At 48.2% G+C, this 60,377-nt stretch overlaps 2 protein-coding genes and 5 non-coding genes across 7 annotated transcripts; 1 reads left to right on the top strand and 6 right to left on the bottom strand.

Annotated features, from left to right (window-relative positions):
- Positions 1-7,241: 7,241 nt before the first annotated feature.
- Positions 7,242-8,186, bottom strand: LOC113248145 (olfactory receptor 2B11-like). The gene has a single exon (XM_026489527.2). It carries the CDS (start codon positions 8,184-8,186, stop codon positions 7,242-7,244), a length of 945 nt encoding a protein of 314 aa, XP_026345312.1.
- Positions 8,187-17,298: 9,112 nt separating this feature from the next.
- Positions 17,299-17,372, bottom strand: TRNAT-UGU (transfer RNA threonine (anticodon UGU)). The gene has a single exon. It is a non-coding gene; the product is annotated as a tRNA-Thr (tRNA).
- Positions 17,373-24,961: 7,589 nt separating this feature from the next.
- Positions 24,962-25,034, bottom strand: TRNAM-CAU (transfer RNA methionine (anticodon CAU)). Its single transcript has one exon. It is a non-coding gene; the product is annotated as a tRNA-Met (tRNA).
- Positions 25,035-27,418: 2,384 nt separating this feature from the next.
- On the bottom strand, positions 27,419-27,500 carry TRNAL-AAG (transfer RNA leucine (anticodon AAG)). The gene has a single exon. It is a non-coding gene; the product is annotated as a tRNA-Leu (tRNA).
- Positions 27,501-28,573: 1,073 nt separating this feature from the next.
- On the top strand, positions 28,574-28,646 carry TRNAM-CAU (transfer RNA methionine (anticodon CAU)). Its single transcript has one exon. It is a non-coding gene; the product is annotated as a tRNA-Met (tRNA).
- An 11,912-nt stretch (positions 28,647-40,558) lies between these two features.
- TRNAT-CGU (transfer RNA threonine (anticodon CGU)) lies at positions 40,559-40,632 on the bottom strand. Its single transcript has one exon. It is a non-coding gene; the product is annotated as a tRNA-Thr (tRNA).
- Positions 40,633-48,730: 8,098 nt separating this feature from the next.
- Positions 48,731-58,898, bottom strand: GPX6 (glutathione peroxidase 6). The gene is made up of 5 exons (XM_026489569.4): positions 58,723-58,898; positions 55,544-55,697; positions 51,403-51,520; positions 50,836-50,935; positions 48,731-49,638 (listed from the first exon to the last, which is right to left on the bottom strand). Exons 1-5 carry the CDS (start codon positions 58,798-58,800, stop codon positions 49,432-49,434), a joined length of 657 nt encoding a protein of 218 aa, XP_026345354.1. The 5' UTR covers positions 58,801-58,898; the 3' UTR covers positions 48,731-49,431.
- Positions 58,899-60,377: the final 1,479 nt, after the last annotated feature.

The raw sequence follows: 60,377 nt of genomic DNA, 5'->3' as shown, positions 1-60,377 counted from the left end.
AGAGTGTTACGCCGGTGACGAGAGTGGCAGAGATTTGCACCGAGAGCTGAGCGACACGCAGGACGTAGTTGGTTCACTCTCGGGGGTGGGGGTGGGGGCAGAGAGCTGGAGAAGAGTCAGGCTGGGCCTTGGACGGATGTGAGGGGCTTGCAGCTGCGCGGGGCGGGGGGGGCACATTAATCAGGGAAAATCAAATTTGATAGCATACAAGCGGGAAAGGCACACAAACGTGAAATTCCAAGACAGTCAAGCAAAATGAGGTATAAATGTCATCCTCGATTAAGGAGAACCTAGTAGGGGTCTTGGACTTCAAAGGGAAGGAATGCAATCCTCAGGACGATGGAAAAAAGTAAATGGTGAACAAATGTTTTCATGGCCACTCAAAGACATAGAGGACCTTGACCCAACAGGTCTTGCTGGGTTCCTCTCTGTCCACCACCCCTAGTTCCTACCATAATGTAGTTATCCATGGTGACAGCTCTCTTCCTGGAGCAGGACCTCTTATCTAAATTCTTTTGGGGTAGTCGTAGGGGAGGTAAAGAGCTTTTCAAGAATCTGCTGGGTTTCAGTTGCTTTTTAAAAAATTTTTTAATTTAAATTATATTAAATAGTTAACATATGCTGTATTATTAGTTCCAGGAGTAGAATTTAGTGATTCATCAGTTGCATATAACACCCTGTGCTCATTACATCCACTGCCCTCCTTAATGCCCATCACTCATTACCCCATCCCCCCCATGGCCACCTCCCCTCCAGCAACCTTAACTCAAAATAATCTTCATGCCTAGGAGGCCCATCTTGGGGCAGTGCCTACAGGATCCAGTTACTTAATATCTCTCTGCCTCATTTTCCTTTTCTGTAAAATAAGAATAATAGTACAAACATCAGACAGTTATCGTGACTATTGAATGGTTAACATGTGAAGAGCTCCTGCAGCCGGGTAGATCCTTCCAAGTCATGTGGAATAATTCTTAAGCATTATTTTTAATGGTCTTAAGGCACTTAATTTAATAGTTAATTTACTATCAGTAGGCATACTAAAATATATTTCTTTTTTTTTTTTTAATGATTTTTTATTATATTATGTTAGTCACCATACAGTACATCCCCGGTTTCCGATGTAAGGCTCGATGATTCATTAGTTGTGTATAACACCCAGTGCACCATGCAATACGTGCCCTCCTTACTACCCATCACCGGTCTATCCCATTCCCCCACCCCCCTCCCCTCTGAAGTCCTCAGTTTGTTTCTCATAGTCCATAGTCTCTCATGTTTCATTCCCCCTTCTGATTACCCCCCCTTTCTTTATCCCTTTCTTCCCCTACCGATCATCCTAGTTCTTATGTTCCATAGATGAGAGAAATCATATGATAGTTGTCTTTCTCTGCTTGACTTATTTCACTTAGCATTATCTCCTCCAGTGCTGTCCATGTTGTAGCAAATGTTGAGAACTCGTTCTTTCTGATAGCTGAGTAATATTCCATTGTATATATGGACCACAACTTCTTAATCCAGTCATCTGTTGCAGGGCATCTCGGCTCCTTCCACAATTTAGCTATTGTGGACATTGCTGCTATGAACATTGGGGTGCATATGGCCCTTCTCTTCACTACGTCTGTATCTTTGGGGTAAATACCCAGTAGTGCAATGGCTGGGTCATAGGGTAGCTCAATTTTTAACTTTTTAAGGGACCTCCACACTGTTTTCCAGAGTGGCTGTACCAACTTGCATTCCCACCAACAATGTAGGAGGGATCCCCTTTCTCCACATCCTCTCCAACAATTGTTGTTTCTTGCCTTGTCTATTTTTGCCATTCTAACTGGCGTAAGGTGGTATCTCAGTGTGGTTTTGATTTGAATTTCCTTGATGGCTAATGATTTTGAACATTTTTTCATGTGTCTGTTAGCCATTTGTATGTCTTCATTGGAAAAGTGTCTGTTCATATCTTCTGCCCATTTTTTGATTTGTTTATTTGTTTCTCGTGTATTGAGTTTGAGAAGTTCTTTGTAGATCTTGGATACCAGTCCTTTATCTGTAGTGTCATTTGCAAATATATTCTCCCATTCCGTGGGCTGCCTCTTAGTTTTTCTGACTGTTTCCTTGGCTGTGCAGAAACTTTTAATCTTGATGAAGTCCCATAAATTCATTTTATCTTTTGTTTCTCTTGCCTTTGGGGATGTGTCATGAAAAAGCTTGCTTTGGCCGATGTCGTAGAGGTTGTTGCCTATGTTCTCCTCTAGAATTTTGATGGATTCCTGTCTCACATCGAGGTCTTTCATCCATTTGGAGTTTATTTTTGTGTATGGTGTGAGATAGTGGTCAAGTTTCATTCTCTTGCATGTAGCTGTCCAATTTTCCCAGCACCATTTATTGAAGAGACTGTCTTTTTCCCACTGGATGTTTTTTCCTGCTTTATCAAATATTAGTTGCCCAAAGAGCCGAGGGTCCATTTCTGGGCTCTCTATTCTGTTCCATTGGTCTATGTGTCTGTTTTTGTGCCAGTACCATGCTGTCTTTGTGATCACAGCTTTGTAGTACAGCTCGAAATCCGGCATTGTGATGCCCCCAGCTTTGTTTTTCCTTTTCAACAGTTCCTTGGAGATTCGGGGCCTTTTCTGTTTCCATACAAATTTAAGGACTGTTTGTTCCAGTTCTTTGAAAAATGTCCTTGGTATTTTGATCGGGATAGCATTGAAAGTGTAGATTGCTCTGGGTAGCATGGACATTTTAACTATGTTAATTCTTCCGATCCATGAGCATGGAATATCTTTCCATCTTTTTATGTCTTCCTCAATGTCTTTTAAGAGTGATTTATAGTTTCTAGAATATAGGTCCTTTACGTCTCTGGTTAAGTTAATTCCAAGGTAACGTATGGTTTTTGGTGCTATTGTAAATGGGATGGATTCCCTAATTTCTCTTTCTTCGGTCTCGTTATTCGTGTATAGAAATGCAACTGATTTCTGAGCATTTATTTTGTATCCCGCCACGTTACTGAATTGCTCTATAACTTCTAATAGTTTGGGAGTGGCTTCTTTTGGGTTTTCCATATAGAGTATCATGTCATCTGCAAAGAGAGACATTTTGACTTCTTCTTTGCCAATTTGAATACCTTTGATCCCTTTTTGTCGTCTGATTGCTGTTGCAAGGACTTCTAGTACTATGTTGAATAATAGTGGCGAGAGTGGGCATCCTTGTCGAGTTCCTGATCTTAAGGGAAAGGCTTCCAGCTTTTCCCCATTGAGAATAATATTTGCAGTAGGCTTTTCATAGATGGCTTTTATGAGATTGAGAAATGTACCTTCTATTCCTACACTCTGAAGGGTTTTAATCAGGAAAGGATGCTGTATTTTGTCAAATGCTTTTTCGGCATCGATTGAGAGGATCATATGGTTCCTGAGTCTTTTCTTGTTGATATGATGTATCACGCTGATTGATTTGCGAATATTGAACCACGCTTGCATCCCAGGTATGAATCCCACTTGATCGTGATGGATAATCCTTTTAATGTACTGTTGGATTCTATTAGCAAGTATCTTGTTGAGGATTTTGGCGTCCATATTCATTAGGGAAATCGGTCTGTAATTCTCCTTTTTGATGGGGTCTTTGCCTGGTTTGGGGATCAAGGTAATATTGGCCTCATAGAATGAGTTTGGTAGCTTTCCTTCTGTTTCTATTTTTTGAAATAGCTTTAGGAGAATAGGTATTATTTCTTCTTTGAATGTTTGGTAGAATTCCCCAGGAAAACCGTCCGGGCCTGGAGTTTTGTTATTTGGAAGGTTGTTTATCACTGACTCAATTTCTTCATAATTAATTGGCCTGTTTAAGGAATCAATTTCTTCCTGTTTCAATCTTGGTAGTTTATAGGTTTCCAGGAAGGATTCCATCTCTTCCAGATTGCTTAGTTTATTGGCATATAGCTGTTGATAAAAATTTCTAATAATCCTTCCAATTTCAATGGTGCTCGTCGTGACCTCTCCTTTTTCATTCATAATTTTAATAATCTGGGTCCTTTCTCTTTTCTTTTGGATAAGTCTTGCCAGTGGTCTGTCAATTTTATTGATTCTCTCAAAGAACCAGCTTCTAGTCCTGTTGATCTGCTCTACTGTACTTCTGGTTTCTGCTTGATTGATTTCAGCTCTAATTTTGGTCAACTGCTTCCTCGTGCGTGGATTAGGCCTGTCCCTCTGTTGCTGTTCCAGCTTCTTGAGGTGAGAATATAAAAACTGCATTTTAGATTTTTCTATTCTTTTGAGTGAGGCTTGGATGGCTATGTATTTCCCCCTTAGGACTGCCTTTGCAGTATCCCATAGGTTTTGGACTGTTGTATTTTCATTCTCATTGGTCTCCATAAATTGTTTAATTTGATTTTTGATTTCCTGGTTTATCGAGTCATTCCTAAGCAGGATGGTTCTTAGTCTCCAAGTGTTTGAGTTTCTTCCAAATTTTTCCTTGTGGTTGAGTTCCAATTTCAGAGCGTTGTGGTCTGAGAATATGCAGGGGATAATTTCAATCTTTTGGTATCGGTTGAGACCTGTTTTGTGTCCCAGAACATGGTCTATTCTTGAGAATGTTCCATGGGCATTAGAATAGAATGAGTATTCTTTGGTTCTGGGGTGTAGTGTTCTATATATATCTATGAGGTCCAACTCGTCGAGTATGGCATTCAAAGCCTTTGATTCTTTGCTTAGTTTTTGCCAGGGTGTTCTGTCTATTTCTGATAGTGGAGTGTTGAGGTCCCCTACTATTAATGTATTTTTATTTATATGTCTCTTTATTCTGGTTAAGAGTTGGCTTGTGTATCTTGCTGCTCCCCTGTTGGGGGCATATATATTTATAATTGTCATATCCACTTGTTGAATACTTCCCTTAAGAATAATATAGTGCCCTTCTGCATCTCTAACTATAGTCTGTAGTTTAAAATCCAATTTATCTGATATGAGAATTGCTACCCCAGCTTTCTTTTGAGGTCCATTTGCATGAAAGATGGTACTCCATCCCCTTACTCTCAGTCTGAATGCATCTTTGGGTTTGAAATGAGTCTCTTGTAGACAGCAAATGGATGGGTCATTTCTTTTTATCCAATCTGCAACCCTGTGGTGTTTTATGGGATGGTTCAAACCATTTACATTAAGACTGATTACTGAGAGATATGATTTTAATGTTGCCATGTTGCCAGTAAAGTCTTTGTTTGTATTGGCTGTGACTTTCTGTTCTGTATCACTCTTGGGGCCTTTTTACTTTTATAGAACCCCCCGTAATATCTCCTGTAGGGCTGGTTTCGTGGTTACAAAATTGGTTAGTGACTGGCGATTCTGAAATGTCTTTATTTCTCCATCAATTCTGAATGACAGCCTTGCTGGGTAAAGGATACTTGGCTGCATGTTTTTCTCTGAAAGAGCTTTAAATATGCTCCCCCAACCCTTTCTCTCATTCCAGGTCTGTGTAGACAGGTCTGACGTAATTCTGATGCTTTTGCCTTGGTACGTGAGAAATTTCTTTGCCCTGGCCGCTTTCAATACTGTATCCTTGCATCTAATATTTGCGAATTGCACTATGACGTGACGTGGCGTAGGTTTGTCATGGTTGAGCTTGGGAGGGGTCCTCTCTGCCTCTTGGACACGAATGTTTGTTTCCCTTGCTAGATTAGGGAAGTTTTCAGCTACAATTTGTTCAAATATCTCTTCTAGACCTCTGTTTTTCTCCACCCCCTCGGGGATGCCAATGATTCTAACATTGGATCGTTTCATTGAGTCAGTAATCTCCCGTAACCTACATTCGTGGGCGTGGATTTTTTTAAGACCATCTTCTATTTTCATTTTTTCCTCTATTAACCCATCCTCCAATTCACTAACCCGTTCCTCTGCTTCTGCGACCCTGGCCGTCAGAGCCTCTAGTTTTGCCTGCATTTGGCTCATAGAATTTTTAATTTCTGTCAGATTCGCTCTCATTTCTGTTCTTAGGGATTCTATATTCTCAGTAACCTTTTCGTTAATAGTTTTTTCAATTCTACTCATCATTTTGACCATCGTTACTCTGAATTCCATTTCTGATAATTTGGTTACATCCATATCCATTATTTCTGTGGCAGAGGCCACAGAATCACTGTCTTTTCTTTGCTGGGGGGGGCTTCTCCTTCTTGTCATTCTGATGAAGAGAGGTTGCGGGGTTTCCAGAGCCCAAATTATTGACTGGGTCCCAGGCCGTGCCCCTTGTTTTATAGGGATCTTAGGGATGTGGGCTTCTTCTTTAAAGATTTTATTTATTTATTTATGTGGCAGCCAACCAGCGAGAGAGGGAACAGAAGCAGGGGAGTGGGAGAGGAAGAAGCAGGCTCCCAGCGGAGGAGCCCGATGAGGGACTCCTTTCCGGAACGCCGGGATCACGCCCTAAGCCGAAGGCAGGCGCTCAATGACTGCGCCACCCAGGCACCGGGTTGTGGGCTTCTTGATTTTTCAGCCTGCCTTCTGGGGGAGGGGCCTGCCGCGCCGATACTCAGGCAGCCCTGTTTGGGTAGAGTCTCCGCGTCCCCTGCGAGGGGGGATGGGGTTGGGCACTCCCTGAGCCGGTATTTCCAGGCTACTAAAATATATTTCTATTTTTTGTTATGAACAAGTCTGCAATATTCTTTTTTTTTTGCAACATTTATTCTTTTTTTTTAAAGATTTTATTTATTTATTTGACAGAGAGAGAGACAGCCAGCGAGAGAGGGAACACAAGCAGGGGGAGTGGGAGAGGAAGAAGCAGGCTCCCAGCAGAGGAGCCCGATGTGGGGCTCGATCCCAGGACTCCGGGATCACGCCCTAAGCCAAAGGCAGACGCTTAACGACTGAGCCACCCAGGCACCCCTGCAACATTTATTCTTATACACGATCTCTTCTGCACGCACAGATGATTTTATTTCTAGGGGACAGGTTCTCACAAGTAAGATTGCTGGATGGAAGAATATATGTATTTTTGTCCAGGGAGGCCATTTTTGTGGGACTGGGCCCTTAAATTGTGGAGTCTATGCTAATTCTGGGTAGTTAGTGTCAGAATTGAATTGAATTGAATTGCAGGCCACCCAGTTGAGGTCAGAGAATTGGCTGGCGTGGGGAAAACCCACGTTGGCATACTTGCCAGGTAAACACAGCACACGAAGGCTTTCTTGACTTTCGAGTATGATTTTGGTGAAACATATATTTAAGGGAGGATCTATTGCAGATTATTTGGGGCTTTTCCATTCAGAATAAAGCATCTTTTTCTCATATTCTTTTGGACAAAATGGCCCTCCTGAGAAGTCTCCTCAAAGCTCCTTTAACATCCTTGTTTCTCAGGGTGTAGATGAATGGGTTGGCCATCGGAGTAATAACACAGTAAAACAGCGTCAGAGCTTTGGTAAGGTCTTGAGGGCTATCCCCCGAGGGCTGCATATAGATGTAGATGCCAGGGCCATAAAATAAAGACACCACCAGTAAGTGTGAAGAGCAAGTGTTGAAGGCCTTAAGTCTCTTATCAGCGGAGGGGATTCGAAATACAGCTTGGGCAATACAACTGTAAGAGACAAGAATCATGGAGAGGGGACCCATTATCAGAAAGGTGGCCACCACAGCTAAAGTGACCTCGTTGACTGTGGTGTCCACGCAAGCCATCTTAATAACCCCGGGCAGCTCACAAAAGAAGTGGTCTAGCTCCTGGTTCCCACACAGAGGCAGTTGGACTGTGAGCGTGGACTGCAGCAGTGAATTCACCAGACCAACAAGCCACGCGGTGCCGGAGAGCCGCCGGCAGTGCTTAGGGTCCATGATGACGGAGTACCTCAGAGGCTCACACACAGCCACGTAGCGGTCTAAGGCCATGATGCCAAGCAGGACACATTCAGTACAGCCTAGCCAGTGGAATATATAGGCCTGGGCCATACAGCCTATGTAAGTGATGTTCTTGTTGGGGCCCCCCAAGTTGAATAGCATTTGGGGTACAGTGGTGGTGGTGAAACACAGATCCAAAAAGGAGAGGTTTGTGAGGAAGAAATACATAGGACTTTGGAGTTGGGAATCTAGTTGAGAAACCAGAATAATAGCAACATTTCCCAACAGTGTGAATGTGTAGGAGATCAGGAGGGCAAAGAAGAGAGGGAGATCCAACCAAGGGTATTTGGTAAAGCCCATAAGAATGAGATCCTCTGGGAAACTTTCATTCATGTGCTTCATTGAATTTTGATGGGAGACACTTGCTAAAATCAAGGAAGATATGAGTGATTTAAAAACCCCAAGTTAGCAGAATTTTGAAGACATGAGGAAAAATATATATACTTTTTTGGGAGAGAGATGAGTTACACCCTCAATAGAAATCATAAGATTAATGAATATAATAATTACAATTAACATGATAAAGTAACATTTGAAAAGTCCTTTCAGGGCACCTGGGTGGCTCAGTCGGTTAAGCACCTGCCTTCAGCTCAGGTCATGGTCCTGGAGTCCCGGAATCAAGCCCCACAGCGGGCTCCCTGCTCAGTGGGGAGTCTGCGTCTCCCTCTGCCTCTGCTGCTCCCCTTGTTTGTGCTCTCTCTGTGTCAAATAAATAAAATCTTAGAAAAAGAAAAAGTCCTTTCAGCAGACAAGTTTCAAATATATACATTTTTTTCCTAAATCAAAGCACTGTGTGATAGGTTAGTGGCCATTATTGGTTACGGTGCTTTTGTATGATTAAAGAAGCCCTTGGGCGGTGGGCCGTGTATTCTTCCAGCAACTTTGCAGCTAAGGGTACATGTGGTATAGATTTGGTCAATCACATGCTTCTATACAGGATTTGAAACTTGGTAAAAGGAGACAAAAGAATGAGGAGGGGGGAGGGGACAGTTAGAGCAGATGTCTTCCTGATTAGTGTCCCAGGTGACAGCACTAAAGGATATGTCCTACACGGTACCTTTCTGGAGTGGGATCTTGGCTATACCTTGCTTCCCTTCATGTCTGCTTGTTTGTCAAGTTTGGTTCTTCACCTTTCACATTGATTCTGTGAACTACCACTCTTCCAATATCTTCTTTCTGCTTAAATTCTCAATTATTTTTTTGAAGATTTTATTTATTTGAGAGAGAGAGTGAAGGAGAGAGAGCATGAGTGAGGTGAGGGGCAGAGGGAGAAGCAGACTTCCCGCTGAGCAGGGAGCCTGATGTGGGACTCGATTCCAGGACCCCAGGATCATGACCTGAGCCAAAAGCAGACACTTAACTGACTGAGCCACCCATGCACCCCCAGAATTATTTTCTTTGTTTACAACCAAGGACCTTGACTAATACAGAAAATGGTACCAGAAAGCGGGTTGAAATTTTCTGATCTCTTGTTAGGGCACTGATGAGGAAAGAGTGGGACTCCAAGAATTTGAATGCGGATATATGTGGCATTTATGTGGCACCCAGGGTATTCATGGTTCCCCACCACCCACCCTCCCATTCTAGCCAAGGCACATTTCTTTTGTCTAACAAAGCTGCCTTGCTTGACAGTGCTATACCTACCAAGAAAATGCAAAGATCAGCTACAGACTGGGAGAAAATTTTTGCAAAAGACATATCTGATAAAGGACTGTTATCCAAAATATATAAAGAACTCTTAAAACTCAACAAGAAACAACCCAATTTTAAAACAGGCCAAAGACCTTAGCTCATCTAAGAAGAAATACAGGTGGCAAATAAGCATATGTAAAGATGTTCCACCTCATACGTTGCTAGAGACTGAATGTTTAGTCCCCCTCCCCTTCACAAAATGCATGCATTACACCCTAATTCCCAGTGAGATGGTATTAGGAGGTGGGGCCTTTGGGAGGCCGTAGGTCATGAAGGTGAGCCTTTAACTATGGGATTGGTGCTCTTATAATAAAAGAGAACACACAGACCCCTTGTACCTCCCTTGTACCATGGGAGGTTACAGCTCGAAGGTGCTATGTGTTAACCAAAAAGTGGTTCCTCACCAGACAGCAAATCTGCCAGTGCTATGATCTTGGGCTTCCCAGCCTCCAGAACTGGGAGATAAAGTTACAAGCTGCCCAGTCTTAGGCATTTTGTTTTAGCAGCCCAGATGGGCTGAGAAATATGTCATCCGGGAAATGCAAATTAGAACAATGAGATACCACTACGTGACTATTAGAATGGCCAAAATTCAGGACAATGACACCGAATGCTGGAAGAATGTGGTGCGATAGGACCTCATTCATTGCTGGTGGGAATACAAAATGGTACAGCCACCTTGGAAGATAGCCTGGAAGTTTCTTACAAAACTAAGCATACTCTTACCATACGATCCAACAATTACCCTTCTTTCTTGGAGACCTTATAAACTATTCATGGAAGCAAGATACTTCATAAGGGGAAATGTATGTAAAAGAAAATTAACATGCCCACAATTCTCAAGACATAGAACATGGCCTTAATATTTAAAATCAGAATATTTTGGTTGATTCACTTACAGTCATTTATCCATTTGCTCATTAAACTAACATAACTTTTATGCCTACTAAGCCCAGGGCACAACAGTAGGCACTGCAGGGCAGGAAAACTAACCTCCATTCCAAGAAGATTATATACCAGTATCTCTCTACATATGCATAAATAACTAAGAAACACTAAAAATGTGCTAAGTGCCATCCTAGATATACCGGTAAAGGGCGAAGAGAATCTGGAGGTGGAAGGAATCACGTGTAGGCAGGAATCAAGGAGCTGGTGGTATCGTGAAGGTAAGTGCTACTGAACTAAATCTCAAGTACTAGACCTGGATTGGGCGGTGGTTGTCTTAGAAGATCTGAGAAAGCAGAGACCTTGAGAGCAATGGGGGGGTCAACAAGAAGTAGACTCATAGGGGAGACACCCAGAAAGGTGTGGGATCGGAGGAACCACATACCTTGAAGGTGATGGGTATGGCACAAAGTGAAACCAAGAGGACTGTGTGAGAGACCGTATGAGGAACAGTTAGACCCCCAGGTCCCAGCTTCACCAAGTGACTGCAGGGGGCAGCATGTTTGCTCCTCTGTGAAGGTGAACTAGACACACCTCGGACTTGGGGACACCAGGCAAACCTGAGAACAGGAGGGGACTGAATGAAAATCATATGGCACTCTGTTTACCCATCCGTGACGCTCAACTTTTCTCAATTATCAGAACACTGGCAGCCGTGTCATTACAACTTAATCAGGAATTCGGAGGATTTGTCGTTTGAGAAACAGTCCTGGAAAAGACCTGCGTTTTCAAATGAAGATTTTAAAATGAGAAGCTGCGTTCACACTTGATTAGCCTACAGTGAAAGCCATCCATCAACAAGCCCCTCGTATTCACAAAATTCCAATCAGCACCGTGGTGTCTCACTCTGAGATGAGCGGATCAGAACAACCAAACATCCTAGGAAAGCTTTTAACTATAAGAGAGAGACAAAACCAAATATGAGTGTTGTTGTTGTTGTTTTTAAAGAACTCAAATATAAGAGACAATGGAGGGAGGAGAAAACCTCAGGTAACATTAAGAAGATATTGTAACCTTGAAAAAAACAGAATTACTAGAAAATTGGGGCATAGTTAGAGAACATGAAATAGTAGTTGAAAATTATATGATATAAAGGAAGGTTAAATAAAAGGTTTGAAAGGTTATGGGAAATTCTTAGAAAACAGAACAAAAATATAGATACAGAAATGGAATAAAATAGATTAAAAAATTAAAGTATCAGACTAGGAGACCTGCAGGTTTTAGAGGAGTTGATTAATAACACTTCTGTCTTCTCTTCTTGAATTCAAGACAAAATGAAAAAAGGACATAGATGCCAGAGAGAGGATCAAAATGTGTTTGCATTTTGTCGTTAGAGCTGTTGGAAAATCACGGTTTATGTCATGCAATCAACTCATCTTGCTTTTTCTCCACCTCTGAGAGCACTTACCCCATCAATTACTGGCACAAATGGACAACCCCCCTCCCCTGTCCCCAACAGACACACACACACACACACACACACACACACAGAACCACATGATGAATCTGTGCCTATAGGTCTGGCAAATGGCAGAGCAGAGCAGGGTGAGTCCTGAAGACAGGTTACATTCAACCAGACAGAAAGTGTCTGAGTCAAGCAAGCTTAGCTCCATGTGTAAGCTTACCAATCTTAATTTATCACTCTATGCTTTTTAAAAAAGATTTATTTATTTATTTTTTTAGAGACAAAGCTGCCCCTAACATCATATATTAATTGTACTTCAATTTAAAAATATACAATAGGGGCGCCTGGGTGGCTCCCTCAGTTAAGCAGCTGACTCTTGATTTTGGCTCAGGTCACGATCTCAGGGTCCTGGGATGGAGCCCTGCGTGGGGGGGGGGTCCCCACTTGGCAGGGAGTCTGCTTGTCTCCCTCTCCTTCTGCCCCTCTCCCTGCTCTCTCTCTTAAATAAATAAATAAATCTTTTAAAAAATAAATTTAAAAAAATTTAAAAATATAATATTGTAGGTTATACTTCAATTTTTTAAATTAAAAAATTAAGTTTATTAATCTGATAAATTCCTTTTTCTTTCTCAAAACTATGAAGGAGAGAGTTGAGAAAAATTGGGAGCATTCCCCCATACATTTCCTACCTGGTGAATGTACTAGAACTTCTTCCACTGTGTTAAAAGCGGGGATTAGAAAATAAGTGTTCTTCCTCCCTCATCAACATTCAAATCCAAATTAGAGTTCTACCTAGAAAGAATATAGAAAATGTAGAGGAAGAAATCAGCCAATGAACTTATCTTTAAAAATTCCCAAACTAAAAGACATGAGTGTCCAGGTATCCAAGCACAGTGAAAGAAAAAAGACCCACATCTGGTTGCATTATCCATGAAATTCAGATAAACCAGGATGAGGTGACCCCAAAGACTTCCAGAAGGGGGAAATATGCATATGAAGCAGAGTACCTAAAAAATGGCCCTGAACTTGTCCACAGCAGCCGTGGAAGTGCGAAGGCAAGGAGCAACGGAAGGGGATCTGAGCAGCCCTAAGTGACGACAAAGGACACCAGAGAGGTATGCACGTTCCGACAGATGGGGGCACACATTATCAGTGACTGCAGCACAGGGCACACAAAGCGGAGGAGTAAAACCAGGCTGTAAAAATAGCCTGGGTGATAGGGACAATCTTGAATACTAGATTAAGGAGCCCGATCAAATGAAGATGTTTTCGGAACGGCTGTGAAGTGGTGGGAGCAGCACTTAGAACATTTACTAGGCCACTGGAAGCTGGGGGGTTGGCTGGAAATCTGCAGGAGTCACGGGAGAGAGGCTGAGAATGTCAGCTGGGAAATCAAGAGCCAGGTGTTCATGAGGTGCTGAGAGGGCAGAAATTCAGGGAACAGAAACGGGTGTATGTGCGAATTCATAGGAATACGTGATTCAACCAGAAAAGGCCTCCTGAAAAAAGGTCAGTGTAAAGCTTGGCCTGTGGGTCCATTCACCAGAGGATGGATTCCTGCTTCCCCAAGGCTCCTCCAGGTCGACTTGACCAGCTTCCCCTCCACCAAATGTCATGCAACTACCTGTGTCCATGGCCAGGATGGTTTGTTGCTCTGTTGAACCACCAAGGACAGGGACGGGGACAGACAGGCAGAGGCAGTGGCAAAGGAACACGTCTCCAAAAGCAGAGAATCTACTAAACTACATTTGCTAGCAAGTTCACGCATCTGCATGTAAGATGGAAAAGAGTAAACCAAGATCCCACATCAGCCCCCCCTCACCAAAAATCCTCAATACTTTGGCTTACTGGTCATTGTTCATAATGTTTTTTTTTTTTAAGATTATTTATTTATTTATTTGACAGAGAGACAGCCAGCGAGAGAGGGAACACAAGCAGGGGGACTGGGAGAGAAAGAAGCAGGCTCCCAGCTGAGGAGCCTGATGTGGGGCTCGATTCCAGAACGCCAGGATCACGCCCTGAGCCGAAGGCAGACGCTTAACAACTGTGCCACCCAGGCGCCCCCATAATGTTTGATCTTCAAATTTATCTGCAGAGTATTGGCCTTTAGAGAATTGATCTTTAGTGGCTTGACCTGCTTTCTCTCCTGTGTCTCCTAGACTACGGGAACTCTTGGACATAATTCTGAGATTGAAGTCAACAAATGACAGCCATTGGACTGGCATAATGAGAAGTCGTTTAGCTTGTGGAGTCATGTCACCCTGCCTGATCTTATTCAAAATTCAGAATCTTCATTTTCTGTCTCAAAACAAAATAAAACTGAATAACACCCAGTACCATCTAGGCTGGGGTGCATAGAGAGAGACATCACCAGAACATACCTCTTCTCCTGTGAACTTGTATTAAGCAGGTGTCATTCGCTATAAAAATGTAGTCAAGAGAAAGGTTGCAAAAGGGTTGGAGTCCGAAAGTCCTGAGAGAGGGAAGCAGGCACAATCTGGCTAGAACTTCAGTATGAGCCACGAAAGGTCTTGACGTGGCAGGTAGGGTGAATGCACCTCTGATTCAAAGGCAGATAAAACCCGTTCTCACCCGTTACGCCAGTGGTCCCGGAGGGGCTATCATTGGAAATGCATCTCCCTGGAGAAGCAGTATCCAGCTTTCATTTACAGTTCTGGTTGTGATTATAGATTACATCAGTTCTTCCACTCATTAGTCCATCTTAATAGCAAGGGAGAGTAGGATTTACCCCAACAGTTTTCAGAAAGCAAACGAATGCTCCATTAATAATGATGATGATAGTAGCTTAATACATGTAGACGCTTTTCATGAATGGTCTCATATAATGTTCCTAACAATTCCTTGAGGCGGGAACCATTATTGTCCTCATGTTATAGTTGAGGAGTCATTTGTCCTCCATGTGCAAGGCTCACACATTTTCAGAATTCAAACATGAAGTGAACGCTTTGCAAGTGTCATGAGTAAACATCGGTTTTCTTATGTCTGTAGTGTTTGGGGTACATGCTTACTTGATCTGTTCAACCATATTGAAGGCTCATTGGAGACAAGGTTCATGTTCTTTCCAACTGGCTTCAGCATGCTGTTAGTCAAATGAAGTCCTCCTTTTATTTCTTACAAAGGCAGGTACAATTTCCAGCCATCTCTGTCATAAGAAGAATATCTCAGAGCAGGTCTCTTCTCAGGACGAGGTAGAACAGAAATAATCTAAAAAGTACTTTTAAAGTAGGATGCCTGGGTGGCTCGGTTGGTTGGGCATCTGCCTTTGGCTTGGGTCATGAACCCAGGGTTCCGGGATCAAGTCCTGCATCAGGTTCCTTGCTAGGCAGGAGCCTGCTTCTCCCTCTGTCTGCTGCTCCCCCTGCTTGTGCTCTCTCTCTCTCTGGCAAAGAAATTTAAAAAAAAAAAAAAGTGCTTTAAAAGCCAAATCCTTGCTAACTCTGCAACAGTGCTTTTATCCCACACTTACGCCACATCCACAAAGCTCCCTCTTCAGGTGTCACTTTAGCTAATTAGATCCTGTCCTGATGAAGTTGTCACTCAGAGCTAAGCCGTACAATTCTCCCTCTCCTACTTGTTATGGACAGAATTGTGTTCCCCCCTCCAACTCATATGTTGAATCCCTTTACCCCTAACGTGACTATATTTTTGGGACAGGGACTTAAAGGAATTAATTAAGGTTAAATGAGATCATAAGAGCAGCGCCCTTACTTATTAAGACTGGTGTCCTTATAAGAAGGGAAAGAGATACCAGAGCTTCTCATTGTCTCACCGTCTCTCTCCCTCTCTCTCTCTCTCTCTCTCTCCCTCCCTCCCTCCCTCCCTCCCTGAAAGGCCATGTGAGGATACAGCGGAAGGTGGATGTCTACAAGGCAGAGGAGAGGTCTCACCAGGAAACAACTCTGACATCTGGCCTCCGGAACTATGAGAAGAGAGACTTCTGTTGTTTAAGCTGATCTGACATTTTGTTACAGCAGGCCTTGCTGACTAATACACTGTGTTTATATCAAAGGAATCAGGAGATGAGGAGCGCATGTCCCAGGCAGTAGCAGATAGAGCCTAGAAGATAGAGAAGATCAATTCACTTTGTCCATACGGCCTGATCGCTCTTCATGGAGAACTTCCTACACAGATTTCCGAGGTTTTATTTTACATTTTCCTCTTCCAGGATTCAAACACGAGTCAGTTGTTCACTGGGCAAGGACTTTCTCACAGAAAACAGAAAGTTATCTCAGCCCCCCTAAACCATAGGAATAAGGTTTGAGATTAGTCTAAGTTGCTAAATTTTGTTTAGCTCTTGTAGCCAAAACCTTCATTCTTGACCCTAAGGAAGATAGAAGACAGATATCATGAGAAAAGCATGGGTTCTAGAATCAGGACAGACTTGGGTTTGACATTGAACTTTGTCCTTACTATGTGTCTGTGAACGTTACTGAGCCTGTTTCCTCATCTTCAAAGAGCTGATAGACATATTTGACAGGATTGTTGGGTTGATTAAGTGAGAGTGTGTCTGCAAACACCTGGAATATTGTAGACTTCCAATAATTCTAATTTGGTGATCGGAGGGTAAGTAGATGTTACTGAATTAGTACAAAAGTGCTAGGCATTTGCTGACCTCACTTTTCGTTCAGCTCTGTCTGGAAAGTGGAGTTTTGCAAAGGTCATTCACTTGCTTCAAAATCAGTTGGCGTACTTGCTAAAAGTATGCATTTCCGGGTCCTTCACCAAACCAGAATCAAAACTTCTGGGGATGAGTCCCAAGGCACTGTATTTTAACAAGGTCCCTGGGTGATTTAAATGCACACCCAGCTTGGGAATCACTGCATTATGGGATCGTTCTGTGTTTTTAATTGCAGGACTAAAATTCAGTTTCCAGTGGGGCCAATTTATTTACTTCCTTGGGGACCAAAACCCTTCCTTGAAGACTGAAAACGTATAAGAAAATATACATTAGTATTTTATAATTTAGTAGTATTTGGAAAATCATATGTAAAGCATAACATGCCGGGTTATCTCGAATCACTAATTAATTATATGGGAATTCAGAAAAAGGCTTTAAGAGTTGGGAACATTTGTGTTGTTCTTCCCCCATCCCTCCAAAAAAGAGAGGACAAGAGAGGACCTTCAGCAAAGATATCAGAAAGAAAGTTACTGACTTTTGGATTTCTCAGCTCTCAGAACCACAGGGTCCGTTTTCATTCTGTTTCCCTCTCTTACAGTTGTTATCACTCTGATCATAAAGAAACACATCCCTTTTTCTTGAAAGTGAGAATTTTGCAGTCACAGCTGCTTAGGGGTGATTGGATCACAGCTTGCAGTAACACTGAACACAGTGGAGAACAGGGAGCTGAGGGGTTAATGGAGAAATAAGCTTCCCGAGAAGAGGAAAAGCCGAGGCCCCGCTGGGAGTCGAACCCAGGATCTCCTGTTTACAAGACAGGCGCTTTAACCAGCTAAGCCACGGAGCCCACGCGCGCGCCGGGGCTTGTGCTGCACCTGCCCCTGCACCAGATGCGGTCGGCGCGCCAGAGCCGCGCGGGGCAGCCGGTGTCCCGGGAAGACGCGCGCTCACCCGGCGGCGCCGCGGGCGCGTGAGGACTCCCGGCACCTCGCTCAGCCCAAGAACGACCCTGGGCAGCAGTCGGGGCCCCGCTCTTGCGTCCCAGCTAGGGCGCGCGTTCCCGGAGCGGCCTCGCAGCGCAGACGCCAGGGTCGCACGCGCGAACGTAGCGTCTCTCAGGAAGGGGCTCCGGGCAAGACTCTTGGGCCGCACGCCCAGGGCCGCCCTCGCGCTCGGCAGGGACTCGGACCGGGGTTGGGTCGGGCAGAGAAGAGGGTGCGGGGACGCGGAGCGCGGCTGTCAGTCACGTCGCGGTCTCGGACCCGTCACACAAGCGCGGGTGGAGGGCGGGGGGGGGGGGGGCAGGCGCAGGGGCCCCGCCCGCCCCAAGGTGTGTCCTGGGTCCAGGTCCAGCCCTCCTAAGGTGGGGAGCAGCTTCACGGATCCTGCGGCCCACTACCCTGCCCGCTCCTGCACAACCAAGGCCTCGTCCTGAGAGCAACGCGCCATCAGCGGGCGGAGAGGGGACGCCTGCTTCCCTCTAACACCATCCTCGAGGTCGCACCCCCGCAGTGACACGCACCACCGAGGTCGCACCCCGCGGTGACCCGCACCCCGAAGTTGCACCCCCGCGGTGACCCGCACCCCCTCCCCGAGGTCGCACCCGGGGCGCGGAGACCGGGGCTCGAGGGAGGCACCTGGCTGCAGTGCGCGCCCGTGGGAGGGACCTGGGACTCCCGGGGTCTGTGGGCCGGGCCTGGACGGCGGAAGTGGAGGGGCGGAGGGGCTGAGCCTGGGAGGCGAGACTGGGCGTGGGAGGTGACCCCAGAACCCGGCCAGACGGCGCTATGGGCTCCGGACCGCCAGGACCTCTACTCTCCCCACCCGGAGGGCCTGAAGACCCTCACTAATGCAAACGGATGCCCGCCCTAAACTTTGGGTGTTTGTTTCTGTCTCTGTGTCTCACTCTTTGTCCGCACGCACAACCGGGACTTCAGCTCCACTCAGTAGGGAGGATGCAGGGATGGGCTGGGATCCCCCACGACTTCCACCCGCACAGTTCGAAAACACCTCCCTGCTGTCTCCCGCGCCCCCAGACGCAGCCCACCGCACACCCGAGACTCAACTCAGCGTGATCTACAGATTCAGTGCAATCGCAATCAGAATTCCAGCAAGTCATCTCACGAATATTCACAAACCGACTCTACAGCGTCTATGGGGACACAAATGACTCAAATAACCACCACGAAACCGAAGAACAAAGTTGGAGGACTGTCACTACGTAACCTCAGATTTACCATAAAGTGACCAGAATAAAGTCAGTGTGGTGCTGGTGAAGAAAATAGACAAACAGATCAGTGGAGCAGAAGAGAGAGCCCAGAAATAGACCCGAGGAGTCGACTGATGGCTGAGCGAAGGCCGTACATGGAGCGAAGAGGGTCTCTTCAACAATGGTGCCGGAACAACGGGATGTCCACGTGCAGGAAAAAGTGAGTCTAGTGCAGAACTAGACACAGACCTTACAGCCTTTACAGAACGTCACTCAAAATGGATCCTAGACCTGTATTTAAAATGTAAAACCATCGAATTCCAGAAAGTAACACAGAGGAAACAGGTGGCTTTGGGTTTAGTGATGACTTCTTAGATACAACACCCAAAACATGATTCATGAGAGGAAAACGTGATAACGTTGGACTTCATGAGAACTGAGAATTTCTGTTCTGCAAGACACTGATCAGAATATGAGAAGACACACTACAGATCGGGAGAAAATATTGGCAAAAGACATAGCTGAGAAAGGACTGTTACCCAACCTTTGCAAAGAACTCTTAAAACTCAACAAAAAAGAAACAACTCAATTTATACTATTTTTTCCCACAATAATAAGCATACTCTTTAATCCCTATGGCCTCTTGACCCCACCCACCCACCTCCCCTCTGGTAACCACCAGTTTGTTCTCTATAGTTAATAGTCTGTTTCTTGGTTCCTTTCTCTCTCTCTTGTTTTCTCTTTGCTTTTCCCCCCTCTGCTCATTTGTTTTGCTTCTTAAATTCCACATAGGAGTGAAATCACATGGTATTTGTCGTTCTCTGACTGACCTATTTCCCTTCGCATCATACCGTCTAGCTCCATCCATGTTGTTGCGAACGGCAAGGTTTCATTCTTTTCTCAAGGCTGAGTACCATCCCATTGTACCTATAAACCACATCATCCTTACCCACTCATCGCTCAGTAGACACTTGGGCTGCTTCCACAATTTGGCTATCGTTGATCGTGCTGCAATAAACACAGGGGTGCATGTATCCTCTTGAATTCGTGTTTTTATGTATTTTTAGGTAAATACCCAGTAGTGTGATTCCTGGACCATAGGGCAGTGTTATTTTTAGATTTTTGAGGAACCTCCACACTGTTTCCACAGTGGCTGCATCAATTTCCATTCCCACCACCAGTGCACGAGGGCTCCTTCTTCTGCACATCCTCTCCCAACACTTGTTCTTTCTTGAGCTGTTCTGACAGGTGTGAGCTGATATCTCACGGGAGTTTTGATTTGCATTTCCCTGACGATGAGTGAGGTTGAGCAGCTTGCCATGTGTCTGTTGGCCATGTGTATGTCGTCTTTGGAGATGTCTGCTCATGTCTTCTGCCCATTTTTTAACTGGGTTATTTGTTTTTGGAGTTTTGTTGTATCAGCTCTTTCTATGTCTTGGATACTAACCGTTTATCAGGAATGTCATTTGCAAATATCTTCTCCCATTCACTGGGTTGACTTTTAGTTTTCTTCGTGGTTTCCTTTGCTGTGCAGAAGTGGGTTTTTTCTTGATATAGTCGCAAAGACTCAATTTTTTAAAAGTGCAAAGATCTGAACAGACAACAAAGAAGACGCCGAGATGACAAATAAGCCTACGGAAAGTTGCTCACAGCGTATGTCATTAGGGGATTGCAGACGAAAGCAGCAAGGAGATACCACGAGCTAGCGATTAGCGGGCCCAAACCCAGTACCCTTGCAGCACTAATGGTCGGTGGCAATGTGGAGTCACAGGAGTCACAGCTAATTCATTGCTGGTGGGAACGCGAAAGGGTGCAGCCACTGCGGAAGTCAGCCGGGCAGCTTCTTACAAAACTCAACAGTCTTGCCATATGACCCAGTGGTCACGCCTCTCTGCACTTACCCAAATGAACTAAAAACTTACAACCACACAGAAGGCCATATGCAAATCTTTACGGTAGCTTTATTTATAATCGCCAACACCTGGAAGCAGCCGAGGTGTCCTTCATCAGGTGAGTGGATAAACCAACCGTGGAATATGATTCCCCGACAGCAAGAAATGTTCTACCAGGTCACAACGAGACGGGAGGGGTCGTACGCACACATCACGAAGTAAAAGCAGCCAATCTGAAAAGCCAATCATCTTGAATGATTCCAGCGTTATGACATTAGGGACATGCAAAACTATGGAGACAGTGAAGAGGTCAGTGGCTGCGAGCGGTTCGGACGGCGGGGGGGGTTGGCTGTGGGGAGCACAGGAGATGACTAGGGCCAGGAAAACATTTTTTGTATGACACTGTACCGGTACGTACGTGTCATTACACACTCGTCAAAACCCATAGAAAGTCCAATGCAAAAGATGAATCTCACTAGAAGTGTGGATTTTAGTGACTGATGATGTGTCAGTATTGGCTCCGTAATTATAATAACAGATGCACCGCACGAACACAAGGTAATAATGGAGGAAACTGGTGGGGGCACTAAGAGGTAATGTGGAAACTGTCCTTTCTGCTCCATTTCTTCTATAAAACTAAAACTGCTCAAAAAACATAAGGTTTTAAAAATGTCTAAAAGGATAATGAACTGTGAAGACAAAAAATAATGTTTTTTCTTGAAAAACTAAAAGCACAGCTATCACATGACCCACCCATTACACAGGCGGTTACTTATCTCAGAGAAGCGAAACTTACATCACACGAAGCCTGGATACGAACGTTCATAGAAGTTTCATTTCTCAAAGCATAAAACTGTAGGTGCCAAGGTCCTTCAGCGGGTGGAGAGTTAAACCCTGGTCTATCCACACCATGAGATATCGCTCAGCAATAAGAAGGAACGGCTAGTGGCACATTTAAGACATACATTCATCTCAAAATAGTTATGATGAGGGAAAGCAGCTCATCTACGGGGATATGTGCTATGTTATTCCATTTAGTAAAAATTACAGAAAATGCAAACTAATGTATAGTGACCAAGAGAAGAATGGTTTCCTGGGGATGCCGGCGAGGTTGGGGGGAGACAAGAGAAGGACTCATTACTGGGCAGCATGAAGTAGTTTGGGAAGTAATGGATATGCTGGAACCTGGATTGTAGTGATGGTTTTATGTGTGTAATCGTATCACAAAGCTAAAAAATGTGTTCATTGGAATACATTCAGTGCATTGTGTATCAAACGAGCCTCAGTAAACGCTGTATCCCCTTTTTTTGAGAGAGAGAGACACAGAGAGAGAGCGTGCACGATGAAGCAGAGGAGGCCAGGGGCAGAGGGAGAGGAAGAGAGAGAATCTTAAGCACACTCCCCACTGACTGCAGACCCCCTGCAAGGCTCAATCTCACCACCCTGAGATCACGACCCTGAGATCACAACCCTGAGATCACGACCCTGAGATCACGACCCTGAGATCACGACCCTGAGACCACGACCCTGAGATCACGACCCTGAGATCACGACCCTGAGATCACGACCCTGAGACCACGACCCTGAGATCACGACCCTGAGATCATGACCGGAGCCAAAATCAAGAGTCAGACGCTAAAAGGACCGAGCCACCCCGGCACCGTGCACCTCCCTTTAAAAAAAAGGAATGAAAAGGAATCGATAAGGATGTGGAAATTATAGTGAATTTTTCCATGTTAAGCAAGCGTGATAATAGCTAACAGGGCTTCTGAAAGAAGATACGTTTAAAATATACACATCGATTTTAGGTCAGAAATGTCAGTGAATTTAGGGGTGCCGGGGCGCCTGGGTGTCTCAGTCGTTAGGCATCTGCCTTCAGCCCAGGCCCTGATCCCAGAGTCCTGGGATCTAGCCCTGGGATCGAGCCCCGCATCAGGCTCCCTGCTCTGCTAGGAGCCTGCTTCTTCCTCTCCCACTCCCCCTGCTTGTGTTCCCTCTCTCGCTGGCTGTCTCTCTCTGTCAAATAAATAAATAAAATCTTTAAAAAAAAAAAAAGAAATGTTAGTGAATTTAAAATGCGCCAGTGTCCTTTTGTTATCCAGAGAATAGGAAAAGGGACTGATGAAAGTTTAACAAAGTAAACTTTGTTTTAATGTGTACTTACTTGTTTTCACGTGAGGGTAACCACGAACACGGAGATACAATGTATGACTTTAAAACCAACAAAAGAAAAATGTCACTTTTGGTGATAACACACCCAATGAAAACCATTAATCCAGATTTTTAAAAATGTGCTCAGACACCTGTGGTTCCTGTCAGAAGGACACCAGTCAGGCGGTTCCTGTTAAGGGACAAGGCAGAAGAGGAACTGGGCTCCCAGGGATTCCAGGCAACTTCCTGCCCTGAAGCCCTTGGCCTCTGTGATTAGAAAAGTTCAGAGAACGCAAAGGGGCGGAGAGGCTACAGCTGATGCCATCGAATGTGCTGTTCAGAAAGTTTCCTGATGTCCAGGGCCATGAGGTCCCAGAGACGAGATCCCAGAGATCCCCCATGAGATCCCCGACGTCCTGGCTCTGCTTCTGCGCCGGGACGAGCCCCTCCGGCTGGGCCACAGTCACTGGACATGGTCCTAGGGCAGCAGGCTCGGGCAGAGCGGTCTGGTTGGGCACAGCGTGAGTTTCAGAAAAGAACTGGAAGAGAGCCCGGTTTCACTTGGATGAAGGGAAGACATTGCCCTAAACTATGGGATTTCTGCCCTAAACTATGGTGAGAAATAAACAGGGTAGAGGCAGAGGCCATGGTGAGAGGGCTCTCCCCCACTCCTCATCCCTGCCGAACAGACTCGGAGAACAACTCACGGAGACGCGGGATCTCCATGACGACTTACCGTTGCCTCCTCAAACCAGCTTCAGGAGGCGTACCAAGTGGACACCAACTCCAGTCTTTCAGGGAACCGGGCAGCGTGGCAGCCTGGCATCTTAGGACAGAACTGCTCCCCCTCCCTGCGCTTGTATAACGGTCCTTCTGCGTACCCCACAGACTCTTCATGGCACACACAGGAGCCCCACGAAGGTCTCGAGAGCGTTCCACGAGCACACCCCTGCCAGCTCCCACAGAGAGAGGACAAAAGGAAGGAAGTCCCCACACTGTACGGTGAAGAACCCGGCTGATGATGGGGTCATCAGCTGCGCACAGGGACCAGCCCCCGCAGGCATGGAAGCCACCTCCCGGGGCAGAGGCTCTCGCCTCAGGAGATGATTCCCAGGCCTTGACATCCAGCTAGAATGCTGTTTGCCTGGCTGAACTCTGAACATCCAGAAGGGATTCGGAAAATTCATTCTGCAGTTACTTAGGACTGAGGACTCCTTCCCTTCAAGCGCATCCCTCTTAAATGGGAAAGTCTACCGTGGTTGTCCTGTACCTGCCCCACCACTGCATTTTGGGGAGCAGAGAACTTGTGGCTTTCACGGCTGCAAATGGAGAGGAATTGCGCCCAGAATGGCTTCTACTAGAGCCTAACTCATGCCTACTCGGGGAGGTGTAGATGAGTTGATGCTGAACCGAGTTGAGATCTGGGGGAGACTGGGATGGGGTGGGCATTGTTTCATGTGAGAGAGGCGTAGGGAACCAGGCGGCAGGCGATGTTGGGTGTAGTAGTGTCTCCCCCCCCCCCCCCCCGCCCTGAGATCTCCATTTCCTAATCACCAAAACCCGTGAGAAGGTTGTCTTGCATGGCAAAAGGGACCTTGAGGATGTGACTGGGGTGCGGATCTTGGATGGGAAGAGCATCCTGGCCTCCCCAGGTGGGCTCAATGCAATCACAAGGGGCCTGGAAGACGGTGGGAGGAGGGTCCGAGTCAGAGAAGATGTGAGAACAGAAGCAGAGGTCGGAGCGGCAGGGTCCTGTCAGGAGCTAAGGAATGGGGGCAGCCTCTGGAAGGTGGAAGAGGCAGGGAGGAATTCTCCCCTGGGGCCTCTAGAAGGCAGGCAGCTCTGTCACCTCTTGGTTTGAGCCCCCGAGGACCCATGCGGACTTCTGACCTCCAGGACTGTCAGATCCTAAACTGATTCTGTTTTAAGGGACTAAGGTTTCGGTAAATTTCTCGGGCAGCAGACAGACAGACAGACATGCAACAAAAACAGACTCGCGATGCAGGTGTGCGCTGTGGTCGGTCCCTGCGCCCCAACGAAACCCTTGGAAGGACTCCCGCCCCATTTTTAACCCCGGCACCCGGACTGGGCACCCGGACTGGGAGCTCGGTGGGTGAGCGGGTCCTTGTGTCCGCGGACACACTTCTTTCTCGCAGGACGCGTGTCCGAGCGACAAAAGTCTCGTGCCTTCTCTGAGGCTCGAACTCAGGACCTTCAGATTATGAGACTGACGCGCTGCCCACTGCGCTAAGAAGGCACTGGCGCGGCCCCCAGCAGCCGCGTTCACGGTCCCCTCTCCAGGTCGCGGGCCGCTTCCGACCGCCTGGGCTCCGGCCGAGGGAACCGTGCGCTGCGGCTCACGAGCGCCGCGGCCCCAGTGGGTCCTCGGTGACGCCGACGGGGGTCCCCGCGTCCCGGGAACGCGCTCGCTGCCGGGGGACCGCGTCGCACGCGCACCGGGGAGGGGCCCGCGCCGGCTGTGCACGGACCTCCAGACCGCGACGAGCACAGGCGCCCGCGAGCCGCGCCCCGAGGTCGGGGACAGGACAGGCTGTCAAGGCGACACCCGCCGCTAAAGCGGAGAGGGCCCCCGGCCTGTCGGATCGGAGCGCATCGTCCGTGCGCCCTTTATTAAGCTCGGAAACACCATCCACTCGGCTTTGTGCCTGTGGAAGTCGCTGGATTTGAAAAGCTCCGATTCTGGGAACCGGGGGTAACGTCTCCCACTGTTACTTCAGGCGGACACCGGGCACGACCGGTCGTCGGGTGAATTCTCCTGACTGGAGGAATTATGATAGTAACAGATATGGCAAAAAAAAAAAAAAAAAAAAATGTTGAGCGGGGGATAAATATATACATGAGAACATGGGAAAGCGTGTAACTCAAGTAAAGGAAAGTAGATGTAGTATTCAACATACAGTGTTGAGTAGCTGTCTAGGAAAACCAATCTCAATATATCACCTGCAACAATAAAATAAATTTGAAATAGATAAAACCACAAACTACTAACATTCCCAAGACAGATATTTTTATAACCTTGGTGTAGAACTAATTTTTGAAAAAAATTAAGAAACAATTAAAGTGACATAACTCACTATATTAAGACAATATTCTGCTTAGATATACTCTCCTCCCCTCAAAAAAATGCATAAGCAAAGGGGGAAAAATCAAATGTACAGACTGAGAAAAATGTGTAAGTTGCATTGTGAAGAGTTAATTTTCCTAATATAAATAAACCTCAGCAAGAAAAATTCCAACTCATGGGAAAATCTTGCAAAGGATAGAAATATTGAGTTCATGAGCCATGGGCTCTTGCATGACTCAGTTGGTTAAGCACTGAACTCTTGGTCTTAGCCCAGGTCTTGGTCTCAGAGCTCTGAGTTCTAGCCCCGTGTTGTAAAGAAGAAACATGAGTACTTATGGAAGTGTGAAAATTCAATTACTTTACTCTCAAGTGAAATTCAAAAGTGAAACTACATCATTGTATCTCATACGCTATCTTTTACTATCAGATTGGCCAACAAACAAACAAGCAAACAAAAACCACTGTTTGCTGCAGTGTAGCCTGTTAGAGTTCTGGAGGCCAGAAGTCCAAAAGTCAGTATTATTGGGGGGAAATCAAGGTGTTGACAAGGTCATACTGGCTATTGCCGCTGTAGGGGAGAATGTGTCCTTGCTTTTTCCAGAGTCTAGTGGCTGCCAGTGTCTCTGGCTTGTCTCTGCCTCTCTATCAACATACCTTCTCCCTTTCCACCTCTCTCTTGGACAAAGGGCATAAGGACACTTGTGATGACACTGAAGGTCCACGTGAATAATCCAGGATAAATTCCCCATTTCAAGATCCTTAGCTGAATTTGTTTTGCAAAGACTCCTCCAGTATTTGGCCACATGAGGTAATAGTTACAGCTTTCAGGAATTAGAACAAAGTATCTTTGGGGGGGGGGTGTTTTTCAGTCTACCGGGGGCATTAACATCCTGATTCCTCTACCTACAGGAAAGGGATTACCTGGTCCTAACTTTAGTCTCCTTCTCTGTAAAACAGGAATAATAATATAAACTTCCTTATGTAATATTGAAAATATTTTATGACTTAATATACATAAAGACCTCATGACAATATTAAGCTTAGTCAGAGATAAATGGCAGTTAATTGTCATTAGTACAATGCTGGTCAGGGTGTCAAGGAAACAGTCCCTTCCCAGGAGCTGCAGGAAGATGAATTAGTAACATTTGGGGAAGACTAAGACAAGACTCATCAAAATTACCATCACACTATGATTTGACTGAGCAATCGTGCTTTTAGAAAGTTGTCTAATACTGCACCTTTCTGAAATGCGGGTGTAAGTTATTGCAACATTGTTTGTATGATTAAATGTGGCTGTGAAGCCAATGTGGGTGGAGCAAGGTGGAATTAGGGTACACTTTCAGGTGTATGTACTGTTACATTTTTGTAATTGTGAACCATAAGGTTTTACTCATTTCTGTAGGAACCTTTTGACTTTAGGTATAAATCATTGGCAGTCAGACTGTCCTTTTTCTAAAGTCTCTACATTGATTGTCAATCTCCAGAGCCCTTCAGTTGTGAGAACTGACATTGCAATCCTCTTCCCAGGAGGTCGGTCCAGTCAGCAATATAAAGGTTGGCAGCGGTGGGATTCGAACCCACGCCCCCGCAGAGACTGGAGCCTTAATCCAGCGCCTTAGACCGCTCGGCCACGCTACCACATACCCGCTTACCTGCGGTTTTTCTACATGGTTTAAGTCTACAGGAGGTCTCCACCCACTTCTATTTCTCCAGCTTTTATCCCGGACTGCTGCGGTCAGACCCCCTCCCCCAAACTTTCCCAGCGGGACTGTTGACCCCGGGAGTCCCGCGAAGCCAGGATTCCGGGGCTCTAGGTCCGCGGGGACAAAACCAGGCCGTCTCCAGCCATGGGAAGCGTCCCTGCACCTGCTTCTCGTGCGGTCCCGGAGGGAAGCAGCCTGCAAACAGACGCACTTTCGGGCGTGCGTTCTGCAGGTGCTGTCCGCCGGACGCGGGAGAGCCCCCCGGGCCCCCAGCCCCACCGTTCTCGTCCCAGCCGCCCCACCGACAGTAACCGGGCCGCTGCAGGTCACGTGAGCTGGCTGGGTCTCATTCCTCATCTGTGAAGTGGACGCGGTTAAAAAAAAAAAAAAAGTGCCTAAAGAAAAGCTGTAGATGGATTGGCGCCAACGCCTGCGGTGGCTTAGAGAGCATCTCCGGGTAAAGCGCATCATCACCCTTCCTACCAGTCAGGAGAATTCACCCGACGACCGGTCGTGCCCGGTGTCCGCCTGAAGTAACAGTGGGAGACGTTACCCCGGTTCCCAGAATCGGAGCTTTTCAAATCCAGCGACTTCCACAGGCACAAAGCCGAGTGGATGGTGTTTCCGAGCTTAATAAAGGGCGCACGGACGATGCGCTCCGATCCGACAGGCCGGGGGCCCTCTCCGCTTTAGCGGCGGGTGTCGCCTTGACAGCCTGTCCTGTCCCCGACCTCGGGGCGCGGCTCGCGGGCGCCTGTGCTCGTCGCGGTCTGGAGGTCCGTGCACAGCCGGCGCGGGCCCCTCCCCGGTGCGCGTGCGACGCGGTCCCCCGGCAGCGAGCGCGTTCCCGGGACGCGGGGACCCCCGTCGGCGTCACCGAGGACCCACTGGGGCCGCGGCGCTCGTGAGCCGCAGCGCACGGTTCCCTCGGCCGGAGCCCAGGCGGTCGGAAGCGGCCCGCGACCTGGAGAGGGGACCGTGAACGCGGCTGCTGGGGGCCGCGCCAGTGCCTTCTTAGCGCAGTGGGCAGCGCGTCAGTCTCATAATCTGAAGGTCCTGAGTTCGAGCCTCAGAGAAGGCACGAGACTTTTGTCGCTCGGACACGCGTCCTGCGAGAAAGAAGTGTGTCCGCGGACACAAGGACCCGCTCACCCACCGAGCTCCCAGTCCGGGTGCCCAGTCCGGGTGCCGGGGTTAAAAATGGGGCGGGAGTCCTTCCAAGGGTTTCGTTGGGGCGCAGGGACCGACCACAGCGCACACCTGCATCGCGAGTCTGTTTTTGTTGCATGTCTGTCTGTCTGTCTGCTGCCCGAGAAATTTACCGAAACCTTAGTCCCTTAAAACAGAATCAGTTTAGGATCTGACAGTCCTGGAGGTCAGAAGTCCGCATGGGTCCTCGGGGGCTCAAACCAAGAGGTGACAGAGCTGCCTGCCTTCTAGAGGCCCCAGGGGAGAATTCCTCCCTGCCTCTTCCACCTTCCAGAGGCTGCCCCCATTCCTTAGCTCCTGACAGGACCCTGCCGCTCCGACCTCTGCTTCTGTTCTCACATCTTCTCTGACTCGGACCCTCCTCCCACCGTCTTCCAGGCCCCTTGTGATTGCATTGAGCCCACCTGGGGAGGCCAGGATGCTCTTCCCATCCAAGATCCGCACCCCAGTCACATCCTCAAGGTCCCTTTTGCCATGCAAGACAACCTTCTCACGGGTTTTGGTGATTAGGAAATGGAGATCTCAGGGCGGGGGGGGGGGGGGGAGACACTACTACACCCAACATCGCCTGCCGCCTGGTTCCCTACGCCTCTCTCACATGAAACAATGCCCACCCCATCCCAGTCTCCCCCAGATCTCAACTCGGTTCAGCATCAACTCATCTACACCTCCCCGAGTAGGCATGAGTTAGGCTCTAGTAGAAGCCATTCTGGGCGCAATTCCTCTCCATTTGCAGCCGTGAAAGCCACAAGTTCTCTGCTCCCCAAAATGCAGTGGTGGGGCAGGTACAGGACAACCACGGTAGACTTTCCCATTTAAGAGGGATGCGCTTGAAGGGAAGGAGTCCTCAGTCCTAAGTAACTGCAGAATGAATTTTCCGAATCCCTTCTGGATGTTCAGAGTTCAGCCAGGCAAACAGCATTCTAGCTGGATGTCAAGGCCTGGGAATCATCTCCTGAGGCGAGAGCCTCTGCCCCGGGAGGTGGCTTCCATGCCTGCGGGGGCTGGTCCCTGTGCGCAGCTGATGACCCCATCATCAGCCGGGTTCTTCACCGTACAGTGTGGGGACTTCCTTCCTTTTGTCCTCTCTCTGTGGGAGCTGGCAGGGGTGTGCTCGTGGAACGCTCTCGAGACCTTCGTGGGGCTCCTGTGTGTGCCATGAAGAGTCTGTGGGGTACGCAGAAGGACCGTTATACAAGCGCAGGGAGGGGGAGCAGTTCTGTCCTAAGATGCCAGGCTGCCACGCTGCCCGGTTCCCTGAAAGACTGGAGTTGGTGTCCACTTGGTACGCCTCCTGAAGCTGGTTTGAGGAGGCAACGGTAAGTCGTCATGGAGATCCCGCGTCTCCGTGAGTTGTTCTCCGAGTCTGTTCGGCAGGGATGAGGAGTGGGGGAGAGCCCTCTCACCATGGCCTCTGCCTCTACCCTGTTTATTTCTCACCATAGTTTAGGGCAGAAATCCCATAGTTTAGGGCAATGTCTTCCCTTCATCCAAGTGAAACCGGGCTCTCTTCCAGTTCTTTTCTGAAACTCACGCTGTGCCCAACCAGACCGCTCTGCCCGAGCCTGCTGCCCTAGGACCATGTCCAGTGACTGTGGCCCAGCCGGAGGGGCTCGTCCCGGCGCAGAAGCAGAGCCAGGACGTCGGGGATCTCATGGGGGATCTCTGGGATCTCGTCTCTGGGACCTCATGGCCCTGGACATCAGGAAACTTTCTGAACAGCACATTCGATGGCATCAGCTGTAGCCTCTCCGCCCCTTTGCGTTCTCTGAACTTTTCTAATCACAGAGGCCAAGGGCTTCAGGGCAGGAAGTTGCCTGGAATCCCTGGGAGCCCAGTTCCTCTTCTGCCTTGTCCCTTAACAGGAACCGCCTGACTGGTGTCCTTCTGACAGGAACCACAGGTGTCTGAGCACATTTTTAAAAATCTGGATTAATGGTTTTCATTGGGTGTGTTATCACCAAAAGTGACATTTTTCTTTTGTTGGTTTTAAAGTCATACATTGTATCTCCGTGTTCGTGGTTACCCTCACGTGAAAACAAGTAAGTACACATTAAAACAAAGTTTACTTTGTTAAACTTTCATCAGTCCCTTTTCCTATTCTCTGGATAACAAAAGGACACTGGCGCATTTTAAATTCACTAACATTTCTTTTTTTTTTTTTAAAGATTTTATTTATTTATTTGACAGAGAGAGACAGCCAGCGAGAGAGGGAACACAAGCAGGGGGAGTGGGAGAGGAAGAAGCAGGCTCCTAGCAGAGCAGGGAGCCTGATGCGGGGCTCGATCCCAGGGCTAGATCCCAGGACTCTGGGATCAGGGCCTGGGCTGAAGGCAGATGCCTAACGACTGAGACACCCAGGCGCCCCGGCACCCCTAAATTCACTGACATTTCTGACCTAAAATCGATGTGTATATTTTAAACGTATCTTCTTTCAGAAGCCCTGTTAGCTATTATCACGCTTGCTTAACATGGAAAAATTCACTATAATTTCCACATCCTTATCGATTCCTTTTCATTCCTTTTTTTTAAAGGGAGGTGCACGGTGCCGGGGTGGCTCGGTCCTTTTAGCGTCTGACTCTTGATTTTGGCTCCGGTCATGATCTCAGGGTCGTGATCTCAGGGTCGTGGTCTCAGGGTCGTGATCTCAGGGTCGTGATCTCAGGGTCGTGATCTCAGGGTCGTGGTCTCAGGGTCGTGATCTCAGGGTCGTGATCTCAGGGTCGTGATCTCAGGGTTGTGATCTCAGGGTCGTGATCTCAGGGTGGTGAGATTGAGCCTTGCAGGGGGTCTGCAGTCAGTGGGGAGTGTGCTTAAGATTCTCTCTCTTCCTCTCCCTCTGCCCCTGGCCTCCTCTGCTTCATCGTGCACGCTCTCTCTCTGTGTCTCTCTCTCTCAAAAAAAGGGGATACAGCGTTTACTGAGGCTCGTTTGATACACAATGCACTGAATGTATTCCAATGAACACATTTTTTAGCTTTGTGATACGATTACACACATAAAACCATCACTACAATCCAGGTTCCAGCATATCCATTACTTCCCAAACTACTTCATGCTGCCCAGTAATGAGTCCTTCTCTTGTCTCCCCCCAACCTCGCCGGCATCCCCAGGAAACCATTCTTCTCTTGGTCACTATACATTAGTTTGCATTTTCTGTAATTTTTACTAAATGGAATAACATAGCACATATCCCCGTAGATGAGCTGCTTTCCCTCATCATAACTATTTTGAGATGAATGTATGTCTTAAATGTGCCACTAGCCGTTCCTTCTTATTGCTGAGCGATATCTCATGGTGTGGATAGACCAGGGTTTAACTCTCCACCCGCTGAAGGACCTTGGCACCTACAGTTTTATGCTTTGAGAAATGAAACTTCTATGAACGTTCGTATCCAGGCTTCGTGTGATGTAAGTTTCGCTTCTCTGAGATAAGTAACCGCCTGTGTAATGGGTGGGTCATGTGATAGCTGTGCTTTTAGTTTTTCAAGAAAAAACATTATTTTTTGTCTTCACAGTTCATTATCCTTTTAGACATTTTTAAAACCTTATGTTTTTTGAGCAGTTTTAGTTTTATAGAAGAAATGGAGCAGAAAGGACAGTTTCCACATTACCTCTTAGTGCCCCCACCAGTTTCCTCCATTATTACCTTGTGTTCGTGCGGTGCATCTGTTATTATAATTACGGAGCCAATACTGACACATCATCAGTCACTAAAATCCACACTTCTAGTGAGATTCATCTTTTGCATTGGACTTTCTATGGGTTTTGACGAGTGTGTAATGACACGTACGTACCGGTACAGTGTCATACAAAAAATGTTTTCCTGGCCCTAGTCATCTCCTGTGCTCCCCACAGCCAACCCCCCCCGCCGTCCGAACCGCTCGCAGCCACTGACCTCTTCACTGTCTCCATAGTTTTGCATGTCCCTAATGTCATAACGCTGGAATCATTCAAGATGATTGGCTTTTCAGATTGGCTGCTTTTACTTCGTGATGTGTGCGTACGACCCCTCCCGTCTCGTTGTGACCTGGTAGAACATTTCTTGCTGTCGGGGAATCATATTCCACGGTTGGTTTATCCACTCACCTGATGAAGGACACCTCGGCTGCTTCCAGGTGTTGGCGATTATAAATAAAGCTACCGTAAAGATTTGCATATGGCCTTCTGTGTGGTTGTAAGTTTTTAGTTCATTTGGGTAAGTGCAGAGAGGCGTGACCACTGGGTCATATGGCAAGACTGTTGAGTTTTGTAAGAAGCTGCCCGGCTGACTTCCGCAGTGGCTGCACCCTTTCGCGTTCCCACCAGCAATGAATTAGCTGTGACTCCTGTGACTCCACATTGCCACCGACCATTAGTGCTGCAAGGGTACTGGGTTTGGGCCCGCTAATCGCTAGCTCGTGGTATCTCCTTGCTGCTTTCGTCTGCAATCCCCTAATGACATACGCTGTGAGCAACTTTCCGTAGGCTTATTTGTCATCTCGGCGTCTTCTTTGTTGTCTGTTCAGATCTTTGCACTTTTAAAAAATTGAGTCTTTGCGACTATATCAAGAAAAAACCCACTTCTGCACAGCAAAGGAAACCACGAAGAAAACTAAAAGTCAACCCAGTGAATGGGAGAAGATATTTGCAAATGACATTCCTGATAAACGGTTAGTATCCAAGACATAGAAAGAGCTGATACAACAAAACTCCAAAAACAAATAACCCAGTTAAAAAATGGGCAGAAGACATGAGCAGACATCTCCAAAGACGACATACACATGGCCAACAGACACATGGCAAGCTGCTCAACCTCACTCATCGTCAGGGAAATGCAAATCAAAACTCCCGTGAGATATCAGCTCACACCTGTCAGAACAGCTCAAGAAAGAACAAGTGTTGGGAGAGGATGTGCAGAAGAAGGAGCCCTCGTGCACTGGTGGTGGGAATGGAAATTGATGCAGCCACTGTGGAAACAGTGTGGAGGTTCCTCAAAAATCTAAAAATAACACTGCCCTATGGTCCAGGAATCACACTACTGGGTATTTACCTAAAAATACATAAAAACACGAATTCAAGAGGATACATGCACCCCTGTGTTTATTGCAGCACGATCAACGATAGCCAAATTGTGGAAGCAGCCCAAGTGTCTACTGAGCGATGAGTGGGTAAGGATGATGTGGTTTATAGGTACAATGGGATGGTACTCAGCCTTGAGAAAAGAATGAAACCTTGCCGTTCGCAACAACATGGATGGAGCTAGACGGTATGATGCGAAGGGAAATAGGTCAGTCAGAGAACGACAAATACCATGTGATTTCACTCCTATGTGGAATTTAAGAAGCAAAACAAATGAGCAGAGGGGGGAAAAGCAAAGAGAAAACAAGAGAGAGAGAAAGGAACCAAGAAACAGACTATTAACTATAGAGAACAAACTGGTGGTTACCAGAGGGGAGGTGGGTGGGTGGGGTCAAGAGGCCATAGGGATTAAAGAGTATGCTTATTATTGTGGGAAAAAATAGTATAAATTGAGTTGTTTCTTTTTTGTTGAGTTTTAAGAGTTCTTTGCAAAGGTTGGGTAACAGTCCTTTCTCAGCTATGTCTTTTGCCAATATTTTCTCCCGATCTGTAGTGTGTCTTCTCATATTCTGATCAGTGTCTTGCAGAACAGAAATTCTCAGTTCTCATGAAGTCCAACGTTATCACGTTTTCCTCTCATGAATCATGTTTTGGGTGTTGTATCTAAGAAGTCATCACTAAACCCAAAGCCACCTGTTTCCTCTGTGTTACTTTCTGGAATTCGATGGTTTTACATTTTAAATACAGGTCTAGGATCCATTTTGAGTGACGTTCTGTAAAGGCTGTAAGGTCTGTGTCTAGTTCTGCACTAGACTCACTTTTTCCTGCACGTGGACATCCCGTTGTTCCGGCACCATTGTTGAAGAGACCCTCTTCGCTCCATGTACGGCCTTCGCTCAGCCATCAGTCGACTCCTCGGGTCTATTTCTGGGCTCTCTCTTCTGCTCCACTGATCTGTTTGTCTATTTTCTTCACCAGCACCACACTGACTTTATTCTGGTCACTTTACGGTAAATCTGAGGTCACGTAGTGACAGTCCTCCAACTTTGTTCTTCGGTTTCGTGGTGGTTATTTGAGTCATTTGTGTCCCCATAGACGCTGTAGAGTCGGTTTGTGAATATTCGTGAGATGACTTGCTGGAATTTTGAATGGGATTGCACTGAATCTGTAGGTCAAGTTGGGAGGAACTGACATCTTGAGAATATTGAGGCTTTTTATCCATATATATGGAATGTCTATTTATTTAGATCTTTTCTTTCTTATATCAGAGTTTTGTAGTTTACCTCATATATCCCACACATATTTTGTTAGATTTATACATAATGTTTCTCTCTCTTTTTCTAGTGGTAATATAAATGATACTGTGTTTTTAATTTCAAATTCCACTTGTTCATTGCTGGTATATGATACACAATTGATTTTTGTATCCTAACTTGGTATCCTTTATCCTTTCTATAGTTTCCTTATTAGTTTCATGAGTTTTTCTTTCTGATGCTTTGGGATTTCCTGTGTAGACAATCATATCAGCTGTGAACAAAGACAGTTTTATTTCTTCCCTCCATCTCTATACCTTTTATTTCCTTTACTATCTAATTGCAGCAGCTAGGATTTCCAGGACAACGTTGAATAGGAGTGGTGAGAGTGGGTATCCTTGCCTTGTTCCTCATATGTGCAGGAAAGCCTCCTAGATCTTAGTTTGGTGCCGATAAGTATGATGTTACAGTAGTAGGTTTCTTGTGGATGTTCTTCATCAAGCTGAGGAAGTTCCCCTCTATCCCAGTTTGCTAAGAGCTCTTACTATGAATGAGTGTTGGGTTTTGTCAAATGTTTTTTCTGCCTCTAGTGAGAGGATCTTGTGATTCTTGTACTTTCGTCTGTTAGTGTGATGGATTGCCTTAATTGATTTTTCAAAACTGAACTGGCCTTGCACACCGGGAATAAATTCCAATTGGCTGGGTGTATAATTCTTTTTACACATTGCTGGATTCCATTGGCTAATATTTTGTTGAGAATTTTTATATATATGTTCATGAAAGATACTGGGTTCTTTATTTTTTTAGTTTTTAAGGATTTTATTTATTTATTTATTTGACAGAGAGAGAGAGTAAACACAAGCAGGGGGAGCAGCAGGCAGAGGGAGAGGGAGAAGCAGACCCCCTGCTGAGCAGAGGGTCCATGTGGGGCTTGATTCCAGGACCCTGGGATCATGACCTGAGCCAAAGGCAAATGCTTAACGGACTGAGCCAAACAGGCTCCCAGTATTGGGTTTGTTTTTTTTTAATAAAGATTTTATATATTTATTTGACAGAGAGAAAGTATGAGCAGGGGGGAGGGGCAGCGGGAGAGGGAGAAGTAGGCTTCCTGCTGAGCAGGGAGCTGGTGAAGTGGGGTGGATCCCAGGACCCTGAGATCATGACCTGAGCTGAAGGCAGACGCTTAGCTGACTGAGCCACCCAGGTGCCACCCTTCCTTTATTTACACAGATCCATGTTCCTGACCTATATCATTCCTTCTCTCTAAAGAACTTTTTCTAACCTTTCTTGCAAGGCAGTTCTACGGCTATAAATTACCTCAAAAAAACTCTTTTTTTTTTTTTTTTTTTTTTTTTTTTTTTTTTTTTTGAGGAGGCCCTTATTGCACCTTAACTTTTGAAGGATAATTTCCCTGGGCACATGATTATGACAATTATTTTCTCTTAACACTTTTAACTATTTCGCTGCACTCATGCTGGGTGTTCTCGGAGCTTCCTGGAAATGTGGTTTGGTATCTACCATTAGTTTGAGAAATTCTCAGTCGTTATTGCTTCAAATATTTCTTCTGTTCCTTTCTCTCTTCTTCTTATTTCCCATTAAGCATATGTTATGCCTTTTGTGATTTCCCCATAGTTCTTGGGTATTCTGTTCTGCCTTTTTCATTCATTTTTTTTTTTTCTCTTTGAATTTCAGTTTTGGAAGTTTCTATGAACATTTTCTCAAGATTGTTGATTCTTTTCTCATTTGTAAGCAGAATTATAATGGTGCAACAATAAAGGCCAGTCAGCCACCAATTTTCTTAATATCCCTCTTGTTCTATGTCAAAACCTTGAATTTTCAAGTCTCATTATCAGGATCTGGTCCACAATGTGAATGCCCTCCTCAGATCTAAAACTCTTGGGTTGAACTTTTCCATAGGAAAACTTTGTTCATTTGATTGAATATGAAGGATCAGTAAAAAAAACGTCCAAAGCAAGTTTCTTAGGTCCTTACAGCGTACCCTCAGACGGGGCTTCAGGAGTACGTGACTTATTGGGGGAGTGGCCCTCAGAATGGGGACGGGGAAATAGCAAAGCAAAGATGCAGCCTTGGATAAAGTCTAACCTTAGCCTGGCCCATGGGACTGGGGGGCTTGAGTACACATAACAAAGCAGAGTGGTCATTGAGTTAGGGCGTTTGGACTTTCCTACCTGTCCCTCCCACCCCTCAGTTACAGGCTGTAACTGGTAATGGAGTGGCCATGTGGTCACTGAGTTGGGGCGTCTGGACTTTCCTGCCTGTCCCTCCCATCCCTCAGTTACAGGCTGTAACTGGTAATGGAGCGACCGTCTGTTGTATTAGATGTCTCCAAATAGTCAAGGTCAAGTGAGTGGGGAAGGGAGTGAATAAGCCATTGGGAGGACGGGTGTGGAGTCCTGTAAAAAACCAAACCCTGGAAAGAGGGAAGAAACTGGGGGGGGGGGGGGAGGACATATCAAGATCATGTATTACTGTAAAGCAACTAGGTAAGTGGGAGATACTCTGGGTTTGAAACTTTAAAGTGAAGTATGAACGTCCTGTATGTTATTTATTAATTTAGGAAAAATTATAGATTTTATTTCTTTGCTAGTTCAAATCACTAATTTTGTTTTATGCTTCGTATTAGATTCCTAGGGCTGGCATAACAAATTAGTACAGATTGGATGGCTTAAAACAACAGAACTGATCTCTCACAGTTCTGGAGGCCAGAGTTTAACATCACGCTAAGGGCAGGGCCATGCTCCCTCTCAAGGTTCTAGGGAAAGCACTTCCAGGCCTCTTGCGGCTTCTGGTGGTTCTGGTAAGATGTGGTGCTCCTTTGTGGTCAAATAACAGTGATCTCTGTCTTCGGGTGGCCTTCTTCCCTGTGTGTCTGGGTCTCTGCGTCCAAATCTCCTTTTCCTTCCCCTTCCAAAGACACCTGTCCCTGGATAATGGCCCATCCTCATCTGGTGTGAGCTCATCATGACTTGATTACACCTACAAAAGCCCTATTTCCAAATAAGGTCACATTCACAGGTGCTAGGGGTTAGGACTTCAACATATATTTTGGGGGAACACAATTCAACCCACAATATGCTTGGAACCTTGGTCTATAAATGTAGGATAATACCTCAGAGTGCTATTGCAAGGGTTAAAGACTTGACACCCACCAATTCAATAAATATAAAAAAATAATAATAATAATAATAATAAACACCATATAGTGAATCTTACAGATTGCTTCTTTATGTGCCAGATACCCTTCGAAAATATCTTACACGTCTTTACTCAGCAAGTCCTCCCACGAACCCTACTAGGTACACCTGTTGCTATTTCCACCTCTCATCTGAGGAGAGTGACGCGCTCGAGGTGAAGCAATTTGACAAAAGTCCCTCAGCTATCAGGTGGAACAGCTGAGGTTTGAACACAGAGTGACCTAGTCCAATAAAGTCCTAATCAAAATGAACAGAAGTGAGGTCCAGGCACAGCTGGGAACAGTTTGCTGACGGTTTAATCTTGCTGTGTAATACAGGAGCCACTCTGGGGCTACGTCTTATTCAAAAATTAAAAAACAATTTTGAAACATTTGCCTATGATATTCTCCAAGAGACAGGAAAACCTTCTCTGATTACCCTGCCCCCATCCTATATTCTTTTCTTGCTTATCTTTCTCCATAGACTTCACCAGTATCTCATACGCTTACGATTTTACATATTCATTTCTTTATTTTCTGGTCACTCCCACTGGAATATACGAACCATGACAGCAGTGTTTTTTGTTAGCTGGGTTGACTGCTGTATTTCCTGCTCTTAGAAATATGCCTGGGTGGTTACCAGAGCTGGGGATGGGGGATGGGGTGAAATGGGTAAATGTGGGCAAAAGGTATAAACTCCCAGTTACGAGATAACTATGTCCTGGGGATGTAACTACAGCGTGGTGACTATAGTTAACAATATTGTATTATATATTTGAGAGTTGCTAAGAGGGTAAATCTTAAAACTTCTCATCTTAAGGGGAAAAAAACCTTGCAACTAGACAGAAAGAAAGAGGGAGGGAGGAAATGGAAGGAAGGAAGTGAGGGAGGGAGGGAGGGAGGGAGGGAGGGAGGGAGGAAGGAAGGGAGGGAGGAAGGAAGGGAGGAAGGAAGGACTCTGCCATATAAAAGATCAGCAGTGAATGATGCTGTGTTAATGGATGAAAGGATGGGAGACAAGAAGGCACCGAAGTTCCATAAATCCCCAGAGCTGAAACTAAGGCGCCCTAGGTAAATGGCAGAATTCTCCAACCTAAAACAGTGTGGAGGTTCCTCAAGACATTAAAAATAGAGCTACCCTACGACCCAGCCATTGCACCACTGGGTATTTACCCCAAAGACACAGATGTAGTGGAAAGAGGGGGCACCTGCACCCCAATGTTCATAGCAGCGATGTCCACAGTAGCCAAACTGTGGAGGGAGACGAGATGCCCTTCAACAGACAAATGGATAAAGAAGATGTGGTTCATATATACAATGGAATAGTACTCAGCCATCAGAAAGGATGGTCACCCACCATTTGCAGTAACACGGATGGAACTGGAGGAGATTATGCTAAGTGAAATAAGTCAAGCAGGGAAAGAATTATCATATGGTTTCACTCATATGTGGACTGTAAGGAATAGTCCAGAGGACATTAGGGGAAGGGAGGGAAAGCTGAAGGGGGAGAAATTGGAGAGGGAGACAAACCATGAGAGACTCTGGACTCTGGGAAACAAACTGAGGGTTGCAGGAGGGGAGGTGGAAGGGGGGATCAGAAGAGCACGTGTTGGGATGAGCACTGGGTGTTATATGCAACTAACAAAGCATTGACCATGACATCAAAAACTACAGTGGCTAACTGAACATCATAAAAAAAATTAAATTAAATGAAAAAACAAAAAGAATTCTCCAACCTGCTCTTTTCCCACAACAACTTTGTCCTTGCACTGGGAGTGTGTCCAGGACATAAGAGCTTCCAGTCGATCATCATTCCTAAAGTTTTCTTAGGAGGATTAACAAGGGATCATAATTATGCTTCCTTCTCAAAATGGCAAGCACGCCCCTGCAAACATCCTCTTTTTTCTTTGTAGTGCATAGTGGCTTCATCGTTCATTAAGTTCTCTTATTTCATGAAATCATTATAGAGCTGGAGATCGTTGGAACCTAGAGAGATTACACGTATCCACAGGTCTGTAGGAGCTCAAAAACCCGGTGACGTAAAACGCATAGGAAACACCAGGGAGGCTCCGGTCACTTACGCATTGTTCTTTGGCAGTGGTTTGCATTTGAATTGTCATCTCCTGAAGACTCGACTTCTTTCAGGAGTAAGGAACCCGAGCAGGCGGCCACGGAACAGCTTAGAGCGCGTTCCACCGCGGCCCGTTCGGTGAGAAGCGTGGGGATCAGCAGGACACAAAACGATTTTCAGGGAGAGCTGGCTTCCCGAGAAAACACCAGGCCCTACTGGGAGTCGAACCCAGGATCTCCTGTTTACGAGACAGGCGCTTTAACCAACTAAGCCATAGAGCCACCTGAGAGCCACGCGCCACTCGAGCGGCCTCATTTCCTCGGACAGGCGGAGCCGGGAGCCCGCACCGTCCGGTGCCTTCGGTCTCCGGAAACCAAGGCACCTGCGGGGAGACGCTCCCCTCCCGCACGGCGCGCCGGCGGCGGGAAAACACCCCAGGCGAAGTCGTGGGCGCCGGCGACAAAGGATTTTTCTGTAACCCGAGGAAGAGCGGCACGGAAAGTCGAGGCTGTCCCGTACGTGGGAAGGACCCTGCAAGGAAAATCTCCTTGTGGCTGTAAAAGGCGTCAAGGCATAAAGTGGGGTCACGCGCCACACCCTACGCGGAAGGGGCGCCGAACGCCAGCTTCGCGCGGACCAACGGCGCCTGCCCGGCGGGCGGGGGACGCGGGCGTCGGGGGAGCCCCCGCGACAGGTGTCCGTCCGGTCCTCCGCGGGAACAACTGCCCGGGCAGCCGCTCGGGACGAGTGCGGGGGGGGGGGCGGCGCTGGGATGCGGGGCCCTTTGAAAATCCAACGGAGCGAAAGAGCCACTTGTTGGCTCGTTCCCGCATCTCGTCCACGACTGTCTCCCCCCCCTCGCCGCCCCCGGCTAGGATTTCAGACGCACAGTTCCCAAACTCCGCTCGCCAAGAACGCAAGGCCTTCTCCGCTCCAACCGCGGCCGGGAGGTCGCACCCCGCGGTGACCCGCACCCCCTCCCCGAGGTCCCACCCCTCCCGCGGTGACCCGCACCCCCTCCCCGAGGTCCCACCCCTCCCGCGGTGACCCGCACCCCCTCCCCGAGGTCCCACCCCTCCCGCGGTGACCCGCACCCCCTCCCCGAGGTCCCACCCCTCCCGCGGTGACCCGCACCCCCTCCCCGAGGTCCCACCCCTCCCGCGGTGACCCGCACCCCCTACCCGAGGTCGCACCGCGGGCGCTGCGAGCCGGGCTCAACGGCTGGAAGCTGGTCGCTCTGCGCGCGGACGGAAGGCGCGGCGTCTGGCCGGGGTGGGAGGGGCCTGGGCTCGGGGTCTGCGGGCGGGGGCGGGCGGAGGCGGGCGGGGGCCGGGGACGCGCTCAGCCCGTGCCGGGAGCGCGCGGCCGGACGGTGGCCCCTGGCCCTCGCCTCCTCCGCACCTGCGCGTTCCGCGGCGCAGCCGGCAGGGGACGGTCGGGCCGCGCCGGAGCTGCGCCTTCGTCCGCGCTGGGCGCGTCGGGAGGGACCGGCGCCCGGGCTCCGCTCTGGGGGTCAAGCGCTGGGCCAGGCACACGCCCGCGTGAAAGGCCGCCGGGGGCCGCACAAATTCCGCCCGCGTTTGTCCTCCGCAGCACTGCAACAGCTCTGAAAGGATTTGCTTTTTTTTTTTTTTTTTTTTTTCTTTTTCTTTTTGGAGGTCAAATGCCTACGCGGCCCAAAGCGCGGGCCGAGGCCTCTCGTCTCCAGCCTCAGGCAGAATCGAATCCCACCCGCCAGTCACTTCGTACAAAAGCCACAGAGCGGCCCGAGCACAGCCTTCCGGTCTCCCGCGTGGTCCTTCGCCTCCTCGGGAGTTGATGGTTTGGCGGAGGCAAAGGCAAAGATGTGTTTATCACAATAAATTAAGGATAATTGAGCCCCAGTTAAAAAAAAACCTCGAACCCAAGCTCTTCCCATATTTCCCCCTTTGTTTTCACATCTTTGGTCATGATTTGGAGTCCCAAAGGTTAGAATTTTATTTTTGTAGAGCAATTTTATTTAGTCAGTTTTTAGAGAGAGAACGCACGTGCGTGAGCAGGGGGAGAGGCGAGGGAGAAGGAATCTCAAGCTGACTAGGCACTGAGTGGGAGCCCCATGTGGGGCACGAAAGCATGACCTGAGCCAAAACTACCAGTCCCATGCTTAACCAATCGAGCCACCGAGGCGCCCCCACCCTTTTACTTAAAAAAAAATTTTTTTTTTGTTTTAAGTATTCTCTACAACCAATGTAGGGCTCGAACTCCCAACCCCTAGACCAAGTGTCACATGCTCCGTGGACTGAGCCAGCCAGGCACCTGCAGAATCACCCGTTTACCGCGGATATTTTCTAGGTTCCATCTTCAGTTTTCCTACTTTTCTTTGAGAGAATAGGCATATGATTCCATAATTCACATCTTCACACTATCCAAAACGGGCTCGTGACTTCTGAGTATCTTTCTCACATAGACCTCTTGAGAAGTTCATAGGAGTATAGACAGCTGCCAAGAGACATTTCCACCTTATTATCTCACAGACACTTGTACTCATCCAGTCCTTCCTATTGTTACTTTTCTCCTTGTTGGCACCACAATGTAGAAACTGGGGAATCACTCCCGATGACTTCCCATCATTCATTCCCTCCTCACGCACGCATGCATCAACTGAAGACAGTGTCGCTGCCGTGTGGGCTCGAGCAGGAACCCTTGCCTCACTAATCGTGGCAGCCACAGCATCGGCAGACTGTTCTAAGTGGAACCCACTTCGGCAAAATCATAGCTTGAGGTGACTGAGAGTTTTTGCTATAAATGCAGTTAACCCATCAATGGGCCAGCTAGTCCAAAGGTAAAACTCTAGCTTTAATCTGGTATTTGTCTCTAGAGAAGCTTATAGTCTTAAATAGATAGGAATCTGAGTTTTTGACTGGACAAAAAGTTCTGGATCAAGTTCACCATAAAGGATAGTTGAATTTGCCCCCAAAATTATGAAAGACAACCCTAACTGATGGCACATAGTGTCCCAAGTTTGTTCTTTGCATAGAGGGAGCTGTAGATGTTGGGTGGCCTGATGGGTGGATCTGTGAAGGGCAGACGGAGCCATAGCCCCATGGCACCCAAAACTCCAGGGTAAGCCTTTCATCCTCACGTTCGTGCCACCTTCTGTCCCAGACTGACGGTACCTCTTACAATGCAGGATGCGTGTGAGCTTTGGTTCCTGATGAATAATCCAGTTACGGAGCATCTGGAACAGGCTTATTTTCCTGGGCCTTACACTCCACGCATCTAATGCCCCCTCTTAGACTGTGAGAAGACAAGTAGAAATAGAGAGTTTAAAGTTAGCTCACATTTTGGCTAGGGTTTGTAGATATGGTTTGCAAAAACACACTGGCGTAAAGTGGCTGATTTCGGGAGAATATGATGGCAGACGGAGAGCGTTGTCTCTACGTAACTTTGCAAATTAGGAATATATGTTGAAACCAGGAGATACCCTTAGAACCTTTAGAACATGCTGATTGATTAAAATGTATATTATTTAATTTTATATTAGAATTTTAAACAGACTATTAAAGTCATATAGTTTTAAGGATTTTTATTCATTCATTTGAGAGAGAGCACAAGCGGTGGTGGGGGGTGGGGAGGGTGGGCAGAGGCAGAGGCAGAAGCAGACTCCCCGAGGAGAGTGGAGCCTGTCGCGGCCTCCATGTGGGTCTCCATGTGGGGCCCCAGATCACAACTTGGGCCGAGGGCAGACGCTTAACCAACTGAGCTACCCAGGCGTCCCTAGACTATTAAAGTCATAAATGATTTACCCCCTTTGGTGGGAAGTCACAGTTTGAGACTCAGTTTTCCCTAATAAGGGACTAGAAAAATTGCCCTTCTGAATGTCATTGAGTTTTGATCGCCAGACATCTTTGTTCTCCTAAGTAACACCCCTGCTTCCTTTTCATATAATCCTTGCATTCCATCTGTCTTTACTGTATCTTCCAAGTTACTAATGTACTTAGTATCTATATTTAACACAATTCATGAATTCTGCCTGTCTCACCAGCAACTTGCTTATTAATTATCTATACCTTGCACATCCTATGAATTTTCCCTTTATCTCATAAAGCTACTCGCTTACTATAGGCTTTATCTATCCAATCTGCTTTCCCAGCTTCTTTATCAGAATACAGCAAACACCGATTCCATGAGCCCATCAAGCTGAGCGTTCTGTATTTCTGGAGCAGACTGCCACTGTCCGTATATGACTGATTCTGAGGTTTGCAGGTGAAGACAGAGCTCCCGGGCTTAGGTGTCAGGGTTAGGGTATCAGAGCATCAGGTTCTCCAAAAATAATTTGTCAGGTGACACTCAATTTCAATTCCTATTGATTTGTCTGCTGGAGGCCAAGAATAGAACAGGGGAAACTGAAAAGAGAGAGAAAAGATCTGAAAAAAGAAAAGATTCTCCGTTATCTTTCCCTTAGTTCCTCTGGAAATTATCACCTAAAAATTGGTCTGAGCTGCCTGAATGCTCCAGGTGTCACCCTGAGGGTATGAAACGCTTCACGCAGGGCCCAGGACACCACATTTCAGAGGCCAAAGCACGTCTGAAAGAATTAAAAATACATTTCTCTTCCTTTTTCCGCAGAAGAAAAAAAGGGTGGGTACTCTGTATGGTTTCATAGGGAAAATTTGGGGGGTAGGAAGGGGGCAGAATCTCTATCGGGAACTTCCCAGATCCAAATAGAATAACTTTTCTGACTTGACACTTGAAAGGGCAAGAAAAAGCTCTCTAGTCAAAGCAATGGATGAGTGCGTGGGGGGGCAGGGTGAAGGGAGACTTCCCCTTGGCTCCAAATCACATTGTATGTGGGAGTCTTCGGGGAGATGTGTTAAAGGAAAATTGTTTGACTTGTTAAAACAGTAAAGAAGACTTTACTTAAGGCGATTGCAACAAGACCAGGAACGGCAGGGGAGGAACAAGACTGAACCCAGCTCTGAAGACAGCAGGGACACGTGGTGACGTACAGCCAACAGGCAGAGTGCGGGGAGTGGACAGAACACCACAAAGATGATGTATCAAGGGCAGAAGGTTACACTGACCTAGCAGGATTCTTGGTAAAGGCTGGCCAAGGTCCAGGCCTGGTTGAGAAGGCGGATCAGAGGAGCCTGACCAAAGTCTGATCGAGGAAGTCTGTCGGATAACACACTTAGAATTTGGACCCACATGGAACCCATGAAGGTCAGAGACTGAGGACACTGAAAGCCAAGGGGATGGCCAAATTGTCCACGTCAACCCTGGAGCCCTAGGAACACCTACTGGCCGAGTGGGGGACGCAGTGTGGACAAGGCTGAGCAGAGGAGCCGGTAACCACGGAGAGTACAGGAGACATTGTCCTCATTCATTCTGTGTCACAATGACAGTATTTTCTGCAGACCCTCCATTCCCCAGGGCAGTGGTCTTCAGATGTTAGCATGTACCAGGACCACCTGGAAGGCTTTTTTAAAACAGAGATTGCTGTCCTCTTCCCCAGAGTTGCTGATTCAGTGAGTCCGGAGGGATCTAAAAACTGCATTTCTAACAAGTTCTCGGGTGATGCTGTTGCTGGGGTCAGGGGATATCACTCTGAGAATTAATTCCCTATCGATAGAGGATGAGAAAGGGAAAATGTGAGTGAATGAGGATCTCCATGGGGGATTCATCTGAGTAATACATTGTTTGTGGAGGGTAATAGGTAGTCTCCAGGGCCTTACGCGGGTTTGCCTTAGCGGGATGGTGCCTCCACCCCCACCTGTGCGGAGTGTTGGCAGCTGGTGGCTCAGAGCTGCCCCGGAGAATTTCGTTCAAAGAAGCCACCTCCTCTGGGAGGTTGTGTCCCCGGGGCCCGTGGGTGATTCCATAGTCAACAGGTCACTGGCCTGAGTTACAGAAGGCCACCCCTCTTCCTTCGAGATGGAATAAGGAGAGTGTGATTTATCCTGGAGCTGATCTCTAGCAGAAATCTCATGTTGTCTTCTTTCTTCCTCTGCCCACCCTGCTTCACGGATTCCGGCTTCTGAAACCACTCAGGAAACTGTGTGTGCCTGGATCCCAGTCTCAGCTTCTGTCTACTGGGAACAGAAGCCAACAGGATTTCTGAGACCACAGGCTAACATCTGACCTTCTCTGGGATGGACTTCGGCCATCTTTCTCAGATTTGGGGACTCCAGCTTCCAGAATGAACACGGGCACTCCTGAAGCCCCGAAGCTACCGGGGTTCACGCGGTCCTCAGGGAAGACATGGCGTCTACGCAGTACAGGCACGAGGGAAACTGCTGGGGTCTCGCCTCCAGCAGTGGGCTGCTTCACAACTCTGGGAACAGGTGGTTAGCGAGGGTCTGAGTCCTGGTTGTCAGGACTTTAGAACCCCCCGTCCTGCCCAGGGACTCTCCTCGAATGTTTGGTGATCAGCGGAGCATTCGTCATTTTAGACACCTGTTAGGTGGTTTGTGGGGTAGATTTATGTGAAAACACTGGTTTTGGAATCAATTAGCTCCGGCTTATCTAATTTGCATGATAGTTTGCAGGAACCTCTGATTCGAAGAAAAAATTCGGCCGCGGTAAGAGTGCCAGTGAGGTGTCGACAATCACCGTGACAGTAACAGGAAGGTTCTAACTACTGTAACGGACCGGAGCTCCCAAGACAGTCCTGGCCAGTCTGCCCATGTCCAGAAGGCTCCGCGTGTGGCTTTCCTTGGGGACCAAGGTCTGATAAAGGGGCTGGTGAAGAGGGGAGAAGTGGGAACCTTTATCTCCGGATCCTCCCTTCACGAAGACTTCCACATTCTCCTCATTGTCATCATCACGGGCAACATTCTGATCAGGTCTGCAGCCCCCACACCCGCCCCCCAGCTACACTCACCTCCCTGAGCAAGTTAGTTTCCTGCTTCTCTGGGCTTGGTCTCCCCAGAGCCACCGTGGTTTTCTGTTGGCGTCAGCCGCTGGGGGGCATCAGGAGGAGGGCACCTGGCTCTCGCAGAGCGGCTCCCGGGTGGAGCCCCTGGGAGACACCCCGCAGAACGCCCGCGGGTCGAAGCCGAGCCCCTTCCTTCATCGCTCCAGGACCTCCATGGAGCAGGGACGCCGCTCCCCCGGAGGACTCAGTTTCGTGCAACCATCGTTCTCTGGTTCAGGCTGGACCCGTACACACTGTGTGGCCCTGTCCTCCTCCACCCTCTGCCTGGACCCTGACGCTTCTGATCTGACAACAGGAACGGATTTGGGCCCCCTCTGAGGACTGCAAAGGTGCCAGGCGTCCTCAAGACCATGAGAGACCCAGAAGAAACTCAACGGGGAGACACGTTCTCACCAGCACTGCAAGCTGGCTCCGGGGTCGCCCCCCGCCCCATGACTGCGCTGGTGCCTTCTGAGTCCGCGAAGTCTCACGTCCTGTGGCTGTGGCCACAGCCAGCCAGACTTTCTTTTCCTTTCTAGATTCTGAGTGCAAGAAGATAAAGCACCCAAGCGTCTGGAAAATGTTTTCCATGTGTCTACCACGTCTGAATTTTAGAAGCAGCCCACTCCTGGAGCTGAGACCCCAGGTCCCCCTCGTGGCTGTTACTGTGTAGAAGCCATGTCTTCCCTGAGGACCTGCCAACACTGGCGGTCCCAGGGCTTGGGGAGTGCCCCTGCTCCTTCTGGAAGCCAGAGTCACTTTCCTTGTCTTCCCTGGCCTTGTCAGTTCTCGTGTTGCTGTATAAAGTTAAGTCAGGATCATTCCTGTTTTGGTTCACAACAGGATTGCGGTGTCTCATTGCCACTGATACTTAAAGTCCCTCTACTTCTCAAGTGCAAAATAATGGTTTAAAGTACAAAGAATTTAAAGTGCAAAAAATATTTGAAATATGTTCAAAGTAATTTTTGAAAGGGAGGAGAAAAACAGCTTTTTTATTTCACTTCCTCATACCAGCTTCTCGTAGCTTCTGATACTCTGAAATCTGTCCTCACGTGGAAGACTGAACGACGGTGATAAAACAGCTTGCTACACAGGCCTCCCGGCACGTTCTCTACTCTGATTAGGAGGCTTTGGTATAGTTCTCTTCTGTTTTTATGTGTTCTTTAGATTTTTAACAGTGAGCAGGAACTTTATAGGCCGACCGTCTGCGTCTTTGTTGTTCCGAGAAAGCAAGGCCACCTCCCATGTGGGTGCCCAGGAGACCGGAACGGGAGGGGGACGGCGGGCTCTAGGAGGTCTGCGTCCACCCCTCACAGCAGCTCCACAACAGCCAGCCCCACCTGTGTCTGAGGGGCCAAGGAAAGGTCCAGAGCTTGTGTGAGGAGCTAGGCGAGGTATCCGAGGAAGCGAGGACAAAGTGAGAGAGGAAGACATCCCGGACATAATACGGGGGTGCGAAAACACTGAGGGAAGCCCACTGCTGCAGAATTCTCTTTATTGATATAGTGAGAGGAAGGAGTTTGGAGGTGGGGCAGCTCAGGGTGAGGGAAAGCCCGTCCTTCAGAATGAAGGGACATCCCTGCCCAGGTGCCGTGGCCTGAATGCACTAAGGGACACGCACCAAGGAAGGCTCTGGTAGGGTCCGACCCAGAGGGGGCTTTGGGACCCACCATCATGGAGATGCCCCTCCTTTCATGTGAGGCCAGCCTTCAGAGATCCTGTAAGAAAGAGAACTACAGGGCGTCAGGGGAGCGAAGGTCGCATTCGGGAGAAAGCGTTTTACGACGCAGGTTTATCTTGGAAGAGAGAAAGGCTACAAAGGGGATCTTGAGAGGCTTCCTGTTTCTGCTTCTTTCTTTAGACCCTCTGGATGGAGAGAGGACAGATGTCATAACTTCTGGGCCTTGCTTTTTTAGGGACATTGGGTAGTCTGAACCATCTACCTGGAAACATGCTTTTCCTTTGGGACGGAGTGGAAAACACTTGATCTTCTGGGAGCACAGAGCTGGGGACAAAGGTATTCCTTCCCTTGTTTTCAAACACACACATGAACGCACGTACGCCGGTGCGCGCACACTTGGGTGAGACGGGACGGTTTGGTCACAGGGACGCCGGGTGGGAAGGAACGAGGAGCAGAGATGGGTCCAGTGTTACGCATGTTCTTTAGGTGGGAGGCGGGGCCTTTCTACTCGGGTTTGGACTGTTTCAGGTACTCCAGGATGTCTGACTTGACCGTGCTGACGGGAGCCTTGTGGAACCAGCGCATGACAGGGACTCCGTCAGGCCCCACCAGGAACTTCTCAAAGTTCCAGCGGATGTCGTGGACCTTCATGGGCTCCCAGAAGAGTTGGTTTGATGAGCCCAAAAGGTCAGAGGTTGGAGGGCAGGAGTTCTGGAGCAGAGATAGGAAGAATAGAAGGTTCTTTTTCCTGCTTCTGTGTGGTCCAGTTTTACCCCCAACCCTGGAGGGTCTACTCGCCATCCTGCATCTCAACATATTAACCACCTGACTTGGTCCCAGCGAAGCACAGACGCTTCAAAGCAACATCACCAACATAGCAACTAGCAACCAACCACCGAGAGCTAGAGTATGACGAAAACAGAAAATATCCCTCCCTCCCCTGTCTGCCCCTCCCAGGAGTCTATCACGGTGCTTCAGGAAAACGCTGTCTTCTCTTTTCTTTGATAAGCCTTATCATTTCTATAGCTTCAGTTCTCTTAGCTGAAAAATAAATGGTTTGGTTTAGAGTAGTGGCTCCCAGGGTTGGGGCTTCATAGTCTGGTAAGAGTACAATAACTGTTTTCTTGGAGATTAATGTAGAATAACCAACATTTACTTTGACAGTAAGGAAAATCAAGAGTCAACTATTAACCGTAATTTAAAAATTAACAGATTATTAAGTATTAGGTTGAAGAAAATAAAATTGATTGTATCACCATTTTTGGGCAACACAAATGGTAATGTGTATGATTTAACCAAATATGAATTTAGTATCAGATTCAGTGATGGTCTTTTATAGTCAATAAACTGGGCTTTGCGAAAAACTCCCACATTGTGGTGTTGTTTTTTTTCCCCCAGTTTGCCATGGATGGGTGAAAAGTTCAACAACGACCAGACTTGTTTGGCAGGCCAGCAGTGGGAACCAGTGGCCTAAGAGAACCTCAGGTGGTTCTGCGGTCTTCTGTGGTTGTAACACTCAGTGGCTCCCCGGTCAGTTATCACACGGCACTCTCCATTCTGTACCCATGTCTGTCTGCCTGATTGCATAGGGGCCCCTCACGGACAGGCTGGGCCCTGTCAGTAGGTTTGGGGTCCCTGTGTGGCACCATGCCTAGGAGGATTCCGTGACTGACGGTCGAATGAACGAATCATTGCCATTCAGTGGGGGGTGTCGGGTCCACGTCAGAACTGCCACGTTCTGTTTCCTGTACTTGAAGCTCACGCCTCACAACGGATCTTGCCATGATTCCTGAACCTCTCTGAGCATTTCTTTCCAAGGAGTCCAACCTCAACCCTAGAAATGAGCCCCATGCATTCAGGGTATGTCTACCTACCCGACCAATTCACAGCAGGTGGGTGGTCACTCACCTTCAGGAAAGTAAAGACCTTCTGTTCTTTTTCTCCATTCACATCCCCTTTCTCAAAGAGCTGAAAATTGGGGACAAAGCCACCACCTGGACGCACATACCTGCAATGAACCAGCGTGTTCCCAAGAGGGTCCACGTTAGGACAAGGAGGGATGGTAACGGCCACGACAACTCCACAAAAGGAAGTTAAAGAGGGAGAGGCGGAGACAGGGAAGGTGAGGAAAGGGCTCCCTGGGGGTCGGGACTTCATGCTTTACGGAGCCAGTAAACAATTCCAAGGCACTATTTTAAGGTCAGGATTCCTGATTCATTTCTATTCCCCACAGCCCCTCCTTTCCCTGGGCTGCTTCTCCCGTTGATATTCCCCTAGTGTCACCATCGGGAACTTGAGGCGGGGTGAACGCTCGGGCACTGCCAGCCGCACAAGCTTGCACACGACGCTTCACGATGATATTCCTGAACCCAGTGATCCACCACCCACCCCGGAAGATTCCAGAAGGAGCCTCCAGGCAGAAGGAGGAAGGGAAATCCTGACAGGGCCTAGGCAGGGTCCCGCGCTGGCACTCACTTGAGCCCAGAAAGGATCTCTGAGTTCTTTCCTGGTTCTTGTTTTCCAAATTGGTTGCAGGGAAAGCCCAGCACGACGACACCAAAAGGCTTTAGCTCCTCGTGTAGTGCATTCAGTTCTGCGGGGAGACAAGGAGCAGCGTGGGCAGCCTGGCCCCGGGCCCGGCCTGGAGCAGAGGAGGACCTCGATGGGTTCACTTATCACACGTACAGTGAGGGGAAGGTTCGAGGTGACAGAGCTGGAGGAGGGAGAGCCCAACGCTAGAACACGGGCTGCCAGAAACACACCCAAATAGCTGCCATTCCCTCCGTGCCTCCACTTCCCCGGCCAGCAGGGTGCCCCTAGAAAGCACGGACGGTTAGCCCCTGGGGGGTGGGGTGGGGCCTGCTGGATCTGGAAGGGGATCAAAATTTAAATGCCACGGCCACCTTCCTCAGTGGTGGACTGACTGATCAAACACTTCTAAGGAAACGGCAAACAAAATGGACCTGCTCCCTCTCCCCCATGTGCCCCATGATGACACATCTGACACCCTAGTCATCCTCCCAACAGCCCTCACCTGGGAGCTGCGCAGGAAAGCAGAAATCTGAGCCCGGCTCCCAGCATTCTCTACCCTCTTGTCAACTCTAGTGACCTAACTGATGCCATCCCCCCGGGACACTCGCCGGGATTCCAGGCTACAAACGCCAAACTGCTTTTTCTGCTGCCAGGAGGGCTTCTAACTTGTCTGTGTAGACCTGTACCAGTGTCTCCCCGTCCAGCCACTCTCGGTCCCGCCCGATTCAGTCCAGTGCCCGCCAGCCCCACCCAGACTCAGCTCCACCTGCTGCTGTCTCCCCTAAAACCCTCTGCATAATGGCAGTGTCTTCCCATCCTTGTGGGTCGCCTTTCTCTTCCACCACCCAGAACACGTCCTTCCCATGGCAGAAACACTCAGCAGGCCTGCTTCTAGTCCTTCGGCAAAGGCCTTCAACTCTCTCAACTTCTCCGTCTGGAGTAAATTCTGAATGAGACGCTTTTAAAAATTCTCATGTACTAGTTTAGTAATTTATGTCACAGCAACAGGGAGGAAAACTATGGCTTCAGATAAATGAGGAAACGCGTCACGTACTGATGCAGAAGAACATCCGAGATTCTGTATCATGTGAAGGAGCAAGGAGCGGAATCAGATGGGTGCGTATTTGCGAATATGAGAGAGAGATTTGCTCGCATATACACTAAAGATTTATGAAAATCTACGCCATAAATTGATGAACTTGTTACCCAAAAGGAAGAAATGTGGAAGTTTTCGCTCCTTTTTTTTTTTCTTTAACATGGAGCCCAACACAGGGCTTGAACTCACACCCCTGACATCAAGACCTGAGCTGAAATCAAGAGCCAGACACTCAACCAACTGAGCCACCCAGGTACCCACAGAAGTTTTCACTCTTAAACCCTTTTGCATCTTTAAAATTTTCAATGTGAATATATTCCCTATTTAACACAAACTTAAGTTAAAACTAAAGCGAAACAGATTTAAAAGCAGATTCACATTCCATGGAACTGCCATTTATATATCACGACTCTTTTTTTTCAAATTTAACTTTTTGAAGGGAGGAAAGCCCCTACTTGCTAAATGATACTAAACTGTTGTTTACGCTCTTACAATTAGATCCTGAGGTTTTATATAAATTAAATAAAGATTGAGTCTGTAGCTTTTCAGGTTTTCCCTCGGGTTGATTATACATAAAAATAATAAATATAAAGTGACCCCGAAATTCTTTCCAATGTCAGATCTTCCTATAATCTGCACTGTTGAAAGTATCTTTTTATGCACAATTTCACCATTAAATTTGAAAAGTCTTTAGGTTCTCTTGGTGAATGTGAACCGTTTGTTTTTTGTTGTTCTTTGAAGAAGGGGCTATTTCCAGGTAATCTTTGCCCAAATCAAGCAGACCCCTCTGCATTAGTCCTTTTAGGCTGTTCTAACAAATACCATAGGCCAGGGGGCTTGTGAAGATAAGAAGTTACTTCTCACAGTTCTGGAAGTCCAAGCTCATGGTTCTAGCAAAGGCCCTCCACTGGGTTGCAGACTGCAGGCCTCTCGCTGTGCCCTCCCCTGGCGCAAGGGCTGAGGGTTCTGTGCAGTCCCCTTTTATAAAACCACTAATCCCATTCACGGAGGTGCCGCCCTCCTGACCTCAACACGTCCCGAAGGCCCCACTCCTGTTACCAGCAAACTGGGCATTGCGATTTCAACATAGGAATTTGGGGGTGGCACAAACATTCAGACCATAGCACCTGCTGACCGTTCTTTTTTTTTTTCTTTTTGGAGAGACGGTGTGAGCAGGCTGGGGAGGGGCAGAGGGAGAGAGAGAGAGAACCTTAAGCAGGCTCCGCGCTGGCTCAGTCTCACAACCCTGAGATCGTGACCTGAGCCGAAATCAAGAGTCAGATGCTTAACCAACTGAGCCCCCAGGTGCCCCTGAATGTTACTTTTAGAATATCAAAATTTGGCAAACCATGTGTCTTAGAGGTGAGATTGCAATATACTTAAATTTAAGTGGTGTTAAAAAAGAGAAAATTCTTGGATTTCTTATCATTGAAGTCCCATGAAGATAAACTGATGGAAAAAAGAAAGAAAAAAAGACAAATTGATGGGACTTTATATTTTTGATCAGTTGAATAGATGCCAATGTCAACATGTGGAAAATTTTTCTTAAAAACTGTTCATGTATTATTTTGACTCATTTCTTTGTGGCATTTGGTGCAACTAACCTTTTGCATTAATTTTGAAAAAAAGCGTTTTAAAAAAGCAGAAAAATTAAGTTTGTGGCGTGTCAGAAACTGCATTTACCTCTATTACAATCCACCTGAAACTTTAAGTAACCTCTTCTGGATCAACAGGGATACTAAACTCTTCGCATGAGCGCACGAAGAAAATCCACCTCGGTCACTGTGGAAGGTCGGCCGAGCCTGGAGACATGGGGCATCTTTCCAAATAGCAGTCACACCATAGATGACCCACGACAAAGCTGCATTTCCGTCTTCTCTGTCACGGGAAGGTGCTGTGGAACCCAAGAGCGTTTTCCAAGAGATCAAAGGTAAGTCCTGTCTGCTGTTGTTCCCAGAAGTCACCAATGAGAAGGATAAAGGCAGCCCCTTGAAAGCTAGACTCTGGCCTGGGGTCACAGCTTCGTGTTCTCCTGTTAAACGGTTTCACAGGCGGCGTCTGGGTGGCTCAGTCGGTGAAGCATCTGCCTTCGGCTCAGGTCATGGTCCCAGGGTCCTGGGATCCAGCCTCACATAATCTCAGGGTCCTGGGATAGAGGCCCGCATCGGGCTCCCTGCTCAGCGGGAAGCCTGCCTCTCCCTCTCCCTCTGCTGCTCCCCCTGCTTGTGCTCATGCTTTCTCTCTCTAGCTCTCTCTCTCTGACAAATAAATAAAATCTTAAAAAAAAATTCACAGGACATCAATATCACACAACATCATGGTCACAGTGATGATGATAAATCAAGACAAAAACAGGACCACTCCATAGTCATGTTTTAACACAGACAAAACATGAACCTTGTCCAAACTGCAAAAATGGCCAAGCATCTCCCTGTCTTGCCAATATAAGTGACTTCTGCTTCTCTACCAGCTACAGTTTTAGTCTTGCTTTATTCCTCTGACCTCATAGATATGATTTATTAAGACATATCTGAATCACGGTCACAGAACTGTCCCCATTTCCTCATTTCCTGACAGCATCCAATTCAGAGCAAAGCTTCACTTCCTCAAATCCTTCCCCCAAGCACCTAACACAAGTGCAGGTTGTGAAGTAAGTTCTTTCTAGCACGTTCTTACTGAGAAGCCCTTGGCGCCCTACAGCACACGTTCTCCCTCAGGGCATCACGCAGCAAGAGCAACAAACCCCACCTGTTCAGTGAGAGGTGGTCTTTGATTAAATCTTTGGGATAATCTTATCTCTCAAATCTGGAGATAATTCTCTTGGCCTCCTAAGGAGTGGAGCAGTGACAGGATTTAGGGGGACAGACTCCCATGATCACCTACGCCCCACATCCTGTTCGCCCAATAATAAATTAGGAAAACCTCTGGAATTAGAATATGGGCATCTGACAGAGCTAGTTCCAGAAGAGTTGAGACCCGAGCTCTTACCTGGATACTGAGCTGTCAAGCCTCAGTAGGTGGCCACGTTGACAAAGAGGACGTGCTTGCCCGCGTACTGCTTGAACTGAATGTACTCCTCGTCATTGAGGGTGAGGGCACCATACTCATAGATGGTGCCCGTCACCCCCTTGTAGCAATCCATCTGGAATGTAACAGAAACCACAATGATGCGATAATACGATGAACAACAACCCCCAACATCCATGGCCTTTTGCAAAGCGCTCCAAGACCTTTCACGTGATACCTCGAAATTCTAAGAACCGAAGAGAGTTTGTCCTGTCATATTTTTAGTTATGGTGAGGCCACCTCTAGAATGTCTGTCTTGTAAGTTAAAATCCTTCTTGCGTGGGGGCGCCTGGCTGGCTCAGTCGGTAGAGCGTGCCACTCTTGATCTTGGGGTTGTGAGTTCGAGCCCTAAGTGTAGAGATTACTTAAAAAATAGAATCTTAAAAAAAAAAAAAAAAAGCCTGTGTGCGCGTGTGTGCGTCAGGACAAGCACTTTGTGATGCTCCCAGCTCTTGTCTCTCACATGGATATCACCCTGTAAGCTGGGATGTAGATTCCCAAGAAAACTGTAGACTGGAAGGGCTGGATCTTTCCGACTCCGAGGTCAGTTCTGCTCCAGTGCGAAGGGATCCAATAATCAAAAATGCAGCCTTTTAACTTTCTGCAGCTGGAATTGCACCCCAACCAGGCAGTAGAGGCTGACATACACCTGGACGCCCCCCATAGGTTGCCTTTTTTTTTTTTTTTTTTTAATTTCAGAGACGGGGATGGTCTTAGAAATGCTGGTGTTTGAGCATTTTATGTACATCATCTTACATGTCGCAGGGACCCGATAACAGAGTGCTCAGAGTACGCTGAGGGCCTGAACAAGTATCACCAGGGCATATTAGAAATGCAAGTTCCTGAGATACTTCTCCGAAGAAGACGTACAAATGGCCAAGAGACACATGAAAAAATGCTCCACATCACTCGGCATCAGGGAAACACAAATCAAAACCACAACGAGATCCCACCTCACACCACTCAGAATGGCAAAAATTAACAAGTCAGGAAACAACAGATATTGGAGAGGCTGTGGAGAAAGGGGAACCCCTTACACTGTTGGTGGGAATGCAAGCTGGTGCAGCCGCTGTGGAAAACAGTATGGTGGTTCCTCAAAAAGTTAAAAATAGAGCTACCCTACGATCCAGCAATTGCACTACTGGGTATTTACCCAGGGCATACAACAATACAGATGTGAATGGGCACATGCACCCCAGTGTTTATAGCAGCATGATATCAGCCATAGTCAAACTATGAGGAGAGCCCAGATGTCCATCAACAGACGAATGGATAAAGAAAATGTGGTATATACACACTGGAATACTACTCAGCCATCAAAAAGCATGAACTCTTGCCATTTGCAACAACAGGGATGGAGCTAGAGGGTGTTACGCTAAATGAAATAAGTCAGTCAGAGAAAGACAATTATCATATGGTTTCACTCATATGTGGAATATAAGAAACAAAAGAGATGAACATAGGGGAAGGGAAGGAAAACGTAAAATAAAATAAAAACAGAGAGGAAGGCAAACCGTAAGAGACTCTATATGTAAGAGAACAAACTGAGGGTTGCTGGGGCGTGGGATGGGCTAGATGGTGACGGGCACTAAGGAGGGCACCTGCTGTGACAGGCACTAAGTGATGAATCACTAAATTTTACTCCTGAAACCAATATTTCACTATGTGTTAACTAACTTGAATTTTCTTAAAAGAGAAAGAAATGCAAGTTCCTGGGACCTGCTGGATCAGAAATGTCGTGGGTGGTGACTGGGGACAAGGACGGCAGGCGGGACCTTGTCAGCGCATCGGGCGGTCCGCAGGCGGAGTTCCCGAGCGCAGACGGAACACTCCGCAGGGACCTCCTCTAACACTTCACCGCTACTTTGCTCTGGCTACTGTACCCTCACTTCTGTAACCCTCAGCCCAGCAATCCTCCAAGCACGTGTCCGCGGATACACATCACCTTAAAGGTCTGGGGACTGATGTTTCACGGGGCAGGAGAAAATAACTTTATCCTCACAGCAGCTAGCCCCTCGAGGTCCTGGAGGCCCTGCTCCCAAATTCCTTAGACATTTACGCTCCCCCTAACCCCCCACTAACAGGTATATCATCAGTCACTCGGCACAGCCCCAGGGCAGCTCTTCCTGCCCACGGGTCCTGTCCCCGGGCTTTCAGAAAGCACCTTTTTGCACTGAAAACGTCTCAAGAATGCTTTCTTGACTCTTCGCTCGCCGCCCCACCTCAGCTGGGACCCAGCACCCTGCGCTTTAACAAGACCCCAAATGATTCTTGTCTGGGGACCACTGCCCTCAACCACGGGTGTTCTCCATCCTCTACGGGGCCGGGGGAGGGGCAGCCAATAGAAGACATGTAACTGGTTTAAATCCACAGGTGAGGCTGAATTTTTGAATGAATTTGTCTGGTTTTACAGTTAAAACCTGTTGGTACCTCAGTCACGCACTGGAATCCCCACCCGGAGGCGTGTCCGCACATCTCTTACAGCGGCTACTGACCCCAGTGTGGAGACTTTCCCCGACGGCACCCGCCGATCCGCGGCACCCGCAAGACCTAACAGCAAACCCTCTCGCTCTGGTCCAAGCTTTGTTCCCCCCCACTACCCGCCCCCCGCTCACCACCCCACCCCCTAAAATTAAAATTGGCCAACAACTACCCGGCCTTCTGTATTTTATTATCCCCCTCTTGGCTGACCTGACACTCCCCCAGAGAACATTCTAGCGTCCGCCGGCTGCTCTTCCTCTGCCCCGGGTCTCAGCTGCTCTGAGCTGCCCCCTCCCAATCCCCTTGCTCCTGCGTGTCCCGTTTCCCGGACCCACAAGGCTGCCCCGAGTTCAGAGCAGGGGCAGCGGCAGAGGGGCAAGTACGACAGCAGCCTGGGCCCTCCGTCGACCTGCGGCTCCACGACCGCCCGGTGCGGAGAAGGTCCGCGTAAGGGAGTGGGCTTCGCGGAGCCGGGTCTCGGAGGAGCGGCCGCCGGGGTCAGCCGAGCTCAGGAGGCGGGTCCTGGCCTTGGAGAGGACGAGGGAGAAGTCCTCGCGTGCCCGGACACCAGGCCAGTCCTCAGCAGCTGCAGCCCGCTGGGTCGCCGACGGGACACTCACCTTCATCTTCTGGGTCGGCTGGGCGAGGCCGGCCAGAAACAGCGGGAAAAGCCCCGAAGCCCAGAGCTGCGGGAGCATGGCTCGTACGCGCAGGGCCAGGCGGGTCTGCGGTGCCCCAGGCGCCTGGGCCCCTTTTGAGCCCCAGGCGGGGAGCGGAGCGAAGACGCGCCCTCCAATGGCAGAGCCCCGTGCACGCGCGCACACGTGCGCTCACGCACGCGCACGCACCTGCCCCCGCCCCACGGCCCCTCCCCGTCCCTCCCCTCTGCCCACCTCCCCCGCCCTCCCGCCTGAGCCGCCAGCCCCGCCGCTCCGCCCTCCACCCCGTGCGTCCGGGAGGCGACCTGCCCCTGTTGTGGCGCCCGTGTCCCGGCGGGTGGCGGTGGAGGCCTCTCCTTGGAACCGGACGGGCTGTGTGGACCCTCCCCAAGGGACCCCCGCCTCCTAGGGGCTCGCTCCGCATCCACGGACTCAGAATCCGCTTTTTGGAAATAAGACCGTCCCGTGATGTACGTGTCGGGAATGTTTGAGAATCGTGGTCCCGGAGGAGCCTCATCCTCCGTCCCGTCTCTCCAACTTCCGGCCCCGAGTCACCGCGCACTGTGCTCCCTAACGACGACGTCCGGCCGCGGGGCCAGGGTCTCACGCCCGGCGCAGCCCCCTGTTCCCCGGCCAGGAGCTTGTTGGCGCAGACGGCACGGTGAGGGCACGTCCGCAGGGGCAGCGAGGGCCGACGGCCCGGGGCGCGGTTTGCTTCGCGGGGGCGTCTGCGCCCGGCCCACTCCCACGCACGGTCGTGAGGCCCTCACGGGAGCGAGGGGACAGTTGCGGCAAGGGGAACTGGCGAGGAGGCGCAGCGCTGGTTCTCCTCCCTCGCGCGCCCACCCCGGGCCGGCGGCTCGCGCGGCTGCTCACCGGCTCGGCTTTGCTCCAGCCCTCGTGAGCCGGGGCGCTACGTCCTCCTCCTGAGCGCGAAGCCCTGCCCAGCCCGGCCCTCCACGGCCCTGCGGGTTCGCGCGCTCTGCTCCCGGCCCCGAAGGCGGGATCGGCTTGAACTCCTGGAGCGCCCTGGAAGACAAGCTGCTTGTTCGCTCCGATTTCTGAGCTCTTCCCAAAGGCCTGTCGGCTGGCCGGGTCGCCGGCGCCCGGTCCAGCCTCGCGGGTCCCCAGGGCGTTTACAGAAGGCGCCCGCCTTGGGCACAGACCTAGGCACGCTGCCAAGCTCTTGGGCCTCTCCCTGCTCTCAGTTCACAAAACGGCCGAGGCTCAGACTGCCAGGTGACAGAGACCCCTGACTTCAAGACCTGTGTGTGCCTTGACTCAGCGAGAGCTAACGTCTCTGTGCCTTAGTTTCCCCATCTGTAAAACCGGGGTGGTTACTAGAGTCTGCCTGCTAGGGCTGCTCTGAGCAGTGATCGTTACTCTGAAGGACTCATCCCAGCGCAGGGCCCAGGTAAGCAACCATTCCCACACTCGCTTTACGCTTGAAAAACCCGAACCTGGATGGAGAGCTCGCCGGTGGTAACGGTGAAATGAAAGCCAACTCTGGATTCCCTCCAGAGATCCCTCGCTCTTCTTCGGTTGTGACGAAACCTTGCCTGAGACGTGTACGTTGGCTCATCTTGCCATCACGGGACACGCTTCATGACAGCTGC

This window comes from Ursus arctos, unplaced genomic scaffold (genome assembly GCF_023065955.2).
Source record: "Ursus arctos isolate Adak ecotype North America unplaced genomic scaffold, UrsArc2.0 scaffold_31, whole genome shotgun sequence".
Classification (NCBI taxonomy): domain Eukaryota; kingdom Metazoa; phylum Chordata; class Mammalia; order Carnivora; family Ursidae; genus Ursus; species Ursus arctos.
This window is presented reverse-complemented; position numbering and strand designations above follow the sequence as displayed.

Excerpts from the sequence above, each read along its gene's own strand:
- LOC113248145 (XM_026489527.2), bottom strand. The coding sequence starts at position 8,186 with ATGAAGCACATGAATGAAAGTTTCCCAGAGGATCTCATTCTTATGGGC.